The sequence below is a fragment of the Vitis vinifera genome, chromosome 12, assembly GCF_030704535.1.
Source record: "Vitis vinifera cultivar Pinot Noir 40024 chromosome 12, ASM3070453v1".
In the NCBI taxonomy this organism is placed as follows: Eukaryota; Viridiplantae; Streptophyta; class Magnoliopsida; order Vitales; family Vitaceae; genus Vitis; species Vitis vinifera.
In genome coordinates this window covers 17,156,199-17,228,287 of record NC_081816.1, presented here as the reverse complement: position 1 = coordinate 17,228,287, position 72,089 = coordinate 17,156,199, and the positions used below count along the sequence as shown (strand labels likewise).

Here is a 72,089-nt window from a genome sequence, read left to right as displayed (position 1 = left end):
TGCATTAGGATAGCTTAGCTAATATAGCATAGTGGCTCTAGGATCGTTCACTGGGAAGGTTTTTCAACTCTCAACGGATACCAATTCAAAGTAAATTGGTGCTTTTTCATTTCAAGGTTAGCTTAAGAAATAAACACAAACTTTGTTTAAATGAGGTTTTGTTTAAAGCTAACTAAAAAGAAAGTAATGGAAATTACTTATGAAGAAAAACATTCCTTGGAGGTTTAGGTTCACAAGGGAGGTTCCTTATGCAAAAACAGAGCTCCGGTCATTTGGTTCGTTTCCTTGCATTAGAGAATTAACATATAGTCAATTCTCTAACCGGTGTTGTACAGATGTAACCTTTAAATGGATTTCAGCCCTAATTCCCTCTCACTAATGCAACTTGCAATGGCTCGTGCCTCTCACCTAGCATTTGCCATTCAAGGTGATCTTTAACTTTGGACTTCCCTTCTCAAGCTCGCAAGAGATAACTAATGGATGTCTCCTTGGAGTCTAAAAGCTTACCAAGTGTTGGCAATTCTAGAAAATCCTACCTTCAAGCCACTTCCCAAAAGCTCGCAAGAGATAAACAAGTGCATCTCCATGGACGGAGATCACGTGCCTTACCACGTGTTGGCTCAAGTGAATTGAAGGTGTTTTAAGTTAACTAAAAGCATAGAAATCATTAAAGGATCACACTTTCTCTTCATTAATGATTTAAACCAAAAAGCTACCAATTCATGCACTTGGAACCTTTCCCGGCAACCTTAACTCCAAGGAACTAAAAGTCTAGCCACTCATTCTCTGAGGAAAATTCCTCATAGCTTGTTTGGCTAGAAAGAAAACTAACGAGAAAACAATTATATGAAGGAAAAACAGAGCAAGTGCTCTGTAAAATATATTTCTTCCTTTCGCCGATTACATAATAGATATCTTTGTAAAGAAAATTACAAACTATATATATGAGGTTATTCACCCTTTTCCTTGCTTAAAGACTAAGGAATCCTATGATAGGTGGGTTACAAGGAGACTTTGGGGATTTAGACAACAAATATCTAAAGCAAAATATCCCAAAATATCTCAAAAATGTCGGTCGGAAATATCAGGAAGCTTCAGGAGAACACCGTTGCACTGTATACTGAGAGAAAAACTCTCATGGTAAGCGTTATCAGAAGGTCCGGATATGTCTATCCGGAGAAGTTGAAGCGTCCTCCTCTCCCATTCAGCTGTGAGATATCCGGATGTAAAATGTCGGCGCACGCCATGCTATCCGGAGCAACTCCATCCGGATTCCCCATCCGAGTGTGAGATATCCGCGCCGTCAGTCTATCCGGATCAACTCCATCTGGATTCCTCCAGAGGACATGTGGGGGCTACCTTATCCGGACTCCGAGAGGGAGAAGCACACGAAACTCGTGAACATCACACCCGGACGATAGCATATCCTATCCGGATATGTTATCCGGAAACTGACCATGTTCCGCCGCCATCCTGTCCGGACGCCTTGTCCGGACATCTTTTACTCCTTGCATTCCGGATTGCTTATGGAAAAGGACTTCAAAGCTTTAGTCCTTCGTGTTTCTGGACTTTCTATTGCTTTGCCATGGATTCCAAAGAACTCTCCTCAATCTCTGATTGCTTTGGTGATCAAAAAGCTATCAAAACACCAAAACTTAACACAATTTGATTAGAATTGATTGCAAGGGTCCTTAATATGTTAATTGGGTTAAAAGACGATAACTACTACTCAAAAATATTTAAAAGAGTTAATTACATGCTATCAAATAGCACTTTTTGAGTAGTAATCACTCCCCTCCCTTAGCAATGAAGGAGTGAAAAATAAAAATAAAAAGTATTATAATTTACAACATCATGCTGATCAAAAAAACAATTTTCAAGTGGCATGATGATCTAACTCTCACATGGAACATTAAAGAAATAAAATTCAAACTTCAACAAGATTTATCAAATAACTTGTCTAATCACAATTCTTAAAGAGAAGGCATTACGCAAATTTAAGCTTTAAAAGAGTTTCCGCTCCCAAAGGGTCAAACCTTACTCTTCCACAAAAATCTAAGTGTTACTTATTAGTTTCCGAATATAGTATGTTGAACTAATCTCTCCCCCTAACCTAGTTCTTTTTCAAAGCTTAGCAAGCTGATCAACCTCCAATAAGCTAAGAACGCACCTCTTTTTTCACAATTTTTTCATTGTAGGAGTACAAGGCTAAAGGTATTTTTTTCTAAATTGTCCATGTAACGGGGGTCCATCGATGACTCCTAACCAATTAAGGTTTAGGGCATCAAGCTTTAAGGATCTTTCAACCACTAACTCCTCGGATTTTACCCCAAACTTTTGAGAATGAATTTTAATACCCAAGCACCTACAGTATATTAAACTCCACCTATTCACCCTTGTAACGAGCATTGAGGTCGGTAACTCTCAACCAATGAAGGCTTAGGGCACCAGGTTTTAAAGATTTTCACCATATACCCCTCAGACCTTGCTCGGGTTTCAAGGCAAGTAAACATTTTTCTTTTTTTTTTTCTCTTTTTTTTCAAAGGCTCATTGGCCTTTTATAAAGTGTCCCAACACTATTAAAATGAGGCCAAAGGTACCAAGTCTAAAATTTTCCTAAGTCAAGAGGGAAATAGTTTTTCATCTTATAATCGGAACCTATTGTGCACAGTGTGTGAATAGCTTAAAGTGGAAGAACTAAGGTTGAATTCAATAGAAGCTTCAACAATTCATCAACTTTAGTAAGCATAATACAAAATCTAAGTCAAGTGAAAAAAAAATTCAATTTCTCTCATTTCATTTTGAAAATTTTTCCTTAATAACCATGGAGACTAAAATAAAAAACTTTAAAAATTTTAAAATTAAGCAAAAAATAACTAAATTACCAAAATAACTTAGCATTTATAACAAAAACTTCATTCCTCAACTCTCCTCCCAACCAAACTGAACATTGTCCTCAATGTTATCAAAAACGATTGAAAAATAGGGAGGAAGTGGTACCTCCTGAGTGACATGGAGTGATGCTGTGGAAATAATGGCTCAGCTGTCTCTCCTATAGGAGGCTCCGGATGAGGCAAAGGCTGATCAACAAAAGGAGGGGCCTGTGATGGCTCTGAGGAGCTGGGAGCAACTTCTTTCAATTTTCTTGCAATACCTCCTGATTTTAATCATTCAAAAAGTTAATTACAATTAACATAATTTAAGACCAAAATTACAATCAAATAATTTACAAAACTTAAAAATTAACATATTTAACAAAATTATGGACTTCGGTGAAACCAAGTCCATCTAATCCTTCTCTGATCAGGATTTTTGTGGCTCAAGGAGGTTGATTTCCTCATTTTCTGGCTTGAACGGCTCAATGAATGGCTTGAGGCGATGACCATTGACTTTAAAGGTGTCTATGCCATTGGAATGTAGTAATTCCACCACTCCATTGAGGTGTACATGGTGAATAATGAAAGGACCTATCCACCTTGACTTGAGCTTCCCTGGAAAGATATGGAGCCTTGAGTCATAGAGTAGAACTCTTTGTCCCTTCCTCAATTCTTTGTTGGAGATTAGTTGATCATGCCACTTCTTCATCCTCTGTTTTGCAACTTTGGAATTGATGTAAGCATCATTTCTTAATTCCTCCATCTCATTAAGGTCTAAGAACCTCTTTGCCCCAACTCTGATCCAGTCCATGTTCAACCTCTTGATTGCCCACCAAGCCTTATATTCAACTTCCACAGGGAGGTGGCATGCTTTGCCATAGATGAGACGATAGGGGGACATGCCAAGAATAGTCTTATAAGCTGTTCTATATGCCCATAATGAATCATGTAGCTTAATTAACCAATCTTTTCTGCTTGTAATCACCACTTTCATCAGTATGTTCTTTATTTCCCTGTTTGCTAGCTCTACTTGCCCGGAAGTTTGAGGATGATAAGGTGTAGCTATCTTATGCTTCACTCCATACTTGGCTAATAAGGCTTCAAAAGGTTTGTTGCAAAAATGAGTACCTCCATCACTGATTATGGCCTTGGGCACCCCAAATCTTGAGAATATGTTCTCCTTAAGGAATTTGAGAACCACCCTATGATCATTATGTTTACAGGGGATTGCCTCCACCCATTTGGAAACATAGTCCACCCCCACAAATATATAAGAGTTACCAAAGGACATTGGGGAAAGGTCCCATGAAGTCAATACCCCAAACATCAAAAAGATCAACTATAAGGATGGGGTTCATGGGCATTTAGTTTCTTTTTGTAAGCTTCCCGAGTCTTTGGCATCTATCACAACTCCTACACATGATGTGGGAATCTTTGAAAAGCGATGGCCAAGTAAACCTTGATTGCAAGACCTTCATGGCTGTTTTTTGAGAGGCAAAGTGGCCTCCACAGGCATTCTCATGGCAATGGCTAAGGATCCCTTGTTGCTCTTCTTCAGGGACACACTTCCTTATGATCTAATCTGCACAATACTTGAAAAGAAAAGGCTCTTCCCAATAATAAGCATGAATCTTTGCAAAGAACTACTTCTTGTCTTGCGCTTTCCACTCACTTGGAACTTCACCAGTAACCAAATAGTTAGTAATATGAGCATACCAAGGAGCTTTCTCTAACAACATAAGTGATTCCACGGGAAAGTCATCATTAATAGGTAATACATGGGAATTATGTGCTATAGCCAACCTTGAAAGGTGGTCAGCTACCACATTCTCCACCCCTTTCTTGTCTCTGATTTGGAGATCAAACTCTTGTAACAAAAGAATCCATCTAATCAACCTTGCTTTTGCATCTTGCTTTGTCAATAAATACTTCAAGGCCGAATGGTCAGTGAAAACAATGATGAAAGACCCTACCAAATAAGCACGAAACTTGTCTAAAGCAAACACCACAACTGACAATTCTTTCTCTGTAGTTGTGTAGTTTCTTTGAGCCTCGTTCAATGTTTTGCTTTCATAGTAGATCACATAGGGCTTCCCATCTTCTCTTTGGCCAAGTACAACTCCTATAGCAAAGTCACTAGCATCACACATTACTTCAAAGGGTAATTGCCAGTTAGGAGCCCTTACTATTGGAGCGGTTGTCAAAAATTGCTTCAATTGATCAAAATTGTTTTGACATCTTTCATCCCAGACAAACTTAGCATCCTTAGCTAAAAGTTCACAAAGAGGCCTTGAAAGCTTAGAGAAGTCTTGTATAAATCTCCTGTAGAACTTTGCATGGCCAAGGAATTGCCTTATTTCTTTTACAGTGGTTGGGGATGGCAATTTGGCAATAAGTTCCACCTTTGCTTTATCAACTTCAATGCCTTTCTCTGAGATGATATGGCCAAGGACAATTCCTTGACGTACCATAAAATGGCATTTCTCCCAGTTGAGCACCAAGTCTTTTTCAATGCATCTTTTAAGAACCGCTTCCAAATTTACTAAGCATTCTTCAAATGTACTTCCATATACGGTGATATCATCCATGAAAACCTCCATAATTCACTCCACCATATCACTGAAGATACTAAGCATACATCTTTGGAATGTTGCAGGTGCATTGCATAAACCAAAAGGCATTTTTCTATAGGCGTATGTTCCAAACGAACATGTGAAAGTGCTCTTCTCCTGATCTTCAACATCAATTTCAATTTGGAAATACCTTGAGTACCTGTCTGATTACTACCAAAAAGTGCTATTTTGTAGACCTAATTATAATGGTTTTAAGCACCTTTGAGTAGTAATCATATTCATTTAACACAATTAATTCATTAAGGTCCTTAGTTAATTGGTTTTAACCATTTTGTGGCAAGTTTACATGTTTTTATCAGCTTATGAATCAATTCAAGCATGCCAAATGATGGAGGAGCTACTTGGACAAGTTATGGCAAAGCTTTTGGAAGCTCAAATTCATGAAGAACCAAGCTTTGGAGCTCCATAGCCCTTTGCCAAAGTCGTTCAAAGTATGCAAGGAGAGAAGCAAAGTGAAGAGAAGCAAAGAGGACAGCAGCTGCAGTCTTCTTTCGCACTTTTGGAGCACTTTCCGAAGTCCATTTTATACATGCTATATACCATTTCAAATCTCAGGAAGTCAAGAATCCAACGCTTCAAACCGTGTACAATTTGGAGCTGAAATGAGGAAGATATGGCCTTCGGAAGCCAACTGCTCCAGGTTGTGCGAAAATTTCGCACGACACAAGGTGTTATGCGAAATTCGCATAACACCTTCAAAATTTGCATAACCCATGCGTGGTGCGAATTTTCCTCTGTTTTTGCCGACTCCACTTTAGATATTTTCCTTTGTATTTTTTGATGTAATTTCCTTTCCTATCCTTGTAACTAACCAATCACAAGCTTTTGCTTTTGTAAAGACTATATAAGGGGTGGAAATCACCTCTTGAAATAATAGAAGATATATTACGTTTTACACTTAAAATATATACGGAGCTCTCTCATTTCTCTTTTCTCTTCCCCATTTCTATTTTCTTAGTAGCCAAACAGTCTCTGAGGGCTTTTCCTCAGAGGATGATTGGCTAAAACTTTTAGTTTCTCAAAGTATGGATGTTATGTGATGGCTTGGATGCAATCCCATGGAAATTTTTCGCACCCGGAAGGTAAGGTAGTCGTTTTTCATTAAAGGCTCATTAATGCAAAGTTTGGTTTTTATTTCCTTTGGACAACTTCCAACGGCCAATACTTGATAAGCTTTTGGATTTCTATCCATTAGTTATCTCCTACGAGCTATTGGAAGGTGAGGTTTTCAATTCCAAGTTTTGCATTAATCCGTTAGAACCAATTTCAATGGCCATTGAAAGGTGAGTTTATCACTTGGAATGACTTTGAGTTGCCAATATTTGGTAAGCTTTTGGCTTTAGACCATTAGTTATCTCTTACGAGCCATTCAAAGGAAGTCTAAGGTGAATAACCATTGATGAAATTCACTACCATCTGTTTTGTCATTTTAAAGGATTAAAACTTGATTTGCTAAATCCATACCGGTTCGAGAAGCAAGCATCACCATAGTTGCAACCCCAACGCGAGGAGCCTATCCTAAGATTTCCAATTTGCATAAGAGTCAGAGCATAGCTATCCTATCTTTGAGAAACTTGTTTTTACACCCTTTCATTTTAATCTTTAATGTTAGCTTAGATTAGTTTAAATCTTTCTAAAACATTTACATCTTCTTTTAAAGCTAACATCCATAAGAAAATCATCTATTTTCCTAATTTGAATATCACTAGTGTTTGCGAAAACCCTTCCCAGTGAACGATCCTAAAACCACTATGCTATAGTAGCTTGGCTACTTTAGTAATAGTATTCAAGGTATAAATTTTGTTGATACGCCTTTAAAGCTAAGCTACCATGAGTCGAATCAAATGGCGCCGTTGCCGGGGATCGACCATGAGTCGAATCAAATGGCGTCGTTGCCGGGGAAGGTGCCACAAGCACAGTGAAGCAACCATTAAGGGTAACTTGTGATCTTCATCACAAATTTGGTGAGTTTTCTTATAATTTTTTTTTTAGTTTAGTTTTTATTTAGTTAAATTTTTTTTATTCTCTTTTCTTTTATTTTTGTTTTAATTTCAATTTGTGCATTCCTTATTGGATTCGAGACCAAGAGAGAACCCTGGTACAAGTTGAAGAAAAGAGCCTTAGTTGAATATCATTTTTTTAGAAATGGAAAGTCTACATGAAGATCAAAGCTCTCATTATGATCATGAGAAGGACAAATTCGCATACCTATCCATGAGGGATCGGATTGAATTAGGGAAAAGGCAAGTTCAACAAAGCCAATGAGGTAGTAAGTATGCTTTGAATGGAGATGATTCATATGAGCATAAGGTAAGGGAGTGCCCTACCATTCCAACTGTGAGAGACATGTACGGTTACCAAAGCTCCTACACCTCAAGTTGGAATAACCATCCCAACCTTACAAGCCAACCTCAACCTCAACCATCAATGAGTACATTTTCATTGGAGCAAGCCATTTTGAAGATAAGCAAAGTCATGGAGGACTTTGTAGGTGAGCAACAAAAGATCAGCTCTCATCTTAATGAAAAGATTGATAATTTGGAGAGTTCAATGAATGTAAGAATGGAGGGGGTTTATAATGATCTATCACTAAGGATAGAAAAAGTTCAAGACTCCATTGAGAAGCTCACCAATCTTGACATAGCAAGGGGGAAAAGGAAGCTTCCTCCTCAACCCCACCATAACCTTCAAGGAACCAATGCAAAAAGATCAAGGAAAGTGTTGAAGATCGACACTTTGGTGGGGGATTGCTATGACAACTCTATGGACCAACCTTCCATTGAAAATCGTAAGATTCAAGATGACAAAGGGTTACTTGAACCCTTTAAAGCATCCACTTCTCTGGGGAAGAGAAGAAAAAAAAATTCCCTTGGACCAAATGGGAAGGATGCCAATTTCGTTTGGGATCCAGGGGGAATTCAGCATGAAGTGGGTGTGTGAGTGAGGATGAGCTAAATAGTTCATCTTCTTTTTGGGGTACATGCTATCAGCTTCATTTAAATTTATGCATGTTTTAGTTTGAATTCTTAGCTTTAATTTAGTTTTAATATGTTTTTAAGATGAGTTTTGAAGTGTTCATGCAGGTATGATCCTTGCAAAAATCGAAGTTATGGTGAAAACAAGGGAAAACAGGGGAGAAAAGCCAAAACAGAGCAATTCGCACCACCCCATTTCGGCAACTGTTGGGAATATTTCGATCACTTCCCGAAGTTCATTTCATGCGTACTATATCTCGTTTCAAATCTTGGGAAGTCAGGAGTCCATAGGTTCAAACAGTGCTCGATTTGGAGTTGAAACGAAGAAGTTATGGCCGTTTGAAGATGACTATGCAAAGCTAAACGGGAATGTTGCAGCCGCACCCCATTTTGCTACTGTTGGACACGTTTTTGGAGCACTTTATGGAGCTCAAATTATGCATACCATATCTCGTTTTGAAGCTTAGGAAGTCAGGAGTCCAGTGCTTTAAACGGTGTGCAATTTGGATTTGAAACAAAGAAGTTATGACCATTTGAAAGAATCCAATTTTGCATTTGGGCGGATGAATAGTGCCTTGTGCGAAATTTTCGCACCACTCTTCCTTTGTGCGAATTTTTTAGCTTCTTCATCCCTACCCTTCCCAATCCCAAGCCTTTGAGCCTTGTCCTCAGCTGCTCAAAGTGGGACCCACTCATCATTTTTGTAAATATTTAGTATAAATTCCTCTCTCATTCAATTTTTGAATTTTGAAACAGGTGGTTTACCTTCTCAACTCCAAGTCCACATCACATGAGGTGGTTCAACCTTCTCAACTCCAAGTCCACATCACATGAGGTACCACTTCCTTCCTCCTTATTTTTGATTCAAACATTGAGGACAATGTTCATCTCGGTTGGGGAAAGAGATGAGGAAGTAAGTATTAGTTTAAATTTTTATCATACTTAGTTAAATTAGCTACTTTTTGTTTAAATTTTAAAATTTTTGCTTTAAACTCCATGGATATTAAGGATTAACTCTCAAAATTAAATGAGAGAAGTCGAGTTTCAACTTGATTACATGAGTCTTAGACTTTGTATTATGCTCTTCTAAAAGTTGATGAATTGTTGAAACTCCCATTGCATGCAAACTTATCTCTTCCACCTTAAGCTATTCGCACACACATACATTAGATTCCGGTTATAAGATGTGAAACTATCTCACCCTCTAAGCTTGAGAAATCATAATTTGACACCTTTAACCTCTCTTTAATAGTGTTGGGACACCTCATAAAGACCAATGAGTCTTTGAAAAAAATAGAAAAAGAAAAAGAAAAAGAAAAAGAAAAAGAAAAAAAATAGAATAAACTTCTTTGCTTGCCTTGAAACTTGAGCATGGTCCGAAGGGGTGGCGAAAGCCTTTAAAGCCTGGTGCCCTAAGCCTTTATTGGTTGGGAGTCACCGATCCTCTGCTTGTTACATGGGTGAATTGGTTAAGTTTAGTAAGTGAAAAGAATTGTGAATAAGAGGTGCGTTCCTAGCCTATCAAGAGATGGTTAATTTTGCTAAGATTAAAGAAAGACTTAGGTTGGGGGGAGATGATAGTTATCCATACTATACTTGGAAGATAATCATATTAACACTTAGCTTTTAGTGGAAGAATTTGATTTGGATCTTTTGAGAGTGGAAATTCTTTTGATGCTTAAACTTGCATAATATCCATTCTTTGTACTCTATGATCAAGTGAATGCTTTGACAACTCTTATTATAGGTTGAGTTTCACATCTTTATTGATCCATGGATATCCATCATGCCACTCATATCATTTTTTGGAGTGATTTGCATGATCCCTTTTATGTATATTATTATAGTTTACTTAGTTTTTATCTCCTCCATTGCTAAGGGACTAGCAATGAGTCGGTTGGGGGGTGAATCTAAGTGTTATTTATTAGTTTCCGGATATAGTATGTCAAACTAATCTCTCCCCTCAACCTAGTTCTTTTCAAAGCTTAGCAAACTAATCAACCTCTAATAGGCTAAGAACGCACCTCTTTTCTTTCACAATTTTTTTCTTGTAGGAGTGCAAAGCTTAAAGGCATTCTTTTCTAAATTGTCCATGTAATGGGGGTCCATCGATGACTCCCAACCAATCAAGGTTTAGGGCATCAAGCTTTAAGGATTTTTCAACCACTAACTCCTCGGATTTCACCCCAGACTTTTGAGAATGAATTTTTAATACCCAAGCACCTACAACATGTTAAACTCCACCTATTCACCCTTGTAACGAGCATTGAGGTCGGTGACTCCCAACCAATTAAGGCTTAGGGCACAGGTTTTAAAGATTTTCACCATATACCCCTTAGACCTTGCTCGAGTTTCAAGGCAAGCAAACATTTTTCTTTCTTTCTTTATTTTCTTCAAAGACTCATTGGCCTTTTACAAGGTGTCCCAACACTATTAAATGAGGTCAAAGGTACCAAGTCTAAAATTTTCCTAAGTCAAGAGGGAAATAGTTTTTCATCTTATAGAACATGCGTGTTACGTTTTACACTGAGTGATATACAGAGCTCTCTCGTTTCTCTTTTCTCTTTACTATTTTATTTTCTTGGAAGCCAAACAGCCTCTGAGGGCTTTTCCTCAGAGGATGATTGGCTAAAACTTTTAGTTTCTCAAAGTATGGATGTTATGTGATGGCTTGGATGCAATCCCATGGAAATTTCTCGCACTTGGAATGTAAGGTAGTCGTTTTTCATTAAAGGTTCATTAAATGCAAAGTTTGATTTTTATTTCCTTTGGACAACTTCCAACGGCCAATACTTGACAAGCTTTTGGATTTCTATCCATTAGTTATCTCCTACGAGCTATTGGAAGGTGAGGTTTTCAATTCCAAGTTTTGCATTAATCCGTTAGAACCAATTTCAATGGCCATTGAAAGATGAGTTTATCACCTGGAAACGTCCAAGAAACAATAGAAAGGATGGTGATTACTACTCAAAAAGTACTATTTCATAGCCTGTAATAAACTCTTTTAAACACTTTTGAGTAGTAGTTATCACTTTTTAACCCAATTAACATATTAAGGACCCTTGCAATCAATTCTAATCAAATCGTGTTAAGTTTTGGTGTTTTGATAGCTTTTTTATCACCAAAGCAATCTGTGATTGAGGAGAGTTCTTTGAAATCCTTGGCAAAGCAATGGAAGGCTCAGAAACATATAGAACCAAAGCTTTGCAGTCCTTTGCCATAAGAAAATCCGGAATACAAGGAGTAAAAGATGTCCGGACAGGGCATCCGAACACACCATTAGAGAACGGCGGAACGTGGGCTGTAGCAAGGCTCGCTCACTCACTTTAGTCAATGTTTTCCATACGGACAACACATCCAGATAGGATATACTCTTGTCTGGGTGTGATGTTCACGAGTGCTGTGTGTCTTTCCGCTTGGAGAAGTTGGATAGCATTGCGCCGCCTTTTCATTTGGGGAATCCGGATGGAGTTGAGCCAGATGGGTCCCTACACCTTGTACATGCAGACGGTCCCCCTTGTGCAGCATAGCTCATTCTAGCCGGGGAGGAATTCCGTGCGCCGACATTTTACATCCAAATATCTCACAATCGGATGGGAAAGGAGGACGTTTCAACTTCTCCTAATAGACATGTCCGGATTCTCTGGTAATGCCTACTCGGTCAGACATGCACAGCTGCAGTGTTCTCTTGAAGCTTCCTGATATTTCTGACCGAAATCTTGAGATATTTTCGACCGACATTTTGTGATATTTTGGGATATTTTGCTTTAGATATTTGTTGTCTAAATTCCCAAAATATCCTTGTAATCCACCTATCATAGGATTCCTTAGTCTTTAAGTAAGTATAAAGGGTGAATAACCTCATATATATAGTTTGTAATTCTCTTTACAAAAGAGGATCATCTAATATATGATCAATTATGTAATCGATAGAAGAAAAAAATATAGTAGAGAGCATTTGCTCTATTTTTCCTTGATATATTTGTTTTCTCGTTATTTTTCTTTCTAGCCAAACAGGCTTTGAAGAAGTTTCCTTAGAGAATGAGTGGCTAGACTTTTAATTCCTTGGAGTTAAGGTTGTCGGGAAAGGTTCCAAGTGCATGAATTAGTAGCTTTGTGGTTTCAATCATTAATGAAGAGAAGTGTGATCCTTTACTGATTTCTATGTTTTTAGTTAACTTAAAACACCTTCAATTCACTTGAGCCAACACTTGGTAAGGCCAGTGATCTCCGTCCATGGAGATGAACTAGTTTTCCTCTTACGAGCTTTTGGGAAGTGACTTGAAGGTAGGATTTTCTAGAATTGCCAACACTTGGTAAGCTTTTGGACTCCAAGGAGACATCCATTAGTTATCTCTTGCGAGCTTGAGAAGGGAAGTCCAAAGTTAAAGATCACCTTAAATGGCAAATGCTAGGTGAGAGGCACGAGCCATTGCAAGTTGTATCAGTGAGAAGGAATTAGAGCTGAAATCCATTTAAAGGATACCTCTGTACAGCACCGGTTAGAGAATTGACTATATGTTAATTCTCTAATGCGAGGAAATGAACCAAATGACCGGAGCTCTCTTTTGCATAAGGAACTTCCCCTATGAACCTAAACCTCCAAGGAATGTTTTTCTTCATAAGTAATTTCAATTACTTTCTTTTTAGTTAGCTTTAAACAAAACCTTTTTCAACCAAAGTTTGTGTTTTATTTCTTCAGATAACCCTGAAATGAAAAAGCACCAATTTACTTTGAATTGGTATCAGTTGAGAGTTGAAAACCCTTCCCAGTGAACGATCCTAGAGCCACTATGCTATATTAGCTAAGCTATCCTAATGCATGGTGATATAGGTTATAAATTTTTTTGATTACTCTCTCAATCAAAGAGCACCAGCTGGACATGAATCAGCTGAGACACCAATTGGGAACAAATCAAATGGCGCTGTTGCCGGGAAAGGTGCCAACTTCATATTGATATTATTTCAGGGTACTTGTGGTTTTCATCACAAGTTTGGTGAGTTTTCTGTTATTTTACTAACTCTTTTAGTTGCTTCTTTTACTTGTTCATATTCTAGCATAGATTTTTATTTAGTTTTAGTTAATTGAACTCTTTTTGGTAGTTTTGTTTTTTGTTTTCCTCTGTTTTCGTTTTTGTTTTTTTTAGTTACAGTTGATACTAGTTGTGTATTCCAAAGTGGATACGAGATTGTGGAGGAAGGCTTGTTAAATTTGAAAGACCTCATAACAAGGAGTTGGAAGTAATCTTGAACATCATGGAGACTACATCTGAGGATCAGCATAGTCACCATGATCATCAAGACAATCCCAATGAATTCAGATCGATGAGGGACCGTATGCATCCACCTCGTATGAGTGCACCATCATGTATAGTGCCCCCTATAGAGCAGCTAGTGATCAGATCCCATATTGTGCCACTTTTGCCAACTTTCCATGGAATGGAAAGTGAGAATCCCTATGCCCATATCAAGGAATTTGAAGTTATTTGTAATACATTCCGAGAGGGAGGAGCTTCTATCGACCTGATGAGGCTTAAATTATTTCCTTTTACTTTAAAGGATAAGGCCAAGATTTGGCTTAATTCTTTAAGGCCAAGGAGTATCCGTTCTTGGACTGATTTACAAGCTGAATTCCTCAAGAAGTTTTTTCCTACTCACAGAACAAATAGCTTGAAAAGGCAAATTTCAAACTTCTCAGCTAAAGAGAATGAGAAATTCTATGAGTGTTGGGAAAGATACATGGAAGCCATTAATGCTTGTCCTCACCATGGCTTTGATACATGGCTGTTTGTGATTTATTTCTATGACAGGATGTCTTCCTCAATGAAACAACTCCTTGAAACCATGTGTGGAGGGGATTTCATGAGTAAGAATCCTGAGGAAGCTATGGATTTCTTGAGTTATGTAGCTGAAGTCTCAAGGGGATGGGATGAACCGAACAGATGAGAAGTGGGAAAGATGAAGTCTCAACCAAATGCTCTTCATGCTAAGGCTGGGATGTACACCTTGAATGAAGATGTTGAAATGAAAGCAAAATTTGCAGCTATGACGAGAAGATTGGAGGAGCTAGAACTGAAAAAGATGAATGAAGTGCAAGTTGTTGCTGAAACACCAGTGCAAGTAAAGCCATGTTCGATTTGTCAATCTTATGAACACTTGGTGGAGGAGTGCCCTACAATTCCAGTTGCTAGAGAAATGTTTGGAGAACAAGCAAATGTCATTAACCAATTCAAGCCCAATAGCAATGCTTCATATGGCAATACTTAGAACTCAAGTTGGAGGAATCATCCAAATTTTTCATGGAAGCCAAGAGCACCTCAATATCAACAGCCGACTCAACCATCTCAACAAGCTTCAAGTCTTGAACAAGCAATAGTGAATCTCAACAAGGTTGTGGGAGATTTTTTTGGAGAACAAAAATCCATCAATTCTCAACTCAGTCAAAGAATTGATAGTGTAGAGAATACTTTGAATAAAAGGATGGATGGGATGCAAAATGACTTATCTCAGAAGATAGACAATCTCCAATACTCAATCTCAAGGCTCACTAATTTGAACACAGTGCAGGAGAAGGGTAGATTTCCTTCTCAACCTCACCAAAACCCCAAGGGTATCCACGAGGTGGAAACTCATGAGGGAGAATCTTCACAAGTGAGAGATGTTAAAGCCTTGATCACTCTAAAGAGTGGTAAAAAGGTTGAGTCACCAACACCCAAGCCATATGCAGAAGAGAAGGAAGAAGAAGAGACAAAGAAGAGGGAGGAAATGAAAGGAAGGAAGAAAGATAACAGTGAAGGGAAGAAGGACCGTGATTCCACAGTGAATGCAAATATGGAGAAAGAGCTTATTAAGGAAGAATTGATGAAGAAACGCACATCTCCACCTTTTCCTCAAGCTTTGCATGGGAAAAAGGGGATAAAAAATGCATCATAAATCCTTGAAGTATTGAGTCAAGTGAAGGTCAACATTCCATTGCTGGATATGATTAAGCAAGTTCCATCATATGCAAAGTTCCTAAAAGACCTATGTACTATCAAAAAAGGGTTGAATGTGAATAAGAAAGCCTTCTTGACTGAACAAGTGAGTGCCATCATACAATGCAAATCTCCTTTGAAGTACAAAGATCCGGGATGTCCTACCATTTCAGTCATGATTGGAGGAAAGGTAATGGAAAAAGCTTTGCTAGATTTGGGAGCAAGTGTGAATTTGCTACCATACTCTGTTTATAAGCAATTGGGACTTGGTGAGTTAAAGCCAACGTCAATCACCCTATCTTTAACTGATAGGTCAGTGAAAATTCCAAGGTGGATAATTGAGGATGTATTAGTTCAAGTTGACAATTTCTACTATCCAGTAGATTTTGTTGTTCTTGATACTGATCTTTTAGTTAAGGAAGCTAATTATGTTCCTATCATCCTTGGAAGGCCATTTCTTTCTACTTCAAATGCAATCATAAATTGTAGGAATGGACTTATGCAACTCACTTTTAGCAACATGACACTTGAGCTTAATATCTTTCATATGTCAAAGAAGCTAATTACTCCAAAAGAAGAAGAAGGTCCAGAAGAGGTATGCATTATTGACACTCTAGTGGAGGAGCATTATAATAAGAATATGCAAGACGAGTTTAATGAAAGTCTTGAGGATCTTGAAGAGGGGTTGTGTGAAACCGCTGATGTGCTTGCTACTCTATAAGGCTGGAGGAGGAAAGAAGAGATCTTACCTCTATTCAATAAAGAGGAAGGACAAGATGATGTAAAAGAAGAATTCCCGAAGCTCAATTTGAAACCTCTGCCCATGGAGTTAAAATATACATACCTGGAAGAAAATAACCAATGTCCTATTGTTATATCTTCATCTCTTACCAGTCATTAGGAGATTTCTCTACTGGAAGTTCTAAAGAGGTGCAAGAAAGCAATATGATGGCAAATATCTGACTTGAAAGGAATCAGTCCTTTGGTTTGTACACATCACATATATATGGAGGAAGAAGCTAAACCAATTCGTCAACCTCAAAGAAGATTGAATCCTCATTTACAAGAAGTGGTGCGAACTGAGGTACTGAACCTACTCCAAGCGGGTATTATTTATCCCATATCTGACAGCCCTTGGGTGAGTCCTACTCAAGTGGTACCAAAGAAGTCAGGTATTACTATGGTTCAGAATGAAAAGGGAGAAGAAATTGCTACACGCCTCACTTCAGGTTGGAGGGTGTGTATTGACTATAGGAAACTGAATGTTGTGACAAGGAAAGATCATTTTCCACTCCCGTTTATTGATCAGGTGCTGGAGAGAGTCTCTGGCCATCCTTTCTATTGTTTCTTGGACGGGTACTCAAGGTATTTCCAAATTGAAATTGATGTTGAAGATCAGGAGAAGACCACTTTCACATGTCCGTTTGGAACATACGCCTACAGAAGAATGTCGTTTGGTTTATGCAATGCACTTGCAACATTCCAAAGATGTATGCTTAGTATCTTCAGTGATATGGTGGAGTGAATTATGGAGGTTTTCATGGATGATATCACCATATATGGGTACATTTGAAGAATGCTTAGTAAATTTGGAAGCGGTTCTTGAAAAATGCATTGAAAAAGATTTGGTGCCCAATTGGGAGAAATGCCATTTTATGGTACATCAAGGAATTGTCCTTGGCCATATCATCTCCAAGAAAGGCATTGAAGTTGATAAAGCAAATGTGGAACTTATTGCCAAATTGCCATCCCCAACCACTATCAAAGGAGTAAGGCAATTCCTTGGCCATGTAAGGTTCTACAGGAGGTTTATACAAGATTTCTCTAAGCTGTCAAGGCCTCTTTCTGAACTTTTGGCTAAGGATGCTAAGTTTATCTAGGATGAAAGATGTCAAAACAGTTTTGATCAATTGAAGCAATTTTTGACAACCACTCCAATAGTAAGGGCTCTTAACTGGCAATTACCCTTTGAAGTAATGTGTGATGCCAGTGACTTTGCTATGGGAGTTGTACTTGGCCAAAGAGAAGATGGGAAACCCTATGTGATCTACTATGCAAGCAAAACATTGAACGAAGCTAAAAGAAACTACACAACTACAGAGAAAGAATTGTTAGCTGTGGTGTTTGCTTTAGACAAGTTTTGTGCTTATTTGGTAGGGTCTTTCATCATTGTTTTCATTGACCATTCAGCCTTGAAGTATTTATTGACGAAACAAGATGCAAAAGCAAGGTTGATTAGATGGATTCTTCTGTTACAAGAGTTTGATCTCCAAATCAGAGACAAGAAAATGGTGGAGAATGTGGTACCTGATCACCTTTCAAGGTTGGCTATAGCGCATAATTCCCACGTATTACCTATTAATGATGACTTTCCCAAGGAATCACTTATGTTGCTAGAGAAAGCTCCTTGGTATGCTCATATTGCTAACGATTTGGTTACTAGTGAAGTTCCAAGTGAGTGGAAAGCGCAAGATAGGAATCACTTCTTTGCAAAGATTCATGCCTATTATTGGGAAAAGCCTTTTCTTTTCAAGTATTGTACATATCAGATCATAAGGAAGTGTGTCCCTGAAGAAGAGCAACAAGGGATCCTCAGCCATTGCCATGAGAATGCCTGTGGAGGCCACTTTGCCTCTCAGAAAATAGCCATGAAGGTCTTGCAATCAGGGTTCGCTTTTCAAAGAATCCCACATCATGTGTAGGAGTTGTGATAGATGCCAAAGACTCGGGAAGCTTACAAAAAGAAACCAAATGCCCATGAACCCCATCCTTATAGTAGATCTTTTTGATGTTTGGGGTATTGATTTCATGGGACCTTTCCTAATGTCTTTTGGTAACTCCTATATATTGGTAAGGGTGGACTATGTTTTCAAATGGGTGGAGGCAATCCCCTGTAAACAAAATGATCACAGAATGGTTCTCAAATTTCTCAAGGAGAACATCTTCTCAAGATTTGGGGTGCCCAAGGCCATAATCAGTGATGGAGGTACTCATTTTTGCAACAAACCTTTTGAAGCCTTATTAGCCAAGTATGGAGTGAAGCATAAGGTAGCTACACCTTATCATCCTCAAACTTCCGGGCAGGTAGAGCTAGCAAACAGGGAAATAAAAAACATACTGATGAAAGTGGTGATTACAAGTAGAAAAGATTGGTCTATTAAGCTGCATGATTCATTGTGGGCGTATAGAACAGCTTATAAGACTATTCTTGGCATGTCTCCCTATCGTCTCGTCTATGGCAAAGCGTGCCACCTCCCTGTGGAAATTGAATATAAAGCTTGGTAGGCAATCAAGAGGTTGAACATGGACTGGATCAGAGCTGGGACAAAGAGGTGCTTAGATCTGAATGAGATGAAGGAATTAAGAAATGATGCTTACATCAATTCCAAAGTTGCAAAACAGAGGATGAAGAAGTGGCATGATCAACTAATCTCCAACAAAGAATTGCGGAAGGGGCAAAGAGTCCTACTCTATGACTCAAGGCTCCATATCTTTCCAGGGAAGCTCAAGTCAAGGTGGATAGGTCCTTTCACCATTCACCAAGTACATCTCAATGGAGTGGTGGAATTACTCAATTCCAATGGCATAGACACCTTCAAAGTCAATGGTCATCGCCTCAAGCCATTCATTGAGTCGTTCAAGCCAGAAAATGAGGAAATCAACCTCCTTGAGCCATAGAAATCCTGATCAGAGAAGGGTTAGATGGACTTGGTTTCACCAAAGTCCACAATTTTGTTAAATATGTAAATTATTTTATAGTAATTTTGGTCTTAAATTATATTATATTAATAGTAATGATTAAAATCAGGAGCAGATTCTTGCCACTCAAGCCCAGCACACTGCCATCCTGAGGCAGATTCAGCATCAATTGGCAGTACATCAGTTCCTGAGCATGCCATTCTTACCTCATCTGGAGCCTCCTACAACGAGACAGTTGAGCCATTATTTCCACAGCATCATTCCATGTCTCTAAGGAGGTACCACTTCCTCCCTATTTTTCAATCGTTTTTGTCACATTGAGGACAATGTTCAACTTGGTTGGGGGGAGAGTTGAGGAAGGATGTTTTTGTTATTAATGCTAAGCTATTTTGGTAATTTAGTTGCTTTTTGCTTAATTTTAAAAAAATTTTAAGTTTTTATTCTACTCTCCATGGTTATTAAGGAAAAATTTTCAAAATGAAATGGGAGAAATTGAATTTTTGTCTTTTTACTTGACTTAGAGTTTGTATTATACTTACTAAAGTTGATGAATTGTTGAAGCTTCTATTGAATTCAAGCTTAGTTCTTCCACTTTAAGCTATTCACACACTGTGCACAATAGGTTCCGATTATAAGATGAAAAACTATTTCCCTCTTGACTTAGGAAAATTTTAGACTTGGTACTTTTGACCTCATTTTAATAGTGTTGGGACACCTTGTAAAGGGCCAATGAGTCTTTGAAAAAAAAAGAAAGAAAGAAAAATATTTGCTTGCCTTGAAACCCGAACAAGGTCTGAGGGGTATATGGTGAAAATCTTTAAAACCTGGTGCCCTAAGCCTTCAGTGGTTGGGAGTCATCGACCTCAATGCTCGTTACAAGGGTGGATAGGTGGAGTTTAACATACTGTAGGTGCTTGGGTATAAAAACTCATTCTCAAAAGTTCGGGGTAAAATCCGAGGAGTTAGTGGTTGAAAGATCCTTAAAGATTGATGCCCTAAACCTTAATTGGTTGGGAGTCATCGATGGACCCCCGTGATTCTTGCCCACTTGGTGTATCAGCTGATTCATGTCCAGCTGGTGCTCCTTGATTGAGGTAGTAATCAACAAAATTTATAACCTATTACACCATGAACTAGGTAGCAAAGACAAAGCTACTATAGCATAGTGGCTCTAAGATCGTTCACTGGGATGGGTTTTCACTTCACAATTGATATCAATTCAAAGTAAATTGGTGTCTTTTCATTTCAAGGTTAGCTTTAAAAGAAAACATAAAGATGTTTAAATGAAAAAGGTTTGGTTTTAAACTAACCAAAAATAGTAATTGATTTTACTTACAAAGAAAAGTGTTTCTTGGAGTTTTAGATCACTAGGCTCAAATTCATCATACAAAAAGGAGAGTTTCGATCACTTGTTTCTTTTCCTCGCGTTAGAGAATTAACATATAGTTAATTATCTAACTGGTGTGGTACAGATGCTTCCCTTTAATGGGTTCAAACACTAAATCCCTCTCACTGATGCAACTTGCAATGGCTCGTGCCTCTCACCTAGCATTTTCCATTCAAGGTGATCTTTAACCTTGGATTTCCCTTCACAAGCTCGCAAGAGATAACTAATGGATGTCTCCGTGGAGTCCAAAAGCTTACCAAGTGTTGGCAATTCTAGAAAATCCTACCTTCAGGTCACTTCCCAAAAACTCGCAAGAGGTAAATTAGTGCATCTCCATGGACGAAGATCACTTGCCTTACCAAGTGTTGGCTTAAGTGAATTGAAGGTATTTTAAGTTAACTAAAAAGATAAAAACCATTAACGGGTTACACTTTCTCTTCATTAAAAACTAAAACAACAAAACTTCCAATTTATGCACGAGGAAACTTACCCGACTTTCTTCACTCCAATAGACGAAGAGCCTAGCCACCAATCCTCTGAGGAAAAATCCCCAGAGTTTGGTTGCTAGAAAGAAAACTAACGAGAAAAAAAATATAGGAAAAACAGAGCAAGTGCTCTGTTCGTCGATTTCACATATATTATATGATCAATGATATATTCGACATATGGATCGATGTTTTGTAAAGGAAATTACAAACTATATATAAGAGGTTATTCACCCCTTGTTCTTACTTAAGGACTAAGGAATCCTATGATAGGTGGATTACAAGAAAACTTTGGGGATTTAGACAAAAAATATCTAAAGCAAAATATCCCAAAATATCTAAAGCAAAATATCTCAAGATGTCGGTCGGAAATATCAGGAAGCTTCAGGAGAACACCGCTGCACTGTATACTGAGAGAAAAACTCTATGGGTAAGTGTTATCAGAAGGTCCAGATATGTCTATCCGGAGAAGTTGAAGCGTCCTCCTCTCCCATCCGACTGTGAGATATCCGGATGTAAAATGTCGGTGCACGGAATTCCTCCCCAGCTAGACTGAGCTATGCTGCGCAAGGGGGACCGTCTACGTGTGCAAGGTGTAGGGACCCCTCTTCCGGATGACACGGAGTATGCAAGGCTATCTGGATCAACTCCATCCAGATTCACCCGGGTGGACTCGCGCCGCCATGCTATCCGGCATTCGTGCACATCATACTCCGGATATGTTGTCCGGATGGAAAACATTGACTAAAGTGTGCAAGCCTTGCTACAGCCCACGTTCCGCCGCTCTCCAATGGTGTGTCCGAACTCCCTGTCCGGACATCTTTTGCCATGGATTCCTAAAGAACTCTCCTCAATCTCGGATTGCTTTGGTGATAAAAAAGCTATCAAAACACCAAAACTTAACACAATTTGATTAGAATTGATTGCAAGGGTCCTTAATATGTTAATTGGGTAAAAAGGTGATAACTACTACTCAAAAGTATTTAAAAGATTTAATTATAAGCTATCAAATAGCACTTTTTGAGTAGTAATCACCCCGTTACATGGACAATTTAGAAAAGAATACCTTTAAGCTTTGTACTCCTACAATGAAAAAAATTGTGAAAAAAAATGTGCGTTCTTAGCCTATTTGAGGTTGATTAGTTTGCTAAGCTTTGAAAAAGAACTAGGTTGGGGGGGGGGGGGGGGGAGATTAGTTCAACATACTATATTCGGAAACTAATAAATAACACTTAGATTTTTGTGGAATAGTAAGGTTTGGCCCTTTGAGAGTGGAAACTCTTTTAAAGCTTAAATTTGCATAATGCATTCTCTTTAAGAATTGTGATTAGATAAGTTATTTGATAACTTCTTGAAGTTTGAGTTTTATTTATTTAATGTTCCATGTGAGAGTTAGATCATCATGTCACTTGAAAATTGTTTTTTGATTAGCATGATGTTGTAAAATTATAGTACTGTTTATTTTTATTTTTCTCTCCTTCATTGCTAAGGGACTAGCAATATGTCGATTGGGAGGAGTGATTACTACTCAAAAAGTACTATTTCATAGCCTGTAATAAACTCTTTTAAACACTTTTGAGTAGTAGTTATCACCTTTTAACCCAATTAACATATTAAAGACCCTTGCAATCAATTCTAATCAAATTGTGTTAAGTTTTGGTGTTTTGATAGCTTTTTGATCACCAAAGCAATCTGTGATTGAGGAGAGTTCTTTGGAATCCTTGGCAAAGCAATGGAAGGCTTAGAAACATATAGAACCAAAGCTTTGAAGTCCTTTGCCATAAGAAAATCCGGAATACAAGGAGTAAAAGATGTCTGGACAGGGCGTCCGGACACACCATTGGAGAACGGCCGAACGTGGGCTGTAGCAAGGCTCGCTCACTCACTTTAGTCAATGTTTTCCATACGGACAACACATCCGAATAGGATATACTCTTGTTTGGGTGTGGTGTTCACGAGTGTCCTGTGCCTTTCCGCTTGGGGAATCCGGATAGCATTGCACCGCCTTTCCGTTTGGGGAATCCAGATGGAGTTCAGCCGGATGGGTCCCTACACCTTGTACACGCAGACGGTCCCCCTTGCGCAGCATAGCTCATTCTAGCCGGGGAGGAATTCCGTGCGCCGACATTTTACATCCGGATATCTCACAGTCAGATAGGAGAAGAGGACGTTCAACTTCTCCTAATAGACATGTCCGGATCCTCTGGTAGTGCCTACCCGGTCAGACATGCACAACTGCAGTGTTCTCTTAAGCTTCCTGATATTTTCGACCGACATCTTGAGATATTTCCGATAGACATTTTGTGATATTTTGGGATATTTTGCTTTAGATATTTGTTGTCTAAATTCCCAAAATCTCCTTGTAATCCACCTATCATAGGATTCCTTAGTCTTTAAGTAAGTACAAAGGGTAAATAACCTCATATATATAGTTTGTAATTCTCTTTACAAAAGAGGATCATCTAATATATGATCAATTATGTAATCGGTAGAAGAAAAAAATATAGTAGAGAGCATTTGCTCTATTTTTCCTTGATATATTTGTTTTCTCGTTATTTTTCTTTTCTAGCCAAACAGGCTCTGAGGAAGTTTCCTCATAGAATGAGTGGCTAGACTTTTAGTTCCTTGGAGTTAAGGTTGCCGGGAAAGGTTCCAAGTGCATGAATTAGTAGCTTTGTGGTTTCAATCATTAATGAAGAGAAAGTGTGATCCTTTACTGATTTCTATGTTTTTAGTTAACTTAAAACACCTTCAATTCACTTGAGCCAACACTTGGTAAGGCCAGTGATCTCCATCCATGGAGATGCACTAGTTTTCCTCTTGCGAGCTTTTGGGAAGTGACTTGAAGGTAGGATTTTCTAGAATTGCCAACACTTGGTAAGCTTTTGGACTCCAAGGAGACATCCATTAGTTATCTCTTGCGAGCTTGAGAAGGGAAGTCCAAAGTTAAAGATCACCTTGAATGGCAAATGCTAGGTGAGAGGCACGAGTCATTGCAAGTTGTATCAGTGAGAAGGAATTAGAGCTGAAATCCATTTAAAGGATACCTCTATACAGCACCGGTTAGAGAATTGACTATATGTTAATTCTCTAATGCGAGGAAATGAACCAAATGACCGAAGCTCTGTTTTGCATAAGGAACTTCCCTTGTGAACCTAAACCTCCAAGGAATGTTTTTCTTCATAAGTAATTTCAATTACTTTCTTTTTAGTTAGCTTTAAACAAAACCTTTTTCAACCAAAGTTTGTGTTTTATTTCTTAAGCTAACCTTGAAATGAAAAAACACCAATTTACTTTGAATTGGTATCAGTTGAGAGTTGAAAACCCTTCCCAGTGAACGATCCTAGAGCCACTATGCTATATTAGCTAAGCTATCCTAATGCATGGTGATATATGTTATAAATTTTGTTGATTACTTTCTCAATCAAAGAGCACCAGCTGGACATGAATCACTGAGACACCAATTGGGAATGAATCAGATGGCCAGAGACTCTCTCCAGCACCTGATCAATAAACGGGAGTGGAAAATGATATTTTCTTGTCACAACATTCAATTTCTTATAGTCAATACAAACCCTCCAGCCTGAAGTGAGGCGTGTAGCAATTTCTTCTCCTTTTTCATTCTGAACCACAGTAATCCCTGACTTCTTTGGTACCACTTGAGTAGGACTCACCCAAGGGCTGTCAGATATGGGATAAATAATACCCGCTTGGAGTAGCTTCAGTACCTCAGTTTGAACCACTTCTTGTAAATGAGGATTCAATCTTCTTTAAGGTTGACGAATTGGTTTAGCTTCTTCCTCCATATATATGTGATGTGTACAAACCAAAGGACTGATTCCTTTCAAGTCAGATATTTGCCATCCTATTGCTTTCTTGCACCTCTTAAGAACTTCAAGTAGAGAAATCTCCTGATGACTGGTAAGAGATGAAGATATAACAACAGGACATTGGTTATTTTCTTCTAGGTATGTATATTTTAACTCCATGGGCAGAGGTTTCAAGTTGAGCTTCGGGAATTCTTCTGTTACATCATCTTGTCCCTCCTCTTTATCGAATAAAGGTAGGATCTCTTCTTTCCTCCTCCAGCCTTGTAGAGTAGCAAGCACATCAGTAGGTTCAGACAACCCTTCTTCAAGATCCTCAAGACTTTCATTCAACTCGTCTTGCATATTCTGATCACAATGCTCCTCCAGTAGAGTGTCAATAATGCATACCTCCTCTGGACCTTCTTCTTCTTCCGGAGTAATCAACTTCTTTGACATATGAAAGATATTAAGCTCAAGTGTCATGTTGCCAAAAGTGAGTTGCATAAGTCCATTCCTATAATTTATGATTGCATTTGAAGTAGCAAGAAATGGCCTTCCAAGGATGATAGGAACATAATTAGCTTCCTTAACTAAAGGATCAGTATCAAGAACAACAAAATCTACTGGATAGTAGAAATTATCAACTTGAACTAAAACATCCTCAATTATCCCCCTTGGAATTTTCACTGACCTATCAGCTAAAGATAGGGTGATTGATGTTGGCTTTAACTCACCAAGTCCCAATTGCTTATAAACAGAGTATGGTAGCAAATTCACACTTGCTCCCAAATCTAACAAAGCTTTTTCCACTACCTTTCCTCCAATCATGACTGAAATGGTAGGACATCCCGGATCTTTGTACTTCAAAGGAGATTTGCATTGTATGATGGCACTTACTTGTTCAGTCAAGAAGGCTTTCTTATTCACATTCAACCCTCTTTTGATAGTACACAGGTCTTTTAGGAACTTTGCATATGATGGAACTTGCTTAATCACATCTAGCAATGGAATGTTGACCTTCACTTTAATACTTCAAGGATTTCTGATGCATTTTTTATCTTCTTTTTCCCATGCAAAGCTTGAGGAAAAGGTGGAGATGTGCGTTTCTTCATCAATTCTTCCTTAATAAGCTCTTTCTCCGGATTTGCATTCACTGTTGAATCACGGTCCTTCTTCCCTTCACTGATATCTGTCTTCTTTCCTTTCATTTCCTCCCTCTTCTTTGTCTCTTCTTCTTCCTTCTCTTCAACATATGGCTTGGGTGTTGGTGACTCAACCTTTTTACCACTCCTTAGAGTGATCAAGGCTTTAACATCTCTCACCTGTGAAGATTCTCCCTCATGAGTTTCCACCTCGTGGATACCCTTGGGGTTTTGGTGAGGTTGAGAAGGAAATCTACCCTTCTCTTGCACTGTGTTTTGATTAGTGAGCCTTGAGATTGAGTATTGGAGATTATCTATCTTCTGAGATAAATCATTTTGCATCTCATCCATCCTTTTGTTCAAAGTATTCTCTACACTGTTAATTCTTTGACTGAGTTGAGAATTGATGGATTTTTATTCTCCAACAAAATCTCCCACAACCTTGCTGAGATTCACTATTGCTTGTTCAAGACTTGAAGCTTGTTAGGATGGTTGAGATGGTTGAGATGGTTGAGCCGGCTGTTGGTACTGAGGTGCTCTTGGCTTCCATGAAAAATTTGGATGTTTCCTCCAACTTGAGTTGTAAGTATTGTCATACGAAGCATTGCTATTGGGCTTGAATTGTCCAATGACATTTACTTGTTCTCCAAACATTTCTTTAGCAACTGGAATTGTAGGGCACTCCTCCACCAAGTGTTCATAAGATTGACAAATCGAACATGGCTTTACTGGCACTGGTGTTTCAGCAACAGCTTACACTTCATTCATCTTTTTCAGTTCTAGCTTCTCCACTCTTCTTGTCATAGCTGCAAATTTTGCTTTCATTTCAACATCTTCATTCAAGGTGTACATCCCAGCCTTAGCATGAAGAGCATTTGGTTGAGACTTCATCTTTCCCACTTCTCCTCTGTGCGGTTCATCCCATCCCCTTGAGACTTCAGCTACATAACTCAAGAAATCCATAGCTTCCTCAGGATTCTTACTCATGAAATCCCCTCCACACATTGTTTCGAGGAGTTGCTTCATTGAGGAAGACATCCCATCATAGAAATAACTCACCAACAGCCATGGTGAGGACAAGCATTAATGGCTTCCATGTATCTTTCCCAACACTCATAGAATTTCTCATTCTCTTTAGCTGAGAAGTTTGAAATTTGTCTTTTCAAGCTATTTGTTCTATGAGTAGGAAAAAACATCTTGAGGAATTCAGCTTGTAAATCAGTCCAAGTACGGATACTCCTTGGCCTTAAAGAATTAAGTCAAATCTTGGCCTTATCCTTTAAAGTAAAAGGAAATAGTTTAAGCCTCATCAGGTCGATAGAAGCTCCTCCATCTCAGAATGTATTACAAACATCTTCAAATTCCTTGATATAGGCATAAGGATCTCACTTTCCATTCCATGGAAAGTTGGCAGAAGTGGCACAATATGGGGTCTGATCACTAGCTGCTCTATAGGGAGCTATACATGATGGTGCACTCATACGAGGTGGATGCATACGGTCCCTCATCGATCTGAATTCATTGGGATTGTCCTGATGATCATGGTGACTATGCTGATCCTCAGGTGTAGTTTCCATGATGTTCAAGATTACTTCCAACTCCTTGTTATGAGGTGTTTCAAGTTTAACAAGCCTTCCTCCACAATCTTGTATCCACTTTGGCATACACAACTAGTATCAACTGTAACAAAGAAAGAAAAACAAAAACAGAGGAAAACAAAAAACAAAACTACCAAAAAGAGTTCGATTAACTAAAACTAAATTAAAAGCTATGCTAGAATATAAACGAGTAAAAGAAACAACTAAAAGAGTTAGTAAAATGACAGAAAACTCACCAAACTTGTGATGAAAACCACAAGTACACTGAAATAATATCACTATGAAGTTGGCACCTTCCCCGGCAACAACCCCATTTGATTCGTTCCCAATTGGTGTCTCAACTGATTCATGTCCAGCTGGTGCTCTTCGATTGAGAGAGTAATCAACAAAATTTATAACCTATATCACCATGCATTAGGATAGCTTAGCTAATATAGCATAATGGCTCTAGGATCGTTCACTGGGAAGGGTTTTCAACTCTCAACTGATACCAATTCAAAGTAAATTGGTGTTTTTTCATTTCAAGGTTAGCTTAAGAAATAAACACAAACTTTGTTTAAATGAGGTTTTGATTAAAGCTAACTAAAAAGAAAGTAATGGAAATTACTTATGAAGAAAAACATTCCTTGGAGGTTTAGGTTCATAGGGGAGGTTCCTTATGCAAAAACAGAGCTCCGGTCATTTGGTTCGTTTCCTCACATTAGAGAATTAACATATAGTCAATTCTCTAACCAGTGTTGTACAGATGTAACCTTTAAATGGATTTCAGCTCTAATTCCTTCTCATTGATGCAACTTGCAATGGCTCGTGCCTCTCACCTAGCATTTGCAATTCAAGGTGATCTTTAACTTTGGACTTCCCTTCTCAAGCTCGCAAGAGATAACTAATGGATGTCTCCTTGGAGTCTAAAAGCTTACCAAGTGTTGGCAATTCTAGAAAATTCTACCTTCAAGCCATTTCCCAAAAGCTCGCAAGAGATAAACAAGTGCATCTCCATGGATGGAGATCACGTGCTTTACCACGTGTTGGCTCAAGTGAATTGAAGGTGTTTTAAGTTAACTAAAAACATAGAAATCATTAAAGAATCACATTTTCTCTTCATTAATGATTTAAACCAAAAAGCTACCAATTCATGCACTTGGAACCTTTCCCGGCAACCTTAACTCCAAGGAACTAAAAGTCTAGCCACTCATTCTCTGAGGAAAATTCCTCAGAGCTTGTTTGGCTAGAAAGAAAACTAACGAGAAAACAATTATATGAAGGAAAAATAGAGCAAGTGCTCTGTAAAATATATTTCTTCTTTCCGCCGATTACATAATAGATATCTTTGTAAAGAAAATTACAAACTATATATATGAGATTATTCACCATTTTCCTTGCTTAAAGACTAAGGAATCCTATGATAGGTGGGTTACAAGAAGACTTTAGGGATTTAGACAACAAATATCTAAAGCAAAATATCCCAAAATATCTCAAAAATGTCAGTCGAAAATATCAGGAAGCTTCAGGAGAACACCGCTGCACTGTATACTGAGAGAAAAACTCTCCTGGTAAGCGTTATCAGAAGGTCTGGATATGTCTATCCGGAGAAGTTGAAGCGTCCTCCTCTCCCATCCGGCTGTGAGATATCTGGATGTAAAATGTCGGTGCACAGAACGTCCTCCTCTCCCATCTGGCTGTGAGATATCCGAATGTAAAATGTCGGGGCACGCCATGCTATCCAAAGCAACTCCATCCGGATTCCCCATCCAGGTGTGAGATATCTGCGCCTCTAGTCTATCCGGATCAACTCCATCCGGATTCCTCCAGAGGACATGTGGGGGCTCCCCTATCCGGACTCCGAGAGGGAGAAGCACACGGCACTCGTGAACATCACACTCGGACGATAGCATATCCTATCCGGATATGTTGTCCGGACACAGACCATGTTCCGCCGCCATCCTGTCCGGACGCCCTGTCCGGACATCTTTTACTCCTTGCATTCCGGATTGCTTATGGCAAAGGACTTCCAAGCTTTAGTCCTTCATGTTTCTAGACTTTCTATTGCTTTGCCATGGATTCCAAAGAAGTCTCCTCAATCTCTGATTGCTTTGGTGATCAAAAAGCTATCAAAACACCAAAACACCAAAACTTAACACAATTTGATTAGAATTGATTGCAAGGGTCTTTAATATGTTAATTGGGTTAAAAGGCGATAACTACTACTCAAAAGTATTTAAAAGAGTTAATTACAGGCTATCAAATAACACTTTTTGAGTAGTAATCACTTCCCCATCGTGGGGTGAATAGCCGGTGAATATCAACAAGTAGTTGCGTATCTCTATCCCAAAATAGTAGCCTAAATCCCCTCTAAAACTTGGACTCCTCCCAAACGGCAACCCCCTCTATGCCTTTTCAAACCACAAACTGATCCCCTCAAACAGCAGCCTCAAATCCCCCTAAAACATGAACTGATCTTTCCCTTGAAAATGAAAGCCTAACTTCACCAAAATAATCCTTTTGACCTCCTTCAATCGTGCATCTTCCTTCTTTTTCTTTTATTTTTTTTCATAATATTTTATCCATCACTTAGTCAGCTTCTCTACAGCCACAGTGATGGAAAAAAATGGCAGAAAAAGGTTTCCTTCTCCTCTTCCAATCACCCTCCATCCCCTCCAATTTTCCTTCTTTTCTTTTTTTTTTCCTTTGTCTTTCCTTTTCTCTCTTCCTCTCTCTCCAATCCACTGGTTGCCTCCATCTTTTCTCTTAATGGCATTTTTCTTTTTCTTTTATGGAGCACGTGGGATCCATGCAAAACAAATAATAATAATAATAATAAAGAAAAAACCAATAAAAGAAAACTAAGGGTTAGAATACTAATAAAAAAAAACGTGTAACTAAGGATTAAAAATCCAAAATATGCAATTTTAAACGAAATTAAAATATAGATCACATGCAAAACTAAAATGAATTATCAACTCAAGCAACTTTCTATCAAAATAAATAAATTAATAAATAAATAAAAATAAAATGAATATGATTATTAAGCTCATGCAATTTCCTAAAAATAAATAAATAAATAAATAAATAAAACTAATAAATAGAGAAAGATAAAAAAAACAAAAATGAAATCAAGCACATGCAAGCTATACGAGCTATGCAACCATGAAAGCCATGCAAACCATGCATCCATGCAAAAAAATGATCTAAATGGGCCTAGGGTGCCTAAGTGGGCCTAAGGTGATGCCTAATGGGCCAAGTGTGCCTAAATGGGCCTACGGTACCTAATTGGGCTCAGGGTGCCTAAGTGGCCTAAGATGGTGCCTAATGGGCCAAGTGTGCCTAAATGGGCCTAGTGTGCCTATTTAGGAAATTTTACATGGGTCTCGGGATTTTGTGGGTGATGAAGCCGAGAGAGAGAGAGAGAGAGAGAAATGCTCCCAAATCAAAGAAAAAAAAAGTTTTAAATTAAGGAAGTTACAGCTGGTTGTCGGGTCGGGTCGGGTCATTTTTCATAGGTTCCCAATTCAGATTTTTGTTTTAAAAATTTTCACCCTCTCATGTAACAGGGAGGGCTCCCTACTGATATGGAGACAAGGTTGCAGCTGATATGGAGGCATGGAGGGGCAATCTAGGAACATAAAATGGAGTCAACAAAAATTGCATGAGAAAGATAATATTTTCCCCATTAACAGGACATCTCATATTTCATTTACGTGGGTTTCCAAAACCATATATCTTCCTAATAGCAGCCTGCAAACACAATTTTCCCATCTATCAACTAGCTGCACCCATTCCTTTCATCCATGAACTGTCCTCCCACGCTATAACTCATTCTTTGAGCTACCCAAAAGGCCCCATAACTGGTCAACCCAACTACACCTACCCTTTTAACTCGTACCAACCCATAATCCTACTTTCCTAGCTCCTTATAGCACCCATTCCAACCCATAATCCTACTTTCCTAGCTCTCTATAGCTATAATATAGAGCCCTTGTCAGACATCCTATCAAGCCACTTTTGTAGCGCCATTTTGCTACCCAAGACCACTTCCCCACAGTTGTATAAGCTGTCCTTGTCAACCCCTCACGTCAAGCCATAAACTTGGTCTTTGGTAGCTAGCCCAACCTTCTATTCATTGGTCTCGCATATCAACGCATAACTCCAATATTTAGCTTCACATAGTTGTGCTATATAGAGTCCATCAGTTGTACAATCAAAAGCTCTCAACATCATTTCAAGTGTGCCTTAGCTATCCCTAGAATCCTTTTTTCCTATCAAAGCCTCACCTTCGAGTTATAATGGCTGCAAGCAACCTACTGATTATATATTCTATAAGTTTGAAAAAAAAAATTTAATGATGTCTAATTTGCAAGTTAGAACAAATAAAGAATACTAATATTTTATGAAGTGTTTAAAATTTTTTTAATATATATGAGAAATAATCTAAGTTTGAAATAAAGAATAATATTTATTATATATTATGTAAGTTTGAAAAAAAATATTTGATAAGGTATTTAAAAATTATTTACTTCAAAAATGCATTTGACAATAATAATTTTTAATCATTTATCTTCCATGTTCAATTTGTTGGAGAAAAATTATTGGTAAATCGTTCAACTTGGTCCCATTAATAAATAGGTGAGAAAAAAAATCAAAGAGAGAATGAAAAAGGTAGGAGTGGTTAGTAGTTTTTTCATTTAATAGTCAAGGGTATTTTAGGGATATTTTTAAAGAAATGTCATTTCCCTCAATTTTTACTCTTTTTTTTGGGTTTTGAGTTTAATTATGGGTGATTAGAGGACCTTAACTCAATTATCCAACCCAACTGGGATGGAAACATAATTTTCCCAAATAATTATAATTAATTTATTCTCAAAAATATTCTTTTGTGCTGACTTTTAATATATATACATTTGGTATAAATTAACAAATGGCATAATTGCCTTAGTGGACATAGGTTGTAGGAGTTCTTATATATGGGCAAAGTCGAGAATGGAGCAGGTGACTGGAGAAGAGGGAGGCCTAGACAGAGGTCCAGGTGACTTGGGTGGGTAGTTTGGGACAGAGGGAAGGCATTTTTTTTCCATAAATATTGCCAAAAAATAGGCTATAAATTGGAGAAATATCAGCGATTTTTTTCCATGACAACCGATTAATGAAACAAATCGATGACTTATCACCTCCAACCGATATATCAACCTTTTTTTGGTGATATTTATCAAAGTTTCCCCTCTCTGATATATCACCATGATATATCGTGTCGAAACCTTCCGAATATATTCTTCAAATTGATAAATGGTAGTTTTTTTCATTCATACTTTCATTCGTTCATGTATAGAGTATATATAGAGGGTAATCGCCATTCTAAGAATGGGAAAGAATGATACAAGGAAAGAATGATATAAGAAAATAACAACTAATATCCTAATATCTCAACTTTCCTAATATCTCAATATTCCTAATATCTCAAATTTCCTAATATCTAAACATTCCTAATATCTCAACACTGAATAATATAAGGAAAACATTCCTAATATCTCAACACTCCCCCTCAAGTTGGTGCATAGATGTCACACATGCCCAACTTGTTTAAAAATTTTGAAAACACTTGACTTGAGACAACTTTGGTAAGGATATCGGTCAATTGATCTTCTGATTGAATCTTAGGCAATTCCACAATCTTATCATCCAACTTTTCCTTAATGAAGAATCTATCCACCTCGACATGCTTTGTACGATCATGTTGTACTGGATTATGAGCAATGTCACATGCGGCTTTATTGTCACAAAAAAATCGGATTGGTTGCCTAGATAGGTAACCTAAATCCTGTAAGAGGAGTCTTAGCCATAATGCCTCACAAAGTCCTAGAGTCATACCTCTAAATTCTGCTTCTGCACTTGAACGAGCGATGACATTCTGCTTCTTACTTTTCCATGTCACAAGATTACCACCTACAAAGGTAAAGTAACCAGATGTAGATCGCCTATCATCCACTGCACCGGCCCAATCAGCATCAGTATATACTTCTATACTCTGATGATCAATATTTTAAGCGAACAAAATTCCCTTCCTAGGAGCATTCTTCAAATACCTCAAAATACGCATGACTGCATTCATATGTTGCTCTCCATGATTATGCATGTATTGACTCACTACACTCAATGCATAAGCAAGATCTGGTCTTGTATGAGCTAAGTACATTAATCTCCCCACAAGTCTCTGGTATCTTCCCTTATCGGTTGATACTTGATTAAGCTCAACACACAATTTCAGACCTTCTTCTATTGATGTATTAACAGGTTGACATCCTAACATTCCAGTCTCTTGTAAAAGATCTAAGGCATACTTTCTTTGAGACAGAAAAATTCCTTCACTTGATCAAGAAACTTCAATCCCAAGAAAGTATTTCAGAGGACCTAAATCTTTCATTTCGAATTCTTTAGATAGATAATTTTGCAGAACTTTTCTTTCTTCAGGATCATTTCCTGTAACTACCATGTCATCCACATATACGATGAGTGTCGTAATCTTACCATGTTGCTTTTTCAAGAACAAAGTGTGATTTGAATTACTTTGACGATATCCAAAAGCTCTCATTGACTTTGTGAACCTTCCAAACCATGCTCTCGGGGATTGCTTCAACCCATACAATGACTTCTTCAATTTGCACACCTTCCGACATTGCTTTTCTGACACCATGCATCCTGGTGGAAGATCCATATATACTTTTTCAGATAACTCGCCATGCAAAAAGGCATTTTTCACATCAAATTGTTGTAATGGCCAATCTAGGTTTGCAGCTAAATACAATAATACTCAAACTGTGTTGATCTTAGCTATAGGTGCAAATGTCTCTGTGTAGTCAATTCCATAAGTTTGAGTGTACCCTTTTGTTACCAGTCTTACTTTATATCATTCAATACTACCATCTGCCTTATACTTCACAATATAGATCCAACGACACCCAACTGGCTTCTTTCCTGGTGGACATTATATGAGTTCCCATGTTTCATTCTTTTGCAATGATTTCATTTCTTCATTCATGGCTGCTTTCCACCTTGGATCAGCTAAGGCTTCCTACACACTGTTAGGAATAACTACAGTAGATAATTGATTTACAAATGACTTATTTGATTTAGACAAACGATGGTTAGACACATAGTTGCTCATGGGATATTTGACTTTGGTAGACAATTCAGGTTTATATGTGGGTTTAGGAATACCTCTATTATGACGGTGTGGTAACCGTTTCATGAATGGATCAGGTTCCAAATTAAGAACACCTTCAACAAACGACGATTGGTTTGGTATTTCAGTGAAGACATCTTCGGACCCAAATTGTTGACCACTCATATCCAACTCACCCACTTCCTGGTTCACTAGTTCAGATTGTCCAGATTTATCTTCCTTAGAAATATGATAATCATAATCGAGAGTCTGAATTTCCTTATAGTGCTCCCCTTGAAGTTCAGACTCAGATGAAAAATACATCGAATCTTCATGAAACACCACATCCATTGTAATATACATTTGTCGAGTTGGATGATGGTAACATCAATATCCCTTTTTGTGCAATGCATATCCAACAAACACACATTTCAATGCATGGGAAGTTAACTTGGTGCGTTGGTGCTTGTGTAAATGCACAAATGCCACACAACCAAAAACACGATGAGGTAGATTTGGGACGGTTGGGGCAATTACGACATTAGTAAAAGCTTGTAGAGGTGTTTAAAAGGTAATTGAGCTAGAGAAGTACTGGATTGATCAAGTATGCGGCAGATGTGATTGCTTCTCCCCAATAAGATATCGGTGTTTTTGCTGCTATCAAGGAAGCATGAACAACCTCTAACAAGTGCCAATTTTTTTGTTCAGAGACTCAATTTTGCTGGGGTGTATTGGAACAAGTAGTCTAATGAATGATGTCATGTCCTTCCAAATACTTTTGAAGATCAGAACTTTGATATTCTCCACCATTATCACTACGTAGAACCCCAACCTTTACATTATATTGAGTTTCAATCATTTTATGAAAATTTTGAAACAACAAGTTCACTTCATCTTTGGTCTTCATCAAGCATAACCATGTCATTCTGGTACAATCATCAATAAAAGTAACAAACCAACGTGAGCCACTCAAAGTTAGGACTTTGGATGTGCCCCAAACATCAGAATGTATAACCATAAACGGAAACGGACTGTTATTCAAAATTAACGGAAACGAAGCACGATGGCTTTTAGCCAATTCACAAATATCACAACGGAAACCAGAAATATCACTCTTTGCAAACAAACTAGGAAACAATTTTTTTAAATAACCAAAGGAAGCATGTCTCAGACGTCGATGCCACAACCAAATTTCAGACTTTTTCTTCTCCCTCTCAGATCCATTTGCCATAAAGGCTTGTTGCAACTTATTTGAATGGCGAGGTTTTCTTGGAATCCTTCTTCTGTTGATCACAATTATTATCATTAATAACAAAGTGTTGATAGCCTAAACATGATCTAAAGGTCCATGGTTCAAACCCTCGATTCCTCATTGTTTTCCTAGTCATACCAAGAGTTGTTGCTTTGAAATTGTGGGATATCCAGACTGGTGGGACTAGTCTTATTGCAGTGAGTGCATTTGAAGGTTGACTTATCAATATTAGGGTTTGTCTTAGGATGGTTGATCGCTGTCGGACTACCATAGCGACAAAATATCCAGGATTTCAGTTCCATGGCTCTAATACCATCTTCAAACTGATAAATGGTAGTTTTTTTCATTCATACTTTCATTCGTTCATGTACAGAGTATATATAGAGGGTAATCGCCATTCTAAGAATGGGAAAGAATGATACAAGGAAAGAATGATATAAGGAAATAACAACTAATATCCTAATATCTTAACTTTCCTAATATCTCAATATTCCTAATATCTCAACTTTCCTAATATCTAAACATTCCTAATATCTCAACACTGAATGATATAAGGAAAGAATGATATAAGGAAAGCATTCCTAATATCTCAACATATATTATGAGATTTTCGTCCCTGCCCATACCCACCATCACTTCCACTTCTCCTTTTCATCAAACCATTACAAACCTAATCTTCATGCTCGGTATTTCAAGTGTTGCTTCTCTAAATCCTTAACTGTCGATCCTCAACTAGTTTTCACCTCCATGAAGTCTTTTGTAATTTACACCCATAACCATTGCTAACCTCGATCTTGATTTCGATTTTCTCAATGTTGCTGTCGACGGTATCCTGTATTTCATCTCCCTTTGCATGGATCTTGATGTTCGACCTGAGGAGATTTCGATTTTCGACATCGATGGTGTCAGGGATAGTGTCAAGAAGCTCAATAAAAGTCCCATCCGGAACTACGCCGACATTGCCGCTATCTCTGTCATGAAAATGTTCTCAGTATTATAGCATTAGCCCTTATGGGATGATTCATGTTGATTCGGAGTTGTGATCCTTTGGAGTTGATCCCGTTAAAGTTTCCAAGTGAGGAGTTGTTCCTCCTTTAGCAACTAGAGCTACTCTTGCTTCATAGCCATGCGTGTTATCTTTTATGTATTTATTCTATTTATTTGTTGTATTATTCATACAGTTAAGGGGCAGGAAATAAGGCCTTGTTTGGTGACTAGTTGGAACTGTTTGGTATCTTATTGATTTTGTGTTATTTAATCTCAAATAGAAATCTAAAATCTATTACTATTAGTTCATATTAATTCAATTGCACTATAAATTCAGATTGTTTCCATTGCTTTACATTGATTATACTAAATTGGGAGATCCAATTTTTTATATATATCTATATTAGTTTGAATTAGTTGGAATCAATTGAAGGCTTAGGCTTATTTCTGTTGATTTGTGCTGGATGATTTAAATTAAAGATTCAGATTTTGCCCCTGTTATTTGGAAACAATCTAGTCCCATTAGAAAAGGATTTACCCTATTGTTTGGTATTTGATCAAATTCAATTCAGAAATCTAAGATATCCCTATTGATTTTGGACTAATTTAATTCAATGGAAAATTCAGAAATTGTTTTTATTAATATGATATGAATTTTTTAAATTGAAACCTAAGTTATGTCTCTATTAACTTCTGAACTGATTCAATCCAATTAGGCATTTAAGTCATGCCTAGTGCCCTAAACTTATTTAATCAAACTAGAATTGAGATTGTACCTTTGTTGATTTGAATGAATTTAATTAAATTTGGATTTAGGAAGTATCATTATCATTAAATAAATAAAAATTGAATAGAAGGGGGAGTGAATAGGGTGATGGTCTCTTTTAACAAATTTAAACTATGTGAATGTAAGAGACAAATATATGCAAGTATATAATAAAACAATGTCAAGGCAATTGTATATAAAGTAAAGGAGAAGGGAAAAAAGAATGCAAACACAAGATTTTTATAGTGGTTCGGAGCAACCCGACCTAAATCCACTCTCCTCCAGCTTCAATCCCAAGCTTGAGCTTCCACTAATTCAAGGCTTCCAAACTAAGCCTTCAAGCAGTACAAATGGATTATGGTTCCAATCCACCATCTTAGACTTTTGGCTTCAAGCATCCTTTACACTTCTCAAGAGACACTCCACTCTTGAACAACCCCTCAAGTGATACTCCACACTTGAGAATACCTAAGTGATACCTCACACTTAGATTCTTCCTCTTAAAGATATACAAATACTTTCACAAACTCCTAGTACAAAACTTTAGGCTCAAATGATACAAGTAAACTAGGATTGAATGGTGCACTAATAATATGCAAGTTTTAAAACAATGGTACACTTAAAAACACTCTTCCAATGCTCAAATATATTCAAGAAAGGTCTAGGAAGGTTAAGCTCATGAAATAATGAAGATTGGAGCCTTTTTATAGAGAAAAAAAAAGTCAAACTAGCCGTTAGGGGTTTGACTAGTCGAGTTAGGGGTTGACCGGTTGACGGAAGCATTTACTGCATGGCAAGTGACCATTGGACCTTGACCGCCACTTGACTAGACCTCGACCGGTTGAGGTGGCGGTCAACCAGTTGAGGTTCAACCTTGACCAGTTGAACAACCATTCTGGAAGAGAGAAGGTTTTTTTTTTTTTGCACCCCATGACCGGTTCAATTGGGGGTCAACTAGTTTCTCATTCGGTTCAACAACCAACTTTTTCAACTTAAAAACCTTTTAAACAAGTTTGGAAAATATTTAACACAAGGTTTTAGTTAAAAACATGAAATCGTCCAATTTTAAAATATTTAAAACAAAATAACTCTTGGATAATTTTGGTGCATAAGTAAGGAATGTAATGCAAGAAAATCCTAGTGCACCAACAATCTTACAAAGAGATCTTATGAATCTTGGCTCTTGAAAAACACTTCTCTTTGAGGTCTTCTTCTTCTTAATGATTTCTCTTTGGCTTGATTTGTCTTTGTGATTGCCACTTTGGAAAATGTCTTGCCTAATCACACTTTATATATAATCATTAGTTCTAAACTTTGTTTTGTTATCATCAAAACCGAGTTTAACCAAACCATGGTTTCACAATCTCCCCTGTTTTGATGATGACATAACCAAGGTTGCTAAAAAGCTCACCCTCAATATATGCTCCTTTGAATTTAGAAAATATTCAAGTTTAGAAACTTTAAGACGTATATTAAGGGTGCTAAAAATGTTATAATCAAACATAAATTGCATAAAGAGAAATTTAGCAATTTCCAAGATATTATTATTAAATATGATGCATAATAAAGCACATAACATCAATATGAATAGGATTGCTAAAATAATATTGACATTTTTTTCCCAAGTTAGCAACCTACCATTACTTCTCCTCCTTTTTGTCATCAATAAAAAATTTCAATAGAGTATATAAGGGGAATCACATAATATCAAAAGTTAAAAATAAATAATAAGCATAATATAATTTCTCATGTAAATGAATCTCCCCCATTTTTCATTTGAGAACATTTTCCAAATAAAAGATTTCCCACTTTAGAGCATTCCCAATTTAAAGTATGATTTGGAAAAGATATATGGGAGAACATATGCATTTAAAAAGATGTATAACATGCACTGAATAACACTATTAGAGCACACAAGCATATGATCATTCAATTTTACCTAGGTATATATTTAAAAAAAATCTTCTTTTTAATCCAAACCTTGGTTTAACAAATATACCAATTTTATCAATATGATACCGAATGTTATATTATTAACAAAAATTATACCAAGTGTTAGCAAAATGATAAAATGATATTGCAAATTAAGCTTTAGAAGGGATACCATTACCAATATTATCAATGCTTTCTTTCCAAGGTAAGCATATCCTCCTTCTTGCATGGATCCCTACAAAACAAATTAAATAACCTTTGGTACCCATATCTTTTTAGGTCTTAGAGGGTTAGCCTTTCCTCCATTTAGAATCCAAAATAATTTAGAGTTTTAAAGAACATGAGGAGATTTTCTTAAGGGAAAAATGTCACTAATGTGACCTCTTCTTCCACAAAAATTGCAAATAATTGAAAGTGAAAAACTAGAGGCTTCCTTTACAAAATAATTCTTAAAATATTTTTTATTTTTGAAAGGCTTGTAACCTAGCCCCTTTTTATCAAAAATGCACTTTTGACTTGCCAAAAATCATATCAAAAGTCTTTTTACCATTTGAGAATTTTTGTAGATAGGATGTTAACTATTCATTTTTCTTTTTCAACTCCTCATTTTCCTTTTCAAAAGAGATTTTTGTCTTCTCAATATTTTCAAATATTTCCTTAAGCTCATTAAGGTCATTTTGAAGACAATAAATCTTTTTCGTGAGAGAGACATTTTTGAACCCAAGTTTTTCAAAATCAAAATATAATTCTTGAAGTATATCTTGAAACTCACTATAGTTAGAGTTGGAATTTACCTCATCTTCATGTTCCTCCAAAGCCATGAAGCATATGTTGGCATCCTCATTTGTTCATTCTTCTTCCATGGAGTTTTCATCACTTTCACTTTCACTCTCTTTCTCATCATCATCATTTTTTGAAGCCTTAGAATCTATATTTTTCTTATTTTCTTTAACTCTTTGATGATTGTTCAAATTTATCTCATGAGTCATGAGTGACCCAATAAGTTCTTCAAGTGGGAGCTTGGTGAGATCCTTTGCTTCTTGAATAGCCGTCACTTTTATTTCCCATTCCTTTGTGGTAGAGACCTTTAAGATCTTCATGACTTTCTCTACTTCAATGTAGGTCTTTCCCAAGGCTTCAAGTTCATTCATAATCACCATGAACCTAGAAAACATCTCTACAATAGATTCAAAATCCTTCATAGAAAATAATTCATAATCATGTACAAGGATGTTGATTGTAGACTCTTTAACTTGGTTGGTTCCCTCATGAGTGTTTTCTAATAGTCTCCAAATTTCTTTAGCTAACTTACATTTCCAAACACAATTAAATTCATTTCTATCAATAACACATTGTAAGATATAAACAACTTTGCCATTTAATTGAACTTTCTTTTTATTAAGCTCATCCCATTCTTGCTTAGGTTTTGGAACCATCACTCCATTTTCTAATTTTGAAGGAATGTGGAGACCATCTTCAATGACATCCCATAGATCAAGATTAATAGATTTTAAAAATTAGGACATTTTTCCTTTCCAATAGGAATAATCGGTTCCCGTAAAGAATGGAGGTCAAGTGGTTGAAAAACTTTAAATTTGAGATGAGCTTAATGGATTAGCCATTACCTCTTAGACTGTTAAGTCTTAAACAAAAGGCCTAATTCATATAGCAATTGTTAGAAAAATTAGGCTAATCCAAACCTATGGTAATCACCCTAGAAGGGGGGAGGGGGTGAATAGGGTGATGGTCTCTTTTAGCAAATTTAAACTATGTGAATGTAAGAGAAAAATATATGCAAGTATATAATAAAACAATGCAAAGGCAATTGCATATAAAGTAAAGGAGTATGAAAGAGAGAATGCAAACACAAGATTTTTATAATGGTTCAACGCAACCCAGCTTACATCCATTCTCATATAGCTTTAATCCCAAGCTTGAGGTTCCACTAATTCAAGGCTTCCAAACCAAGCCTTCAAGCAATACAATTGGGTTATGGTTCAAATCCACCATCTTGGAATTTTGGCTCCAAGCACCCTTTACACTTCTCAAGAGATACCCCGCTCTTGAATAACCCCTCAAGTGATAATCCACACTTGAGAATCCCTAAGTGATACCTCACACTTAGATTCTTCCTCTCAAAGATATACAATAATTTCGCAAACTCCTAGCACAAAACTTTAGGCTCAAATGATACAAGTAAACTAGGATTGAATGGTGCACTAATAATATGCAAGTTTTAAAACAATGGTGCACTAAAAAACACTCTTTCAAGGCTCAAATTTATTCAAGAAAGGTTTGGGAAGGTTAAGTTCATGAAACAATGAAGATTGAAGTCTTTTTATAAAGGAAAAAAGTCAAACTAGCCGTTAGGGGGTTCGATCAGTCGAGCTGGGGGTCCACTGGTTGACTAGCTGTTAGCATTTACTACTTGGCAGGTGATTGTTGGACCTTGATCGCCCCTTGACCAGACCTCGACCAGTTGAGGTGGGGGTTGACTGGTTGAATAACCATTTTGAAAGAGAGAGAAAGTGTTTTTTTTTTTGCACCCCTTGACCGGTTAAGCTGGGGGTCGACGGCTTCCTTATCCGATTCATCTGGTTGAGCCGTTTTTGGCTCAACAACCAACTTTTTCAACTTAAAAACCTTTTGAACAAGGTTGGAAAACATTTGACACAAGGTTTTAGTTTAAAACATGAAATTATCCAATTTTAAAATATTTAAAACAAAATAACTCTTGGATGATTTTGGTGCATAAGTAAAGAATGTAATGCATGAAAATCCTAGTACACCAACAATCTTACAAAAAGATCTTATGAAGCTTGGGTCTTGAAAATCACTTCTCTTTGAGGTCTTCTTCTTCTTAATGATTTCTCTTTAGCTTGATTTGTCTTTGTGATTACCACTTTGGAAAACCTCTTGCCTAATCACACTTAAAATATAATCATTAGTTCTAAACTTTGTTTTGTTATCATCAAAACTGAGATTAACCAAACCTTGGTTTCATAATAATGATGATAGATATTAAGTTAATAAAAAAAATAAAATTTAATAAATGAAATTAAATTGTAGTTTAATTAAATTAGTGGTGTATTCTTAGAAACAAATTTGGGAAAAGAGTTTTATATAAGTGAGAAATTTATTAATTTTACTTAAATAAGGAATAAATTAATTAAATAATGAATGGTACTTAGAAATATTAATATTAATACATAATTTTTTTTTTTGGATTTTCAAAGTTATAATTTTAAATAAATAATTAATAGTGATAGTTGTGTATGATATTATGATAGATGAGAAGTATATTCTTCAAGATCTTAAGTGTTTCTTCAATGTAAGGGAAATGAATGCAGATTTTATAAAAGAAAATAATTTTATTTTTATATGTTATTTTGAAATGTGTAAAATGTTGTTTTTGTTTATAACAAAAAAATATGGAGATCTTATATTTTTTTTGTAAGTTTGAATAAATGAAACAAAGTATTTGACTCTGATTTGTTTGACCCTAGTCAATAAGATATAATAATTGACCTTTCGACCATAGTCAATGTGATATAATAGTGGACTTTCTGATGCTTGTCAATGTGATATAATAGTTTACCTTTAAATTTCATGGTGGGGAATGTAATTGATTTGCACTCCAACCTTTAGGGGTTTGGTTAAAGATTACTAATACTAATAGTGTTTGGTTCTGTCCACCTTAAAAGGAACAAATTTGAGGCTAACCACCTATTTGTAAAGTCCCACCTAACTCAACACCATTTATTATTCAATAATCATAGTAAAAATATTTTGATTGTATTTGATTTGAATTTGATATGAAATTGTTTTAACATAAATATGAAAATGTTTGCTTGAAAAGTTATGAATGTACTAGAATGTTTGAACTCAAAAGTTTTTATGAAAAGGATTATACATTATATCTCCTATTTTCAATTTTAATTGAAAACGTTTAATCCATGAAAAAATATTAATATTCTTTATTGGGCTTTGAGCTCATTCCTCTTAGTTGACAATTTTTCAAGTACCCTCAGTTCGGGTAAGGAGTGACTATTAGCATGTGATTTTAGCATTATTAGGACTTTTGGTTTAAATTTTATTTTTTTTAGACATTATTTATAAGTTAGAATTTAATGATTGTTTAGATTGTTAAGTTTGAAGTTGTTTGGACAATAGCACTTTAGTTGATGTGTTAATTTTAAAATTGAGATTTGAAGATTATAAACTTTTATTCTACTATGAATAGGAATTTAGTAATTGGTAACTTCCACTTATAAAATGAATGTTTATGTTATTTCTAGTTTGAACCTTTGGGCTTTAGGTGTGAAATGATTGTCACACCCTTAGGGTGGGTCTTAGGGCGTGACACAGTGGTATCAAAAATAAGTTTATGATCTTATTGGGAACTTATTTTAGTTTACTTTAGGAATAGATGAATAACACATTATTTTAAGTTTCAGCTTCATCTAATACAAATTCCTATTATTCATTATAATTATAAATTGCCTAATTGGTTTCTTAGCGAGTAATTCAACTATACCCTATTCTTTATGAGACAAGATGTCATCAAGAAGACCAACATCAATCTTTTCAAAACAATCAAGTTAAAAGTGATGTACCTTCTCCACTTGAGGGTTTGCCTCCTATGAATGCATAAAGGTTTTATAGGTACCTTAGGACTTTGGCTAGTTTGGTTGAGTGTTAGGTTAGAGTTGTTGAGAACCAAGCTCATGGTCAATCCTCATCTTCTAAGGATAGCTCCTTTGATGACTTTAAGAAGTTGGGTCCTCCTTACTTTTCTACTACTTTAGATCCAGCGGATACAGAGTCTTACATTCTTAAGATGGAGAAATTGTTTAACATCATAGATTGCTTTGAGGAGCAAAACGCCTCTTATGCAACATTTATGTTAGACAATGAGGCAGATCAATAATGGCATATGACCAAAAAGGTTTTAGAGGATTAGAGACTTATAGTTTGAGGATAATTTAAGTAGACTTTCTATAAGAAGTACTTCCTTGATAGTGTTAGATGATAAAAGGTAGTAGAGTTCATTCATTTGGAATAAGGGGGTATCTGTGGCTCAATATGAGGCCAAATTTATAGAGTTGTCACATTTTGCCTAATAAGTGATTGTTATAGAGGAGAAAAAGACATTCAAGACTTAGGATGGATTGAATCCCTACTTGAAGAACAAGATATCTATTCTAAAGCTTGGTGTCTATTAAGAGGTTGTGGACAAATCCCTTATTGTAGAAAAGGATAATGAGAAGCTTCATCAGTATAGGGAACAACAAAGGAAGAGGAATAAGAGTGAGGGTGCTTATGGTAACCAATCAAAGAAAAGGTCTACTTCAACTAGGATTTAGAATAAAGGGAAAGTAGTGCCAAATTCATATGTGATTTGTCTTACTTGTGGCAAGAAGCATGGGGGTAGGTCATACTATAGAGAGACTAGAGCTTACTTTCGTTATGGGAAGCAAGGACATATGATTTAGGATTGTCCAAAGAATAAGGAGTTTATAATTAGGAAGCCTAAAGAGGAGAATAAGGAGGATAAACAGTCCAATGCTAGGTGTTTACTATGACTCAACAAGATGCTAGTGCCAATTCTGATGTGGTGACAGGTACTATTCGAATTCACACTTTATTTACTAGAGCCTTTGATCTAGGCTTGACACACTCTTTTGTTTCAATATCTTTTGCTGGTTTGTTAGGTATGCCTCTTGCTAGCATGTACTTTGATTTGATATGCTACTCTTATGAGATATTCTATTGTGGCTAGTAGAATGCTTAGAGATTGTTTGGTGATGATTGGTTATAGGGAAATGTCAGCTGACTTAGTACTCCTTGACCTTTTGGATTTTCATGTGATTTTAGGGATAGATTGGTTAGCTTCCTACCACCCCCCTATGGATTGTTTTGGGAAAAGGGTGATGTTTCACATTCTTAGCCAATCTAAGTTTAGTTTTGAGGGGAAACATGTGGACTGCCCACTACGTATTATTTCAACCTTACAAGCTAGTTTCTTGGTTAGGTAAGATTTTCAAGGCTTTTTGGATTATGTGGTGAGTAATGAAAATGATTTAAAGTTGGAGGACATACCCATTGTAAGGGATTACCTTGATGTCTTTCTAGATAATTTGTTTGGCTTACCATCAGAGAAGGGGGTGGAGTTCACCATTGATTTGGTATTAGTAATAACTCCTATCTCTAAGATTCCATACAGGATGGCACTTGTGGAGATTAAGGAGTTGAAGGTTTAGCTTTAGAAGTTGTTAGATAAGGGTTTATTATGCTGAGTGTTTCACCTGGGGCATGGACTCACATTTTTCATGTGCATCCTTAATCGTCAATAAGACTTGCTTTCTTAAGTGAAAAATAGTATTTTGTAAAAAAACTAAAGTCACCACTTATTTTTATTTTTTTTAAGGGAAAATAAAATATGAAAATAAAACCCTAAGAAAAATGAATTCTTCAAAAACTTTTGGAAAAATTTATCATTTAAAAACCTGAGTCTAGGTTTGGGGATCAAGTAACCTATCGGGAAGGTACATTAAAAAGGTAGCACCCCTCTAAACTTAAGAAGGTCTCTACTAACTAGGTTGAGAAAAGTGTGACAATTAATTGATTGACTTAGGGTACCAAGAAAGGCTAAGTTGTTTACCTAAATTCTAATAACATATTGAGCAAACAAACAATTATTCTCAATCTCAAACATAATGCAAAGTTAGCAAGCGTTCTTGAGGGGCTTCTTAAAGCCCTATCATAAGATTATGAGGTTAGATCAAACAACAAGATATATAATATGCATCTCATAAATACAAAATCAAGTAACAACCAAAGAAATCAAGGATAGTATCAGACATGGATGAAGTTCACACAAAACATGTATGCTCATAGAATTAAAAGGTGAAAGGTCGAGAGCATACCTGAACAACATATCTTAAACACAATGCACTTCCAATACAAATAGAAATGGTTGGGATGAAAGATAATGAAAAGCAATTATGTGAATAAAACCTAACATGTATGATATCTACTTGGCAAAAGCATCAATATTCCTACAAGACATGCGTACAACTTCTAGATATATAAAAAATGTAAGAAACAAGCATTATAACAAAGCATATAACCAACTAATCAAAATATGGGCATCACAAGTATAATTCTAAATTATTACTTACTCATCATTTGACCAAAAAACAAACAAAAGGCAACATTCCTATCCATTCATCATGAATTTTACACCACTATCAATTAGTATGCAAAGATTCAACATATGACTAGAATTGATTGTCTTTAGAAATAAATTCCAAAAAAAAAAAAAAGGAAATTAAGAATATGATTTTGACCATGCCAAAGCACAAATGACCACTCCTAGACATCTAGAACAACAAACAAAAGTCCAAATGCTCATTCAAATATCAAATTTATTTTAAAAAAAAATAAAAATCAATAGCTTCAGAAGGTCTAGAATTGGGCAAAAAGTAATGATATACATAAACTGAATTTAAAAAAGAAAAATCTAATGGCCTTATAAATTCATACAGAAAATCACACATGTTCTTTAAGGGTCTAGATTACATTACAAAAAACAAAAAAAACAAAAAAGGCACCAAACTAAGGAGCATCAGAATAATTTTTAAAACACTCAAATTGATCAATTCTCCATAATCAATCATGTAAAGTACAAATTTGAAAAATCATATCTCTTTCTAGAAAACATATATTTCAATATTTTGTGTCAAATTCAATTTCACAAAGTCAAGAATTTATGAAAAATATTCATTTAAATTAAAAAGGCCAAAAGACGGTTTAAATTTACAAAATTCTCTCATATATATAGTATAAAACCAAAACAAAACATGCTGAAAGAAAATATCATAACTCAACTTTGAGAAAAGTCCTTTGATTCAAATAAAATTCTAGAATCAACTTTAAAAAGTGAGTAACATCATACAAATTTTGTTTTTTTAACACTCTAAAATAATTAAAACAAATTTTTTTTCTAATGGGTAATAGTTGAGTTGAAACTAGCAACAAAGATGAGTTTTTAAAAAAATCTTTCATGTAGGGGTTTTATCAAATCCCCATTCAATATCCTTAAGTTTAATCCATGTATTCTCAACCTCAAATAAAAATATTCACCAAAGCCAAGAATAGTGCCATTAGTTTGGGGGCACAAGTTCAAACCTATGGGAATAAAAACAAAGTTTTGGAAAACTAAAAAAAGAATGCAACTTGGATGAAATTAAGTTGCATATTTTTTAAAAGGGAGTGATATATTTGCCCTAAAAGCCTAGACTGATTTTTTTTTTTTTTTTTTTTGATGTCTTTAGATGTTTAAATTCTTTTGAAAATGATTTTAGGAGAAGCCAAAGGAACCAAGTGAATTAATAAATCCCAATTAATAGGCACAAAGAGGATTTTTAAGTTTTTAACTTGAAGGGATTAAAAAAAACATAAGAAATGCTAACTTGGATCACCTTTTGGCTACCTTTCATTTGAGATCAAGGAGTCATGCTCAAGTGGAAACAACTCTAATTCTAATCCTAAAGCAACAATCAACAAACATAAATAAAACAATAACATGTGGCATTCATAATTGATAGCAAACGAGTTATTTTCACAAAGTATCTTGACCAATAGTTAGGGTTTGACATAATTGACATCTAAATGCTTTTAAGAGAAATCCCAACTTATGATCATTACAATTAAAACAAGCCAATCAAAAAATCAAATCAATATCCAAAAGATTCTAAAGGCATGAATTAGGAAGAGATGAATATAAGTTAACTTTATTGATTTTAAGGATGTAAACCAACAATCAAATGGATAAACCAACAAAATGAGAAAATAAAACAAGAGTTACCTGGTAGCCAATATAAATCAATCCTAGAGCCTTCAAGAGCTCCAACTAACATTCAAATTGAAGAACTAGCAAGATGAGGTATTAAAGATAAAACAAGAATTATCAAAGGATAAAAAACCTAACCCTAAAACTTTCAAGAACATAAGTTAGTAACTAAATCGAACGAAATAACAAAACGAAACAAGATAAGAATTATTAAATTATCAAAAAGCTAATCTTAAATCTTTCAAAAGCATGAGTAAAAAATTAAGTTAAATGAATTAATTAATAACACAAAATATTTAAAACAAGACAAGAATTATTAAATTATCAAGAAACTAATCCTAAATCTTTCAAGAGCATGCATCAACAGCTAAGTTAAATGAATTAATAAAACAAATTATTTAAAACAAGACAAGAATTATTAAATTATCAAGAAGCTAATCCTAAATCTTTCAAGAACATGAATCAACAATTAAGCTAAATGAACTAATAAGACAAAATAAATAAAACAAGACAAGAATTATTAAATCATCGAGAGACTAATCCTAAAAGAAAACATGTAAAACAAGACAAGAATTATTAAATCATCAAGAGACTAATCCTCAAACAAAATATCTAATATCAACATAACATTTCTTCCTCATTTTGTTAGGCTAATGAAAAATCATTAGAAAAAAAAAATTAGATATTTGATTAAAATGATTAAAATAGTCTCTAATTCGAACAAGGCTCTTCCTTTTTGTTTTTTTTTTTAAATATAAAAAATGATAATATTTTTTTAATAAAAATATCATTCATTTATGTTAAAGAAATTTTATTTATTTATTTTAAATATTAAGATATTTTTATTCATTAATAATTTTTTTAATAAAAATATTATTCATTTATGTTAAAGCATTTTTTTTTTATAAATAATAAGATTTTTTATTCATTTTCAATTTTTATTTAGAACTTTAAACCAATAGAAGTTGGCTTTACAAATTTTGGCCCAAATATCCCCAAGAACTTTATTTGAAAGGTGTAGCATATTCGAACCCTTCGTCCAGGGAACATGAATCATAATTTCGTTGCTGGTTTTATATTAAAATACATGGGATACATCGAGAAACCCACTTTTGCCTCAATTTTCAACCAAGACCAACCACAATCATAGAAAAACGACAAGGAAAATAAATTGAACCAGCAAAGCCCTGACGTCACTTCCTTTGTCCTCCAATACTATCCAGCCACAAGTATAAGAGTGTCACACCACTGCAAAGCCCTCAAAACATCCCATTTTTCCTCTCTTTGCAGTAACTGCTAGTTAGTGATGGAGCAAACTGAGCTGGTCTTCATCCCATTTCCTATCATCGGCCACCTTACGTCTGCACTGGAGATTGCAAAGCTGATTACTTAGCGAGACCCCCGATTCTCAATCACGATCATCATCATGAAGTTTCCGTTTGAGTCCATTGATGGTATGGACACGGACTCTGATTCCATACGTTTCGTTACACTTCCTCCTGTAGAGGTCGGCTCCAGTACGACGCCGTCTGGTTTCTTCCTCTCTGAATTTCTCAAAGCTCACATACCAATAGTCAGAGACGCCATCCACGAGCTCACTCGCTCCAACTCGGTTCGTCTCGCTGGGTTCGTTATTGATATGTTCTGCACCCACATGATTGATGTGGCCGATGTGTTTGGGGTGCCTTCCTATCTCTTCTTCGCTTCCAGCGCTGCTTTTCTTGGCTTCCTGTTGCATCTTCAGTTCCTCCATGATTATGAGGGCTTGGATTTCAATGAGTTCAAGGACTCGGATGCTGAGTTGGAGGTTCCGAGTTTTGCTAACTCAGTTCCGGGTAAGGCCTTCCCTTCTTTGATGATTGACAAGGAAAGCGGAGGGGCTGAGATGCTTCTTTATCACACGAGGAGATTCAGACAAGTCAAGGGTATTCTGGTAAATACATTTATTGAGCTTGAATCACATGCTATTCAATCACTTTCCGGCAGTACAGTACCCGTGGTGTATCCGGTTGGACCCATACTCAACACCCAAATGGGATCTGGTGGGGGTCAACAAGATGCTAGTGTCATCATGAGCTGGCTTGACGATCAGCCTCCATCGTCAGTTGTTTTCCTGTGCTTCGGGAGCAGGGGAACCTTTGGTGCGGATCAGATCAAGGAGATAGCGTATGGGCTAGAGCACAGTGGGCATCGCTTCTTGTGGTCCCTTCGCCAACCTCCCCCAAAGGGTAAAATGGATTTTCCAAGCGACTATGAAAGTATTGAGGAAGTTCTACCAGAAGGATTTTTACATCGGACAGCTAGAATTGGAAAGGTGATTGGATGGGCTCCACAAGCAGCGGTTTTATCCCACTCAGCTGTTGGAGGATTTGTATCTCATTGTGGATGGAATTCTTTGCTAGAAAGCGTATGGTATGGCGTTCCAGTAGCCACTTGGCCAATATATGCAGAACAACAAATCAACGCATTTCAAATGGTGAAAGATTTGGGGTTGGCGATAGAAATTAAAATAGATTACAATAAGGATAGTGATTATGTTGTAAGTGCTCATGAGATTGAAAATGGATTAAGGAACCTAATGAATATTGATAGTGAAGTGAGGCAGAAGAGGAAAGAAATGCAAAAAATAAGTAGAAGAGTCATGATAGATGGTGGGTCCTCGCACTTTTCTTTAGGCCATTTTATTGAAGACATGGTGGCTAACATTCCATGCAAGCAACAAAGACGTGATACCTAATGTATGAATTAGTTTATACTAATATGAAATAAAAAGGTGCATTGTAGGCTCTAATAAATTAATTTATCATCTCCTTTATTTGAATGCTCAAATATTTCTTTGATGATGTCAAGAAATTTGACCTTTCAAACTAGGAAATGTGTTCTTTCTTTATTATTTAGTGAAACAAGTTTACAAGGGCATGAATTTAGTTATATGTGGATCTCATTGATCAATGAATACACAATTGAGCATTTTCCTGTAGGAAGCTGGACTAGTGATAAAATCAACTATATAACTAAAAATCCACAAACCCTATTGAATTTGGTTTGATGGGGATGAATAGATATAAGAATTTTTATAAGAATTTGTTCAATTGGATCACTATTAATTTGATGCTTGCCTTCAGATTAGAGACAACTATCCACTTGAGAAATTTAATTAATTTCTGGGCAGTGTTTATCTTCTTTTCTACAAGCATGATGCTCGAAGAGCAAATTAATGTTCTCAAACTATTTGGTGTGTTGGTATGGATTTAAGAAACTAACGTCTCATCAATGCATATCAAGGCATCTACGCATGTGAGAGATCAATAGATTCAAAATGATTCTAATTGGAGCATTTTTGAATTAAGAGGTATTACCTTGAGTCTTGTGAGAAAGAAAATAAGTAGATGAAGAAGGTAATTGCTATTATGGAGATGAGGATTTAGAATTATAAGTTCTTTAGATTTGATTATGGAGAGAGTTGGCAGAATATAATTTTTTTTTAATAAGAAAATTACTAAGAGATGTGAAAAAAGTCTTTAAAAAAATGATAATAATAATTTAAACACGAAAATGATTATGTATATAGTATTGAATTATCAATTTGTCCTTTCCTTTCTTTTAATGAAAAATAAATACATATGAAAATTGATAATTGAAGTTGTTATTCAATCATCTAAAGATTAGCTTAGATGGAATATATTGTAATGATCTACTCCTAATCGTGTAAATATTGTTTACTTTGAGTCCAACCTGTCATATCCCATAAGATTAGGGTGGTCAAACAAATTTTCACACTGGGGGATCAAGGATCAACTTTGATACTATTTGTAATGGCTCACTCCCAATAGTATAGATATTATCTTCCCAATTGTAAATATTGTTCATTCTAAACCCAAAAATCTTTCATAGCTTTAAAACGTGTGTATAAAATTAAAAAGAGCTTATACATATATGATGTTAGGATTTTTTTTCCTCATTTGATGAAAGATACCACATGTATTCCCTCAAAATACTGATTCCAATTAGATGTGAAGAGGAACCATTTAGTATTAGAAAGAAAAGAAATACATAGATGGTAATATGTATTATTTCTATTCCTTAGTCTTGTTGCAAGGACACTCATTGCTATATAATATATATATATATTTTTAAAGAACTTTGAAAATTAATTTTTTTATATACAAAATTAACTTATAATTAAAATAAAATCATTTATAATACAAATATTGGATTGATAAATAATTATATAAGTAATTATCTTAATTTAGCTCAATTTTAAGTCTTAAAATTTCACTTAAATCTTACATGGATAAATAGAAATAATAACTTCTATACAAAAAATAAAAAATTTTATAGAAAAAATTGAAAGCTTATCTTATTTTCTTTCTATAACTAAAATTCGAGTGAACAAAAAATTGTTAACTTCAAATTTTTAAGCTATTTTAAGATAAATCTCTATTATTTACCTAAGAACTCATACTATCTTTAATTTTCAAAAATAAAAATATATCCAAATGTGCACTTAAATTTTGTAGAAAATGAACCTTGAGCAAACTCTCCTAATCACATTATTTTATCATTTACCCAAAGATTTATGCTTATCAAAAATCAATCAACCACATTGAGAATTGATAATTTTAGGTAACTAGTAACATGTGCAATCAGAAGAAAGTCAATGAAGAGTACATATATTCACATCTCTTCTTTTTTGAATTCCTCAAAAGACATCATCCATGAGCTCATTAATCACACCCATAAAACAATGAACAAGAAGAGACCAAGAAAAGATCATATTGTAGGCACATCGCCAAAAGGTTTGTTGAAATAACTTATACCTTCACCCTCTGAGCTCTAGAATAGTGTCGAAAAGAACAACCTAATCTTTCTTTCCTTTGTCTGAACTACTTTTTACCAAGATCCCAAAGCCTTAGATGCTATTTATATTTGGACTTAGAGAATACTTAAAAATAAATAGCCCAACTATGGGCTTAGAGAACTTTTCAAGGGTTGGATAAACATAGCTCAACAAAATTAGCTTAAAATAACCTTTAAAATTACCCATTCAAGATCTATCAAATCAAAAGAAAAATAAAATAAAACTTTTGGAAACCTTTTCTATGCAAAAATTTCAAAAAAAAAATTTATATAAAAAATTGAAAACTTATCTTATATGCTTTCTATAACTGAAATTTTGAGTGAACAAAAAACTATAAAATTCAAAATTTTCATCTATTTTTCATAACATTTATTTTTAAGATAAATCTCTATTATTTATATAACAACTTATACTATCTTTTATTTTCAAAAATAAAAAATTTATTCAAAGTCCACTTAAATTTTGTTGATAATGAACCTTGAGCAAACTCTCATGGTCACATTATTTAATCATTTACCTAAAGATTTATGCTTAAAGAAAATCAATCAACCACATTCAGAATTGATAATTCTAAGTAGTTAGTAACACATGGAGTCACAATTCCATACAACAAATACATATATATAGAAAAATTTGAAATCTTATCTTATATGCTCTTTATAACTAAAATTTCGAGTGAACCAAAAACTTTTAAATTCAAAATTTTAAGCTATTTAAAAGTTGTTTATGTTTAAGATAAATCTCTATTATTCATATAAGAACTCATACTATCTTTTTATTTTCAAAAATAAAAAATGTTTTGAAAGTCCACTTAAATTTTGTAGAAAATGAACCTTGAACAAACTCTCTCAATCAAATAATTTTATCATTTACCTAAAGATTTATACTTATAAAAAACCAATTAACCGCATCGAGAAATGATAATTCTGGATAGCTAGTAACACATGGAATCACAAGAAAGATGATGAAGATTATGTATATTAATTCTGGTCTCTTCTTTTCTGAATTCCTCACAAATCACATCAATTGGTCTTTGATGTTGTCTATGAGCTCACTTGTCACACCCACAAAACAATAAATAGGAAGAGATCAAGAAGATCATACCACAAGGGCTTCCCTAAAAGATTGATGAAAGAACTTATACCTTCACCCTTTGAGCTCCAAAACAATGCCCAAAAACCAACCTAATCTTTTTTTTTTTTTCCCTTTTTCTGAACTATTTCATCAAGATCTAAATGCCCTAGATGTTATTTATATTTGAACATAGAGAATACCTAAAATAATCAATCCAACGCATGGGCGGGATAAACTTAGCTCAATAAATTTGGCTTAATATTAACCCTTAAAGTTACCCATTCATGGTCTATTAATGAATATAAATAAAAATTTTTGAAAACCTTTTCAATACAAAAAATAAAAGATTTGATAACAAAAATTGAAAACTCACCTTATATGCTTTCTATAACTGAAATTTCGAGTGAACAAAAAACTATTAACTTCAACTTTTTCAGCTATTTTTAAAATTATTTATTTTTAATATAAATCTCTATTATTTATATAAACACTCGTACTATCTTTTATTTTCAAAAATAAAAAATATACTCAAAGTCCAATTAAATTTTGTAGAAAATGAATCTTGAGCAAACTCTCTCGACCACGTTATTTTATTATTTACCTAAACAATGCTTATCGAAAATCAATCAACCATGTTGAGAATTGATAATTTTGGGTAACTAGTAACACATGGAATCACAAGAAAGTTGATGAAGTTGTTTTCCTCTCTAAATTCCTAAAAGCTCACATGCCACTCATCCTTGATGTTGTCAGCTCACTCATCACACCCATAAAACAATAAACAAGAAGAGATAAGGAAGATCATACCGCAACGACTTTCACAAAAGGTTGATGAAATAACTTATACCTTCACCCTTTGAGCTCTAGAATAGTGTCAAAAAAACAACCTAATCTTTCTTTCCTTTTTCTAAACTACATTTTACCAAGATCCAAAAGCCCTAAATTTTATTTATATTTGGACAAAGAGAATACCTAAAATAAATAGCCTAATGCATGGGCTTAGAAATAAACTAAGCTCAACAAATTTAGCATATAATATTAACCTTAAAATTACCCATTCAAGGTTTATTAAATCAAAATCAAAATAATTTTTCAAAAACCTTTTCTATACAAAAAATGAAAAATTTGATAGAAAATTTTCAAAGCCTATGTTATATGCTTTCTATAACTAAAGTTTCATGTGAACAAAAAATTGCTAACTTCAAAATTTTAAGCTATTTTAAAAATTATTTAATTTTAAAATAAATCACTATTATTTCTATAAGAACACATATTATCTTTTATTTTCAAAAATGAAAAATGTAAAGTCCACTTAAATTTTGTAGAAAATGAACCTTGAGCAAACTTTCCTGGTGACATTATTTTATCATTTACTTACAAATTTATGTTTACCAAAAATCAATCAACGAACTGAGAATTGATAATTCTAGGTAGCTAGCAAAATATAGAATCACAAGACAACTGATGAAGAGTATGTATATTCTGGTCTCTACCTCTCTGAATTCCTCAAAGCACACATATCACTTATCAAAGATGTAATCCATGAACACGCTCGTCACACCCATAAAACAATCAATAAGAAGAGATCATACTATAAGGGTTTCCCCAAAAGATTGGTGAAAGAACTTATACCTTAACCCATGTAGCTCTAAAGCAATGCCTAGAAAACAACCTAATTTTTCTTTCTTTTTTTTGCACCCATTTTCACCAAGATCCCAAAGGCCTAGGTGTTATTTATATTTAGACTTACAGAATTCCTAAAACAAATTAATAGGCAAATGCATGGGAGGAGAAAACTTTTCATGGGCAGGATAAACTTAGCTCAACAAATTAAGCTTAATATTAAACCTTAAAATTACCATTCAACATGTATTACATAAAAATAAAATAAAATTTTTCGAAAACCATTTGTATACAAAAAATAAGAAAATTTAGAGAAAAGATTGAAAACTTATATTATATGCTCTTTATAACTAAAATTTCAAGTGAACTAAAAAATGTCAACTTCAAATTTTTAAGCTATTTTTAAAATTAGTTATTTTTAAGGCAAATCTCTATTATTTATATAAGGACTAATACTATCTTTTATTTTTAAAAATAAAATATGTATTTAGAGTTCATTAAAATTTTGTAGAAAATGAATCTTCAGGGAAACTCTCCTGGTCACATTATTTTATCATTTTCCTAAAGATTTAAGCTTATTGAAAATCAATTAACCACACTGAGAATTAATAATTCTGGGTAGCTAGTAACACATGGAATCACAAGAAAGCTAATGGAGACTATGTATATTCTGGTATCTTACTTTTTGAATTCCTCAAATCTCGCACACTAATCATCAAAGATGGCGTCCATGAGTTCACTCGTCAGGCCCCATGAAACAATGAACAAGAAGAGATTAGGTAGATCATACCGTAGGGGCTTCCCCTAAATGTTGATGAAAGAACTCATACCTTCACCCTTTGTGCTCTGGAACAATGCCCAGAAAACAATGTAATTTTTCTTTTCTTTTCCTGAAACACTTTTAACAAAGATCCAAAAGCCCTAGATGCTATTTATATTTGGACATAGAGAATAACTAAAAGAAATAGTCCAATGCATAGGCTTAGAAAACTTAAATAGTTATCAAAGAGTTGTTAACACATTATCTATAATACAAATGTCAACCACAACACTTAAATAGTTACTCAAAATATAACATGTCAATATTTGAGTATTCATGAAGAGTTTTTCATACTAATAAATATAAAATTCATGTCTTTATTCATTTTGAAAATTGGGATATGGTGATTCAAATTGAGCATTTGAAAAACCAAAGTTCTCCAAATCAACCACTTCTAGAGTCATGTCACCACCATCCTCGTCATCTACAAAAATATTAAATATATATTAACAAGAGATCATTTTTAAAGAAAAAAATAGTAATTGTTGAACTTTTATAAGTTTACATATTCTACTAATCAATGAGAGCTTGCAGCTGAACTTGAACCTTCTACTTCATTTATTGGAATTAATCATTCTTCATATAGAAGATTTTCTAATTCTTCCACATCTAGCTCTCTTGGCTCATCCTCATCAACTAAACAAAAATCAGTTTCATCAATACATAATCAATGGGATCATAGGTCATTTTCTTGTTGTACAACCTAAAAAAGAAAAACATATAATTATTCATAATTGTCAATGAAAAATTTTAAATTCAAAACAACTAAGAAAGTATTTACATTGAATTTGTAGCCACAAATTGTAATGAACGTATACAAGATCATTAAGTCTTTCATTTTTCAATCTATTCCTTTTTTTGGTATATGTGTATATGTTCAAACACACTCCAAGTCCTCTCACATCCAAAAGAAGATGAAGTTTGACTCAATATTTGAATGACCAACTTTTGAAAATATGGTGCATTATATCCATGTAGCCTCTATTATTCATCTAGTTACTATTTTCACATTAAAATAAGGGAAAAAAAAAAACAACTTCAATTCATTCATCGTTTCATGCTTTCCTTTCATAACTTTTTGATTAATAACATCTATGACATCTCCAATAACTTCTTGCTTATTACAATTTTTTTTTTTTTATCATATTGGAAACATGGATTCAACCAATAAGCTACTGAATGAATGCTTTTCTTTGGTTGTTCATCCTAACGTTCCTTTATGATCTGTGTATAAGGCTTGTATAGTCTTTTATTGTGTTTAAATAATTTCTTGATACCCAAACGAGCATTATAAATGCCTTTATACACATATCCCATCGAAGGCCTCTCATCACAATCAACAATATGTAATAAGAGCACACGTGGAGCAATGAGATTCATAACTATCAAACAATCATTTCAAAATCTATTATCCAAGATGATAGAAACTACAACTCTGCTTTTATTATCCATTAAATATTTAGAGTCCACAAAAAACTTGCTAGTCACCAAAGCTTGCAAGTCATGTTTATGATCATGAAGACTCTTTACTGCAATGAATGCAGTAGCAAAGTGAGTTGCACTAGGTTGAAGAATCTCTATCCATCCTTCTCTTTTTCTCAACCAACTTAACAAAGCAACATGATTACACACAAAAATTGTCACCTTTGATGCATGTCTTACAAGTTCAGCAACATAGTCCATCTTACTAATATCCTTAAAGATCAAATTAAGACAATAAGTTGTACAAGGTGACCAATTGATTTGTTTATACTTCTAAGAAATCAATCTCCTTAAGACCACATAATTTGTTGCATTATCAGTCACTACATGAACTACATTGAGTGAACCAACCCATTCAATCCCTCATCAAATAGCATAAACAAAGTAGTTGCATCATTCACAATATTCGAAGCATCAACAGATTTCACAAACGATATTCCTTGAGGACAGTAAACAATGTTCATTGTTTGTTATCTGTCCAACATCACCCATTATTATACACCCAATTTTTACCCAAATTTTACAATAAGAATTCACAAGTAACTGAACTTCCTTCTTGGCATCCTTTAAATTATTAAACCATAGTTGAAGGTAAGTTGAACCCTTATATCCAAGACAAATTACGAATATAGCATCCAACATTGGCGTGAAGTAGAAGGAATTCACAACATTAATAAGAACGCATGCATCATAAAAGAATCTCTCAACAACCATATCTACTCTCCAAATAGCTTATTTCCTAGCTAATACACTCCTAATGGAAGGTTGAGCTCCTTAAGTAGTTCTTGGTGCAAAATACTTATCCATTGTTGATTTTTTTCTTTTTCCACTATAGTTGCCATAGGATTTTACATATCTTGAACCTCTTCTCCACATTTTGGCATATCCCCTTCAAATTGTGACACCTTAAGACCATAATTCATATGTTTCTTGGATTTCACAAACTCCTACAAAGAATTTTCCATTTGAAATCTACATTAGGAGGAATTGATTTACATGGACCAATATATTGTTTCACTCCAACAAGGTGTTGTTTCCGTTTTATGAATTCCCCTACCTTTTGCAACTTTTTTACAATATAAACAAACAAGAACTTTCCTTCCATTTGTATTTTTTTCTTTAGAAACATGCTCCTATGTAGGGTTGGTGTTGTCTCTACTTGTTTGTGAATTTGTATTTGAATCTTGACCAGAGGATGGGGTCAAGTTTGATTCCATTTTGATTTTTCTATAAAATTGTAAACAAAAACAACAATTTTAATCACCATTCAATGCATTCATCAATAAAAAAATATGACTTCAATCAAGTCATCCACAATTTAAAAAAAAATAAAAGAATTAAAGAATTTATTATAGAAAATTCTTTCAAAATCAGAAATTTACTTTCAAATAAAAAATTTATTTAAAATATAAAAATAATATTTTTATTTAAAAATTAGAAAATTTAAATTTATTTAAAATTATCTAAAAAACGCAACATAATGTTTGATTCATTGATTATTTCCAAAAAAATTATTTTAATTTCTAATGTTTTTAATTATTTTAATAATTTATTTAAACTCAAATAAGATATTTTAAAAATCAATATAAAATTTAAAAAAATAAAATGAAAATAAAGTAAAGAAATAAATAAATCTAAACAAATGATTCAATTATTCAAATGAAATTTCAATGAATATTGATATTGTAATTTAATAAATCAATATGCAATAAAATTATAAAATATTAAATATTAAATAAATTAAATAAATTGCAAGATTCCAAAGTTTAAACTCATAATGGGAGATTTGGAATCCAGTGCGGTCGTCGGCATGTGGAGGCGATGGCTTCTCCAATGTGGTGCAACTATTGGAGACGTGCGTGCTAGTAAGGAGGGAAGGTAAAAAAATGGCTTATATACAGAGCAAAACGACGTTGTTTCGATGCCAAATGCATCAAAACAACGCTATTTTGATGGCAAAAAAATAAAAAAGGTATGAACCATTTAGTTTGGGGGAAACCAGCTGATTCACCAATAAGATCGCTAATTTCGACGGTTGGAGGCTAGTCCAACCCTTCGACGGTTTAAATCACCAAAGCAAACCGAAAAATTGACTGATCGAAAGTCAAACCAATTGGATCGACCGGTCTGATCCGATTTCTAAAATCATGTTCATACCTTTAAAATTTGTTTAGAAAATTAAGAGAAACTCATACATATATAGTGTTTGAAACATTTTTTCCAATTTGATGTGGAATAAATATCACATATATTCCCTCAAAATGTTGATTCCAAGTAGATGGGCAAATGAACAATTTAGTATTAAAAAGAAAAAAAAATACATGGATGGTAATGTGTATTAATTCATTTTTGACTCTTGTTATAACACCCCACATTTATTGTTAGGGCAAAACTGTAAATTAGAATAAAATATAAATAAATAAATTTAATAAGGGTATAAAGACCTTTTTTGCATTAAAAGTCCTAGTTATAAATTAGATTTTCTTTGTCTTTTTCATTCAGAAAACCCTATTATACATGGATGGAAATTCAAAAATCAACAAATCTCAACTTTTAAACCAACATATCAACAATAGAATTTTTTTGTCCAAGCAATTTCAAACTTAAAACAATAGCTAACAGTAATCAAATTCTAACATTTAACAAAGTACCAAAAAGAGAGTTTAAACAAATGTCTTAATAAGGCCAAATTTATCATCCTAACTGTCACTCCTCGCCTGAATTGAGAGTACTTGAAATATTATCAACAAAGGGGAATGAGCTCAAAACCCAATAAAGAACATTAATGTACAATTTCATGGATCAAATAGTTTCAATCATGCTTACAAATAGGAGATATTAAGTTCAAATATTCTAATACATTTTCATCTGTTCAACCAAACATTTTCATATATATCAAAACCATTTCACATCAAATCCAAATCAAACACATTTAAAATATTTTCACTCTTATTATCATATAACAAATGGTGCATAATTGGGTGAGATTTTACAAATGAGTTACTAGTTTCAAATTAGTTCTATTTAAGGTGAACAAAACCAAATGTCAACAATTACAACCCATTGCCTAGGGTCGTATAATATCAATTATTATAACCCATTGACTAGGGTTGAAAATGTCAACAATTATAACTCGTTGACTAGAGTTATTAAAACTAGAGTCAAACACTTCATTTCATTAATTCAAACTTACAAAACAAAATCTCATATTTCTACAATTTTTATCTTTCATAAACAAAGAAAATGCTCAAACATATTTTTCATACAAAACATATATTTGATCCATGTATAAAAATAAAAATAAAAATTTTCATAAATCAAAATAAAATTTAAAAAAAAATACTTTCTTTTACAAAATCTATATTAATTTCCCTTACCTCATAGAAGCACTAAAAAACCTTGAAGTATTTAATCCTAAAGAGTTTTGCCCCAAAAAACCTATTTCAAACTTAACAAAAAAAGACATAACTATTACTATTAACTATTTATCTAAATTTAAGGGCTTGAGAATCCTAATAATTTTATATGTTATGTCATCTATATTATTTTTAACTTCTTAATCAATAACAATTTAATACATAAGTTTCTAAATTCTTATAGAAGTTTGATTCTTTCCAAAATTTATTCCTAAGATTCTATTAATTTATTATTATTTTTTTAAAATTAAATTTCTCAAAAATATATTTTTTCTATTTATTACATTAAACTATTATTATTATTATTACTAATATTTCATTTATTAGCTTAAAATTAAATATTATTAGTTTTATTAATTTTCAGATTCATTACATAACCAACGCATTACCCTCTATATTCAGTGCATACACAAAACCCAAAATAAAAACAAGTTTTCTTCCTACTGTCATCATTATCATTTATTATTATAATACTTTTTATTTTCAACATCTAACTTCCTTTCCGGTGCACACGCTTTTTCTTTCTCTTTTGTTTTTTTTCTTCTCAAGCCTACACTACACTGCCACTCCACGTCCCCTCATGTCTTCTATTTATTTATTTATTATTATTATTATAATCCATTTGTTTTCCTTTTCAAAAACAATCTCGTGGTCAATGATTCATTTTTCTTTCTTATATTTTTTTTTTTCCTCAATCTAAAGCCGACATAACTGAACTATTTTATTTATTTAGTTATTTATTTCGTTTAAACCTATAATTTATTTTCTTCTATTTGTATTTATTTATTTTATCTATGCAGTTGAATATTCAAAATTTTCTTATCTTCATTAATAAATTAATCTATATTGATAAATTTTTAATATTTTAATCTAAAAAAAATTAAATAAACAAATTATAATTTAGATTGAAATCTTTTAAAGAATTTTTAAACGAATCAAAACTAATTAATGAATTTAAAATAATAATCTAAATATTAAAATTTTATTTAAAAAATTTGGAACTTTTAAATCTTTATCTCTAGGTTTTTCAATTCTTAAGATAAAAGAGTTTTACTCAAGAGAAAAAATAAAGAAAATCTAATTTATAGGTAAAATTTTTAATAAGGAAAAGATTTTTTTATCATTATTAAATTAATTATTTTTTAATTATGATTTTAGCCTTGGATTTGGTGCATTACAGAAAATTTTTAAAAGGGTAAGAAATTTTTATTCATTAAATTTTTTTTAAAAAAACTTCAAACCTTGACTTTACAAATTTTGGCCCATAAATCGAAGAACTTTATGTGGAAGGTGTAGCTATCCGAACCCTTCCTCGAGGGAACGTGAATCATGTCCTGCACCCACATGATTGATGTGACCGATGAGTTTGGGGTGCCTTCCTATCTCTTCTTCCCTCCCAGTGCTGCTTTTCTTGGCTTCCTGTTGCATCTGGCAGTTCCTCCATGATTATGAGGGCTTGGATATTAATGAGTTCAAGGACTCGGATGCTGAGTTGGAGGTTCCAAGTTTTGCTAACTCAGTTCCGGGTAAGGCCTTTCCTTCTTTGATGATTGACAAGGAAAGTGGAGGGGCCGAGATGCTTCTTCATCACACGAGGAGATTCAGACACGTCAAGGGTATTCTGGTAAATACATTTATTGAGCTTGAATCACATGCTATTCAATCACTTTCTGGCAGTACAGTACCCGTAGTGTATCCGGTTGGACCCATACTCAACACCCGAAGGGGATCTGATGGGGGTCAACAAGATGCTAGTGCCATCATGAGCTGGCTTGATGATCAGCCTCCATCATCCGTGGTTTTCCTGTGCTTCGGGAGCATGGGAAGCTTTGGTGCGGATCAAATCAAGGAGATATCACATGCGTTAGAGCACAGTCGGCATCGCTTCTTGTGGTCCCTTCGCCAACCTCCCCCAAAGGGTAAAGTGATTACAAGCGACTATGAAAATATTGAGCAAGTTCTACCAGAAGGATTTTTACATCGGACGGCTAGAATTGGAAAGGTGATTGGATGGGCTCCACAAATAGCGGTTTTAGCCCACTCAGCTGTTGAAGGATTTGTATCTCATTGTGGATGGAATTCTTTACTAGAAAGCATATGGTATCGTGTTCCAGTAGCCACATGGCCAATATATGCAGAATAACAAATCAACGCATTTCAAATGGTGAAAGATTTGGGGTTGACGGTAAAAATTAAAATTGATTACAATAAGGATCATGATCATATTGTAAGTGCTCATTGTAGGGACCCCTCCCCTTGGGAAACACGTGGCACGCGGCTCATGGTGACGCGTGGCACGTACTATCGGCCGGACCATCATCATCCGGATTCCCCTACAGATATGTATGGTGCGGCTATCCTATCCGGAACCCCAAAGGAAAGACAAACAACGTTTCAGCTTCTCCTATCCAAGGAAGAGCAAACGACGCTGGCAGAGCGTAGACACCCGGATAGTCTCCACAAACACATCCGGATATTCAGCATGATCCATCCGGATATAAATCGTCTGGATGATCAATTAAAGTAAAGCGAGTCTTACACGCAATCACAACAAGCAGCCATGGCCCACATCCCATCACCTGCAGAATGAGAAGACAAGAGGAAGTGACAGCAAGTCACTTCCCACGATCATTCTACATAATCGCTTCCCACGATCTCTGACAGCCGCATCATCTACCATGGTCTCTGACAGCCATTCGTAGGATGATAGTGCTCCTACTAACACCTATTGTCATCATCACAACAGAAAATATCTCCCCACCATTAATGAGAGGAACAGTACCCCTGAAGCTGTATATATATGACTTCACACGAAGAAGAAAGGGATGATCTCCTAGTAACCTCTTGATACCTAGTAAAAGGCCAACTGCCTCATATATCTTATTCTCTTACTATGGCTAACAACATCATCGGAGGGTGCATCCGGACACCCTGTCCGGATGCCTTTTTGCAGGTACAACCACTGAATCAAGAACCCCTTGTGTGTTGAGAATCGCGTGTCCATCCATCTAGCAGCAACGCGGCCCACCTGATACGCGAGGTGACAACACTCATGAGATTGAAAATGGATTAAGGAACCTAATGAATACCAACAGTGAAGTGAGGCTGAGGCAAAAGAAGAAAGAAATGCAAAAAATAAGTAGAAGAGTCATGATAGATGGTGGGTCCTCGCACTTTTCTTTAGGCCATTTTATTGAAGACATGGTGGCCAACATTTCATACAAGCAACAAAGTCGTGATACCTATTGTATGAATTATTTTGTACTAGTATGAAAGGAAAAGGTGCATTGTAGGCTCTAATAAATTAATTTATCATATGCTTTATTTTAATGCTCAAATAATTTCTTTGATAAAGTCAAGAAATTTGACCTTTCAAACTAGGAAATGTGTTATCTCTTTATTATTTAGTAAAACAAGTTTACAAGTGAATGAATTTAGTAATATGTCGATCTCATTGATCAATGAATACACAATTGAACATTTTCCGGTACTAGTAATAAAATTAACTATATAATTACAAATCAACAAACCCTATTGGTTTGAGACAATCTTCATAAGTGTTTTTTCTAAATATTTTTTATATTCTTATGTGATTGAATATATTTTGGATTATGACTTATATAATTTCTCACATTCTAATCAAAAGCAATAATTAAATCTCAATAATCAACCTATATGATAACGGAATCAGTTTAAATAGGTTTAAAAGTTACTAATTTAATATATCCTATTTATGTACAAAAAAATTGTGAGTATTGTCCCGAAATATGTTTCTAATATCAACATAACATTTCTTCCTCATTTTGTTTGGCTAATGAAAAGCCATTAGAAAAAAAATATATAGATATTTGATTAAAATGATTAAAATAGTCTCTAATTCGAACAATGCTCTTTTTTTTAAAAAAAAATATCGAAAATGATAATATTTTTTTAATAAAAATATCATTCATTTATGTTAAAGCAATTTGAAAAAAAGATATTTTTATTCACTTATATTTTTTATTAATAAAAATATCATTCATTTATGTCAAAGCATTTTATTTATTTATAAGTATTAAGATATTTTTATTCATTTATAATTTTTATTTAGAACTTTAAACCAATAGAAGATGGCTTTACAAATTTTGGCCCAAAGATCCCCAAGAACTTTATTTGAAAGGTGTAGCATATTCGAACCCTTCGTCCAGGGAACATGAATCATAATTTCGTTGCTGGTTTTATATTAAAATACATGGGATACATCGAGAACCACCCACTTTTGCCTCAATCTTCAACCAAGACCAACCACAATCATACAAAAACGATAAGGAAAATAAATTGAACCAGCAAAGCCCTGACATCACTTCCTTTGTCCTCCAATACTATCCAGCCACAAGTATAAGAGTGTCACACCACTGCAAAGCCCTCAAAACATCCCATTTTTCCTCTCTTTGCAGTAACTGCTAGTTAGTGATGGAGCAAACTGAGCTGGTCTTCATCCCATTTCCTATCATCGGCCACCTTACGTCTGCACTGGAGATTGCAAAGCTGATTACTCAGCGAGACCCCCGATTCTCAATCACGATCATCATCATGAAGTTTCCGTTTGAGTCCATTGATGGTATGGACACGGACTCTGATTCCATACGTTTCGTTACACTTCCTCCTGTAGAGGTCTGCTCCAGTACGACGCCGTCTGGTTTCTTCCTCTCTGAATTCCTCAAAGCTCACATCCCAGTCGTCAGAGACGCCATCCACGAGCTCACTCGCTCCAACTCGGTTCGTCTCGCAGGGTTCGTTATTGATATGTTCTGCACCCACATGATCGATGTGGCCGATGAGTTTGGGGTGCCTTCCTATCTCTTCTTCACTTCCAGCGCTGCTTTTCTTGGCTTCCTGTTGCATCTTCAGTTCCTCCATGATTATGAGGGCTTGGATTTCAATAAGTTCAAGGACTCGGATGCTGAGTTGGATGTTCCGAGTTTCGCGAACTCAGTTCCGGGTAAGGTCTTCCCTTCTCGGATGTTTGACAAGGAAGGCGGAGGGGCTGAGACGCTTCTTTATCACACGAGGAGATTCAGAGAAGTCAAAGGTATTCTGGTAAATACATTTATTGAGCTTGAATTACATGCTGTTCGATCACTTTCTGACAGTACAGTACCCGAGGTGTATCCCGTTGGACCCATACTCAACACCCGAATGGGATCTGGTGGGTGTCAACAAGATGCTAGTGCCATCATGAGCTGGCTTGATGATCAGCCTCCATCGTCAGTTGTTTTCCTGTGCTTCGGGAGCAGGGGAACCTTTGGTGCGGAACAGATCAAGGAGATAGCGTATGGGCTAGAGCACAGTGGGCATCGCTTCTTGTGGTCCCTTCGCCAACCTCCCCCAAAGGGTAAAATGGATTTTCCAAGCGACTATGAAAGTATTGAGGAAGTTCTACCAGAAGGATTTTTACATCGGACAGCTAGAATTGGAAAGGTGATTGGATGGGCTCCACAAGCAGCGGTTTTATCCCACTCAGCTGTTGGAGGATTTGTATCTCATTGTGGATGGAATTCTTTGCTAGAAAGCGTATGGTATGGTGTTCCTGTGGCCACTTGGCCAATCTATGCAGAGCAACAAATCAACGCATTTCAAATGGTGAAAGATTTGGGGTTGGCCACAGAAATTAAAATAGATTACAATAAGGATAATGATTATGTTGTAAGTGCTCATGAGATTGAAAATGGATTGAGGAACCTAATGAATATTGATAGTGAAGTGAGGCAAAAGAGGAAAGAAATGCAAAAAATAAGTAGAAGAGTCATGATAGATGGTGGGTCCTCGCACTTTTCTTTAGGCCATTTTATTGAAGACATGGTGGCTAACATTCCATGCAAGCAACAAAGACGTGATACCTAATGTATGAATTAGTTTATACTAATATGAAATAAAAAGGTGCATTGTAGGCTCTAATAAATTAATTTATCATCTCCTTTATTTGAATGCTCAAATATTTCTTTGATGATGTCAAGAAATTTGACCTTTCAAACTAGGAAATGTGTTCTTTCTTTATTATTTAGTGAAACAAGTTTACAAGGGCATGAATTTAGTTATATGTGGATCTCATTGATCAATGAATACACACTTGAGCATTTTCCTGTAGGAAGCTGGACTAGTGATAAAATCAACTACATAACTAAAAATCCACAAACCCTATTGAATTTGGTTTGATGGGGATGAATAGATATAAGAATTTTTATAAGAATTTGTTCAATTGGATCACTATTAATTTGATGCTTGCCTTCAGATTAGAGACAACTATCCACTTGAGAAATTTAATTAATTTCTGGGCAGTGTTTATCTTCTTTTCTACAAGCATGATGCTCGAAGAGCAAATTAATGTTCTCAAACTATTTGGTGTGTTGGTATGGATTTAAGAAACTAACGTCTCATCAATGCATATCAAGGCATCTACGCATGTGAGAGATCAATAGATTCAAAATGATTCTAATTGGAGCATTTTTTAATTAAGAGGTAGCTACCTTGAGTCTTGTGAGAAAGAAAATAATTAGATGAAGAAGGTAATTGGTATGGAGATGAGGATTTAGAATTATAAGTTCTTTAGATTTGATTATGGAGAGAGTTGAGAGAATATAATTTTTTTTTTTATAAGAAAATTACTAAGAGATGTGAAAAAAGTCTTTAAAAAAATGATAATAATAATTTAAACACAAAAATGATTATGTATATAGTATTGAATTATGAATTTGTCCTTTCCTTTCTTTTAATGAAAAATAAATACATATGGAAATTGATAATTGAAGTTGTTATTCAATCATCTAAAGATTAGCTTAGATGGAATATATTGTAATGATCTACTCCTAATCGTGTAAATATTGTTTACTTTGAATCCAACCTATCATATCCCATAAGATTAGGGTGGTCAAACAAATTCTCACACTGGGGGGTCAAGGATCAACTTTAATACTATTTGTAATGGCTCACTCCCAACAGTATAGATATTATCCTCCCAACTGTAAATATTGTTCATTCTAAACCCAAAAATCTCTCACAGCTTTAAAACGTGTGTATAAAATTAAAAGGAGCTTATACATATATGATGTCAGGATTTTTTTTCCTCATTTGATGAAAGATGCCACATGTATTCCCTCAAAATACTGATTCCAATTAGATGTGAAGAGGAACCATTTAGTATTAGAAAGAAAAGAAATACATAGATGGTAATATGTATTATTTCTATTCCTTAGTCTTGTTGCAAGGACACTCATTGCTATATAATATATATATATATATATATATATATATATATATATTTAAAGAACTTTGAAAATTAATTTTGTTATATACAAAATTAACTTATAATTAAAATAAAATCATTTATAATACAAATATTGGATTGATAAATAATTATATAAGTAATTATCTTAATTTAGCTCAATTTTAAGTCTTAAAATACAGATTCGAAATATATTAAATAAAATAAAATTTCACTTAAATCTTACATGGATAAATAGAAATAATAACTTCTATACAAAAAATAAAAAATTTTATAGAAAAAATTGAAAGCTTATCTTATTTTCTTTCTACAACTAAAATTCGAGTGAACAAAAAACTATTAACTTCAAATTTTTAAGCTATTTTAAGATAAATCTCTATTATTTACCTAAGAACTCATACTATCTTTAATTTTCAAAAATAAAAATATATCCAAATGTGCACCTAAATTTTGTAGAAAATGAACCTTGAGCAAACTCTCCTAATCACGTTATTTTATCATTTACCCAAAGATTTATGCTTATCAAAAATCAATCAACCACATTGAGAATTGATAATTTTAGCTAGCTAGTAACATGTGCAATCAGAAGAAAGTCAATGAAGAGTACATATATTCACATCTCTTCTTTTCTGAATTCCTCAAAAGACATCATCCATGAGCTCATTAATCACACCCATAAAACAATGAACAAGAAGAGACCAAGAAAATATCATATTGTAGGCGCATCGCCAAAAGGTTTGTTGAAATAACTTATACCTTCACCCTCTGAGCTCTAGAATAGTGTCGAAAAGAACAACCTAATCTTTCTTTCTTTTTTCTGAACTACTTTTTACCAAGATCCCAAAGCCTTAGATGCTATTTATATTTGGACTTGGAGAATACTTAAAAATAAATAGCCCAACTATGGGCTTAGAGAACTTTTCAAGGGTTGGATAAACATAGCTCAACAAAATTAGCTTAAAATAACCTTTAAAATTACCCATTCAAGACCTATCAAATCAAAAGAAAATTAAAATAAAAACTTTTGGAAACCTTTTCTATGCAAAAATTTCAAAAAAAAAATATTATATAAAAAATTGAAAACTTATCTTATATGCTTTCGATAACTTAAATTTTGAGAGAACAAAAAACTGTAAAATTCAAAATTTTCATCTATTTTTCAAAACATTTGTTTTTAAGATAAATCTCTATTATTTATATAACAACTTATACTATCTTTTATTTTCAAAAATAAAAAATTTATTCAAAGTCCACTTAAATTTTGTTGATAATGAACCTTGAGCAAACTCTCATGGTCACATTATTTAATCATTTACCTAAAGATTTATGCTTAAAGAAAATCAATCAACCACATTCAGAATTGATAATTCTAAGTAGTTAGTAACACATGGAGTCACAATTCCATACAACAAATACATATATATAGAAAAATTTGAAATCTTATCTTATATGCTCTTTATAACTAAAATTTCGAGTGAACCAAAAATTTTTAAATTCAAAATTTTAAGCTATTTAAAAGTTGTTTATGTTTAAGATAAATCTCTATTATTCATATAAGAACTCATACTATCTTTTTATTTTCAAAAATAAAAAATGTTTTGAAAGTCCACTTAAATTTTGTAGAAAATGAACCTTGAACAAACTCTCTTAATCAAATTATTTTATCATTTACCTAAAGATTTATACTTATAAAAAACCAATTAACCGCATCGAGAAATGATAATTCTGGATAGCTAGTAACACATGGAATCACAAGAAAGATGATGAAGATTATGTATATTAATTATGGTCTCTTCTTTTCTGAATTCCTCACAACTCACATCAATTGGTCTTTGATGTTGTCCGTGAGCTCACTTGTCACACCCATAAAACAATAAATAGGAAGAGATCAAGAAGATCATACCACAAGGGCTTCCCTAAAAGATTGATGAAAGAACTTATACCTTCACCCTTTGAGCTCCAAAACAATGCCCAAAAACCAACCTAATCTTTTTTTTTTCCCTTTTTCTGAACTATTTCATCAAGATTCAAAAGCCCTAGATGTTATTTATATTTGAACATAGAGAATACCTAAAATAAACAATCCAACGCATGGGCGGGATAAACTTAGCTCAATAAATTTAGCTTAATATTAACCCTTAAAGTTACCCATTCATGGTCTATTAATGAATATAAATAAAATTTTTTGAAAACCTTTTCAATACAAAAATAAAAGATTTGATAACAAAAATTGAAAACTCACCTTATATGCTTTCTATAACTGAAATTTCGAGTGAACAAAAACTATTAACTTCAACTTTTTCAGCTATTTTTAAAATTATTTATTTTTAATATAAATCTCTATTATTTATATAAACACTCGTACTATCTTTTATTTTCAAAAATGAAAAATATACTCAAAGTCCAATTAAATTTTGTAGAAAATGAATCTTGAGCAAACTCTCTCGACCACGTTATTTTATTATTTACCTAAACATGCTTATCAAAAATTAATCAACCATGTTGAGAATTGATAATTTTGGGTAGCTAGTAACACATGGAATCATAAGAAAGTTGATGAAGTTGTTTTCCTCTCTAAAGTCCTAAAAGCTCACATGCCACTCATCTCTGATGTTGTCCATGAGCTCACTCGTCACACCCATAAAACAATAAACAAGAAGAGATAAGGAAGATCATACCGCAATGACTTTCACAAAAGGTTGATGAAATAACTTATACCTTCACCCTCTGAGCTCTAGAATAGTGTCAAAAAGAACAACCTAATCTTTCTTTCCTTTTTCTGAACTACTTTTTGCCAAGATCCCAAAGCCTTAGATGCTATTTATATTTGGACTTAGAGAATACTTAAAAATAAATAGCCCAACTATGGGCTTAGAGAATTTTTCAAGGGTTGGATAAACATAGCTCAACAAAATTAGCTTAAAATAACCTTTAAAATTACCCATTCAAGATCTATCAAATCAAAAGAAAAATAAAATAAAACTTTTGGAAACCTTTTCTATGCAAAAAATTCAAAAAAAAAAATTATAT

At 34.6% G+C, this 72,089-nt stretch overlaps 3 protein-coding genes across 3 annotated transcripts; all 3 read left to right on the top strand.

Annotated features, from left to right (window-relative positions):
* Positions 1–49,556: 49,556 nt before the first annotated feature.
* LOC100264156 (anthocyanidin 3-O-glucosyltransferase 2-like) lies at positions 49,557–51,337 on the top strand. Its single transcript, XM_059741302.1, has one exon. It carries the CDS (start codon positions 49,949–49,951, stop codon positions 51,257–51,259), a length of 1,311 nt encoding a protein of 436 aa, XP_059597285.1. The 5' UTR covers positions 49,557–49,948; the 3' UTR covers positions 51,260–51,337.
* Positions 51,338–63,143: 11,806 nt separating this feature from the next.
* On the top strand, positions 63,144–63,952 carry LOC100258988 (anthocyanidin 3-O-glucosyltransferase 6-like). Its single transcript, XM_019223245.2, has one exon. The coding sequence runs from the start codon at positions 63,159–63,161 to the stop codon at positions 63,939–63,941; it is 783 nt and encodes a 260-aa protein (XP_019078790.1). The 5' UTR covers positions 63,144–63,158; the 3' UTR covers positions 63,942–63,952.
* Positions 63,953–65,866: 1,914 nt separating this feature from the next.
* LOC100253842 (anthocyanidin 3-O-glucosyltransferase 2-like) lies at positions 65,867–67,743 on the top strand. Its single transcript, XM_002264847.4, has one exon. It carries the CDS (start codon positions 66,251–66,253, stop codon positions 67,679–67,681), a length of 1,431 nt encoding a protein of 476 aa, XP_002264883.1. The 5' UTR covers positions 65,867–66,250; the 3' UTR covers positions 67,682–67,743.
* The last annotated feature ends 4,346 nt before the right edge of the window (positions 67,744–72,089 follow it).

Excerpts from the sequence above, each read along its gene's own strand:
- LOC100264156 (XM_059741302.1), top strand. The coding sequence starts at position 49,949 with ATGAAGTTTCCGTTTGAGTCCATTGATGGTATGGACACGGACTCTGAT.
- LOC100258988 (XM_019223245.2), top strand. The coding sequence starts at position 63,159 with ATGAGTTTGGGGTGCCTTCCTATCTCTTCTTCCCTCCCAGTGCTGCTT.
- LOC100253842 (XM_002264847.4), top strand. The coding sequence starts at position 66,251 with ATGGAGCAAACTGAGCTGGTCTTCATCCCATTTCCTATCATCGGCCAC.